Genomic DNA, 69,038 nt, shown 5'->3' on the forward strand with positions numbered 1-69,038 from the left:
ATTTTATTATTTTTTATTAACAATTTTTAATTAGTTTTTTCAAATTAATTTTTATTTTATTTTTATTTTTTTTCATATAATTGTGTTGAAATCTTAAATAATGTATGTTTATATTTTTTTTTAAAATTAAAACTTGCTTTACAGGTTACATTTGAATCAAGTTTAATAATATTTATATCTTATTTATTGGCCATGAAGTGATGTAACCATTTAAAAAATTCATTTACTCATGTCATTTTAGGGGTTGTTATACATCATGTTAGAATAAACTGTGATTCTAATAGCCTATATTTAGAGTTTTATTTATTTAAATGTATGGTAGAGATTGTTTTTTATATAAAAATACATTAAATTAATATTTTATTGTTATTTTTGAATTTAAAGTTATTTTTTAAAAAAAATATACGATTGGGCCGTCCGAATCAGTACTTAATGACAGACCTATATATCTCCACGCGTGAAGATAAAAGATTTGAAGTTTCGATCTTGACATAATAGGGGTAGTGGGGATACTTCCAAATAAAAGAGTGGTTCCTTCCCTACTACAGAGTGTGGAATGCCTATCTATAATATTCTCCCATCTTCGTAACCAAAACCACAAAAAAAAAAAAAAAAAAAAATTAAATTGCCATGATAGTTAAGAAAGTTTGTTTTTGTTCTCTCCTTTTTTTTTTTTTAACTTTTTAGATTGAAATCTCATAGCCAGTAATCAAAGAGATTTATAGCTACATCTTTAAAATTGTTTATAAATAAATTTAGTCATAGTTAATATAAAAGCTGGCGAAGGAATAAAAGCTGGCTAAGGAATATTATTTCCCTTAAATGGGAAAAAAACATTCAAAGAAATCAAGAATCCACGATAAAAGCAACGATCGAGATTCCATTTAGGCCATGTTTGTTTCCTGGAATTCATTTTTCGGGAAACCACTTTCCAAACTTTTCTATGTTTGTTTGCCATTAGGAAAGTTGGTCAACGGAAAACACTTTCCGGTCAACGGAAAACACTTTCTGGTCAACGGAAACACTTTTCGGTCAACGGAAAACACTTTCCAGTCAAAGAAAAATTTGGTTTGATTTCTAGGAAAGTGTTTTCCCTTTTGGCTGTGTTTGTTTTCCGGAAAGTGGTTTCCGGGAAACCACTTTCCAAACTTTCTTGTGTTTGTTTGCTATTGGAAAAGTTGGTCAACGGAAAACACTTTCCAGTCAAAGGAAAATTTGGCTTGGTTTTCAGGAAAGTGTTTTCCTGAAAAATTTGGGCGGAAAACACTTTCCGGAAGTTGTGAAAAATTTAGAAATGTTATTATTTGCTAATTATATCAAATTTGATCCTCAAACTTTTGATTGTTATATATAATTTGTTTTGAATATTTATTTTTTAATTTCATCTCTTAAAATTGAATTTTTATATTAATTTTGGTCCTTATTTTTATAATTGCTATTTGCTTTTTTCTTATCATTTTTTTATTGAAATTTTTTATCTATCAAATTTGGTCCTCATTCTTTTGATTTTTACTTATTTTATTTGAAATAATTTATAAAATGTTAATTATTATTATTTTAATTTCTTCACCTTTCATTTTTTTTAATTTTTTAGATTTGATCTCTATTATTTTGATTATTATTTATTTTATTTGAGATAATTTATGAAATTATATTTTTTTCAATTTCATTCTCATTCAACTTTTTAATTTGTAAGATTTGTTTCTCATTATTTTAATAAACTTGAAAAAATAAAACATTAATAAGTTATTTTCCAGCTCATTTTCCATAACATAACCAAACACTGGAAAGTGTTTTCCAACTTATTTTCCATTACACTACCAAACATCGGAAAATACTTTCCCGGAATTCACTTTCCAAAAAGAAACTACTTTCCTGCAAACAAACGGGGCCTTAGAATAACTAAATGGGACAATGAGAAAAAGGAATAATTGAAGAGTTATTTTATATACATAACGTGTACCCAGACTAGTTTATGCAGACCTTGATCATGTGAGCTTCCAATAATCTTAAGGTTTGTGGGACTCGAATTAGTAATTTTTAAAAAACAAATTTAGAATCTGATCAGTTAAGGTATATCTCTCAGGATTAATTGGAGAATTAAATTAAATTACTAGGTGATTGCTTATTAATTTTATTTTTAAGAGTCTAGGAAAGCTAGCGTCGTTGGTTAAGAAAGAACCCATTTCCCATTAGTTGAAAAGCTACTAAATTCAACATTTAAGAATTATAGGCCATGCCATGCATTAGTTTATTTGGTCCACCACTAAAATGGTGCAGCCTCTCCGCCTACACAAGATGCACATTAATTTCTTTGAATGAACAAATGGAGCCATTGAAATGTGTTTGGTAAAAAAGCAGGCCCCCACCCCATCCTTCTCTCTATTCTTTCTTTACAAACACATCGTGGAAGATTTGTTGGATTGTTTAAGCTATTTGAATGAAGAGTACACGGATTTTTTCAACTCTTTCTTCTAAAAATAGCACGTGACAAGGGATGATAAAATAATTTGGGTTTTTTTTTTATTATTATTAATACGGGTATTCGAGTTAGCTTGCGCACACCTTGACTAATCCCACGAGTTTTGAAATTAATGACCATGTAAGTCTCCAATAGCTCTGAGGAGATTCAAACTCGTAACCATTGAAAAATAAACCCAAAACTTAACCAGTTAAGTTATCCCTCAGGATTTTAAGATTAAATTGTTAACAACACATGAACTAGTGTAACAAAGATAATAAAATAACCAGTTGAATTAAAACATTTTGAATTAAAACACATGAACTAGTTGAATTAGTCCATTAGCTAGTTAAGAACACATGAATTAGTTGAATTAAAACTTTTATCTAATTTTATATTAATGTGAATTTAATTTTTTTTAATTAGGATTTAACACAAACACAACGTAGTTGATGAGTTCATCTGATTTATTAAATTATTAATAACCTTATAAAAAACAACTTCAAATATCACTTTTTTTGCTTTATAACAAAATCCTAATATATGAATTAATAATTTAATCTTTATATATATATATATATAATTATTATTATTACAGAACGCATAAAAAATGTTTACTTGACAATTATGAATATGATGAGAGAAATGATGATTATTTAAAAACCATTGAACATGATGTTTTTTTATTGGATGATGAGGGTATTTGGGAATGTGGTTGCTGTTGTTTTTTAAATAATTTTTCATGCTAAAATGTATTAAAATAATTTTTTTTATTTTTTAAAAATTATTTTTGAAATGAGTACGTCAAAATGATTCAAAATATACAAAAAATATTAATATTAAAATTTTGTTTTTTGAAAATACAGTTTGCAACGCGTTTGCAAACCATCACAATACGACACTTATCATGCAAGTGATCCGATGTGAATATAGTTATTTGTGTCTTGTAATATTGTCATGACATTTGCACGGCTGTTCTCGTGGAGAGGACTTTCGCATGCGAACATGTCAAGAATCATTCCAATATTCTTTATTATCTCCTTCTCCTCCTGTATTGTTTACTTGCATTCACTGGAAAAGCAAAAACTGATCAAGTAAGATAGTCCATTAATTGTCCATGGTGGGTTCATTCCAAATACGTGGATAATTACAAAGCAAATTAAAATGATAGAGGCAAATTTGAATTTATATGTGTAGCCTCTACTCTCATCGCAGTACATGAATGCCAACTTGGATTGGCCTTAATTAAGGTCAAAATCAAGCATTGACTAAGAGCCTGTTTGGCAGTGTGATTGCGGGTGATTTTCAAATAACTTTTCGTGTTAAAATATATGCCAGTGATGTTTTTTTATTTTTTAAAAATCATTTTTGACATCAGTACATCAAAACGATCCAAAACGTACAAACTATATTATATTTTAGCAAAAAAAAATCAAATTTTTTTAGAAAGCAGGTTGAACCGCTTTTCCAAACGTTACCTAAGAAGATGCCAATGGTCAATTCCTTTCTCTAGGCCGATAATGCTATAAGAATATTATTTTAATATATTTTTAAATAAAAAATATTTTAAAAAACAATCACAACCACACTTTAAAACACCCTCAATCCCACCAATACATTGTCTCATTGTACAAATTATTCTCTAACTAGTTTTTCCCTTCATCATGAACAATTGACCAAAAAAAAAAAAAGCAAAAAGAATTTGAGTTAATTAACAACAAACAGGGTAAACTTATCTAGTAATGACTCATCAAACACACCCTTTAAGACTATAATAATTTATACACAGAAAGAAGTATCCGTTGGGAGTATCATTAGATGGACCAAGGAAAAGGGACCGTCGTTGGCCTCACATACCTGTCTCTTGCCCTGGAAACTGGAAAGTGAAATTTAAAATCTGAAGAAGGAAAGTTGGATGAGCTGTGTGACACATGTTCTACGCTGTCTTCCTAAAGAACAAGAGCAAAATCTTATTATTGGAACAATGATTCTTGTTCCTGCTGTGCTATCATGGTGTCCAATTTCTCTATAATTTAGTAGTGCAATTGTGCTCCCTCTAGAGAGAGAAGAGCAATGATTCTTGTTCTAATATTATATTGGAGTCCTCATTGAACTTTACAATTCATGTACAACAAGTTCATAATTATGTTTGCACTGTATTAAATAGTTGGCATTTGGCCACAAAAACCATACACTCTGTGTGCCGGTTCAACGATCGTTCGAGCATGTGTTGGAGACCGGAAGATCACTACCCGAGCTTTGCAATACTGACTATGTTGGTATTTAAATACTGATTTTATCGGAAAAATATTTACGGACATAATCATGGAAGGTAATTGGTCGTTAAAAAATTTATCGTCGGTGATTTCTATTATTATGTTATTTATTTTATCAGTAATATAATTACCGATAAATTTACATATGCAAAAAGCACGTCATACAAAAAACTTAACCCGGCATCATTTCGTCGATAATTTCATTGATTAGTATGGTTATACCACCGATAGAAAAGACTGTTTATAATTCTATTGGTGATTGAATTTATATTATTGACAGAATTAACCTGTCAGTGATTTAAATATCATCAGTGGTAATTCCTGTAATTTTTTTCGAATTCTCTAGAACTTTTTGAGGGACTTGTTCGTTGGCGATTCTGTATGTGATTTAAATTTTATCGATAATTCCTTCAGTATTGTATTTAATATTTTAAAAAAATTAAAATAAACAAAAAATGAAAAAACTAAAATAAAAACTAAATATTTATTATTAATTTAAAAAATATCATTTTGAATACAATTATCTAGAGGACAAAAGTCGGAGGAGGAGACAGATCCCTTTTGACAATAAATCTCAATAAGCAAGCGGAATGAGTGTTTTCATAAACATGTAACAGTCATGACTCTCCATTTCATACAATCTGTCATCCTTCTAATTCACCAATCTAGATATGCTCGAAACATATCCATAAGGAAAATACAAACTCTTAAGTCATTAGTAGACAAGTAACTGTGTATTCTTGTTTAAGGCGAAGCTAGCTTTGGGTTTTGCAACTCGTGACCCATTATAAACCAACTTCATATTTTTATGGTGAAAAAACAAAGATATATTCATTCTAACCTTCATGTTGTCCTTTGTCTTCCCTTTCACATTCATCACCGTGTTGAAATTTTTTTCAAACTCGTTGTTTTCAATATGCATGACATCTAGATTATGAGGATGAGATTAGTCTTTCAATAAGGAAGCTTCTAAAAAATACTTTATTTAACCCAATTGTGGGTTACATCAAAACTAGAAAACTTCTGCTTACCGGATTGAAAATCAAACACAATGCCCTCGTATTACGAGATCACATCATACATTTCTTCTCTTGACGGTACTGGCAGTGCAACATAACTTTCAACTTTACCTATAAAGAAGTCATTTTTGTTCTTTTTATACTTGTGATCGATTGACAAGAACCTCCAGTGACAATACAAAAAAAATAATTTCACCTTAATTTATTAAGGTGAAGACATTGTTAATTTCCATACAGTATGACATGCTAATTTTTCATGCATGCTCCAACTAAAAACTATCTTATATATAAGAAAATCATTAATAGTCCACATCAAAACTGCCCTCATCTAAGAATTTTGTTTTCTCAAGACATCATATGTGAAAGTCTCGAATGACCACAATTACTACAACTCATCAATCAACGGTCGAAAATAAACATCTATATTCCTACTTGAATTATTAGGATAAGATATGACTATAGATAAGAACGTGAACTTCGACCTCATACGCATCCCTCATGGCAAGTTGTAAATTGTGAGTATCACCGGCCAATAAGAATATGGTACAATAAATGATTCGAATGGATTGAATTCGTCTGTATATAACCCAACATGTATGTTCCATGCTTTCATTGAAAACTGAGGATGCACTCTATTAAGACTTTTCTAGACTTCACCATAAAAAAGGTGCATCATGACTTTATTACCGCATCATGTGAATGATATTATGTCATTTGCTCAGAAATCTTTAGAAACATGAATACCTTTTGCAATCTAGGAGTGATTGGTAAGCATCTCAGTTTTTTATATGTGATAAAAGTCCTTTCCTTTTTAGTTTTTGATTTATATCGAGTATGCCCATAGGTTCTATACTCTATTAAATCTGTATTTTCTAGGTAGTACAATATATAGAAGTTTGGATATATGTTAATTTTCTGGTGTCCTAAGAGAAGAGGTTTCATCATGGATTTAACAACATAAAAGTTCTATTTCAGCCTATTCCTTTTAGGTAAAATGATGTTCACCCATTCGATGACTCTATTTGTAACCAACCTCACTTAATGATTTGATTTGATGGTGAACACTTGTGTAATGACCAATAATTTACTGTGACTTATGCACCAATCTCATAATAGTTCTTCAAATTTTTTCAAAAGTTTAAAAACCTAGTTGCGTTTACATTTGATTCTTCATCTGCGATTGAACACTCACCTACATTATCCTAATTCATTCTCATTGCATTCATAACCATACTCCTATAACGATTACCATTATCATCTACAACTCCATGAACATTACTAAAACTAGAAGGTAACCCAACCATTCTTTCTACCATGGTCTTGTAAGGAACATATGGTTCTCTATGTACAAACCAACATAAGTGTTTTTCCATAAACCTTTTTTTGTAGATGTATCATAACATCTACATCGAGAAACTTTTTATTTATACACCTCTTACATGGACATCTAATACCGTCCCCACTAATATTTTTTGGATTAAATAGTGCATAATTAATAAAACCCTCAACCCTATTATAATGATTCATCATGCGTAACCCTTCGGGTAAAACTCGATAAATTCAAGAACAACCATCCATTACTTATATGAAACTTATATAGAATATTGATGACAATATGTATTAATTAATAACGTGAACTAAACAAATTATCGGTACCCAACTAATTAGCTATCATTGGTTTAACTCAAATTTATTTAATTTATTTTAATATTACATTTAAATCATTATCAAATTCCTCCAAAAATTCAAATTTCTAAATTCACCGAAATTTTCAACTTAACAATAAAATTGATAAAATATAAAACGTACCCATTACACAAGTCACTATTTATTTTATTATAAAACACCTAAGTAATAAAATCAAATTCAATTTCACAAAATGGCAAACAAATACAATTTCTTAAAATCTCAAACAAACCCTAACATGTACAAATCATATATTCATACAACAAATTTATATAAGAAAAAGCTATAAAACAAGTAAACACACAAACAAACTATATATATACTATATTAAAATTCCATTAGTATTTCTGTTTGTATTCAGCAATTTTAAGGTAGTGTATTTTTTTATTGAATCTTAAATAATTTGGAAGGACAATTTTTTTCATTTTTTTAAGAGAGTATATTATATATCCAAACTAAATGAAAATAGGCTATGACTGTAACTGTTGCTCTAACTTGTACTTGCAGATTTATCTCAACGTTTGTATTCACATGGATTACCTTTCTGAGTACTTCAAAAAATCTATCTAGTTAGCTCTGTGTTCTTGAAGTATCATAGAGTACAGGAAGCATGGACATGGATGCAGCGTGATGCAGCTACCACGATATAAAATTTTCTAGAAATTAAGGATATGGTAGTTAATTAGTGACATGTTATTTTTTAAATTATTTTTTTTATAAAAATAAGTAAATAAAAAAAACTAGTAACTAAAATAGATTAGTATAAAAAAAAAAATAATAGCCCAAACTATATCCGAATTCTCAATGGAATCTTCAAAAATGTTTTATATTAATGAGTTTACAAAACAAACAAGTATTTTTTTTTTGTCTAAAATTTTCACAATATTTTAATGTAAAATATCAATTTTCCTACAAATGGTGTCATGATATTTGGTGAAAATACACATTTTTTTAAAAAATAAAATGAAGAGTTTGAAAACTTAAAAATGAATAAAAGGCTTTAATAGAAAAAATAAATTCTAAGGCTATAGAGATTATAAATGAGCAAAACCCAAAAGTAAAAAAAATTCATTTTTTTTGTGTGTTTTCGATCGTTTTGATGCGCTAATCTCAAAAATAATTTTTAAAAAATAAAAAAATATATTATTTTTATACATTTCGGCATGAAAAACACTTTGAAAAACAACAGCAACCATACTCCCAAACAGGTTCTATTATGATAGTTAGAAAAGACCACCAATACTATTCATTTAATTAAATATATAATTGTGACATAAAATATGGTACTCGAAAATCATATAAAAAAATTAAAAATGTTGAGTTGAAGTATATGAGTTTTAACTCATCAATTTTAAATTTCTTTCAAATCATTACAAATTAAACCTCAAATCATACATTAACTAGTCCAAAATATACGTGAAATTATCAAATTCAAAAGACCCACGATTCTTTTATTGAATTTTCTAGATGATGCATCGTGCGTTTTAAATAAATAAAATAAATAAATAAACGACTATATTTTCTTAAAGTCTTATTTTAGGCTACTGCCACCAAAATAAGTAGGCGGCAACCCCTTTTATTGAATCTTCTTTTTCTTATTTTCTTTTATATAGATGACATCTTTATTATCCTTTTATTTATTCCATACCCTATATATCATTGTCTGATGTGTTTAGAATTGAATGCGGTTTTTTTTTTTGTTAAAAATTATTTTTTTTATGTATTTTAAATCATTTTGATGCGCTAATCTTAAAAATAATTTTTTTTAAATGAAAAGAAATATCATTTTGATGCATTTCAGCACGGAAAACACTTTAAAAAATAATCGCTACCACACTCACAAACATGATTAAAAAAGCATATAAAATTAAGTTTTTCATTAATCTTTCCACGCATATTGGATCATATAATAAGGTACATTAGAAAAGTTATAAAGATGGAAAACATCATACTAACAAATCTTAATAGCATAAATAACATTCTATGTAATGATTTTATAAATCATTTGTCTGTCAAGTAAATAACTTATATACAGCTCAATTTATTTCCGCATTAATATCATATACGTAATAATTTTATAAGTCACATATATGTCAAATAAATCACTTATATATTACTTGCTGCATAATATATTATATAGTTTTTTTAGACTATCTTTTGTATATATATACCCAATCCTTAAGAAAGAGAGTTTATAAATCGTGCTATATATAAGTTAGGAGGAAACTGACCTTTCTTTTACCAGAAGCAAGCATGGGACTCTTCAAATCTAGAATTCTAAAGCAGAACAATATGGACTCTTCATTTATTTCTGCTTTGATTTCTGCCATCTTTTTATGTTTTGAGTGAGACATTTTGCTACGTTTTAGTATAAAATAACCACGTGCATCTCTTTTAATTATGATTAAATATAGGGTTGAATTTATATATTAGCAACGACAAATATTTTGTATTTTCATGTATGAAAATTAATACAATATAAAATAAATGCTTTCTTTATATAGTGTAGAAGTCCCTTAAAATTTCAACATGTAGATTTTTTCTCAAGTTAAATGATATATTTACTATTTAATAATAAAGTTCTCAACATATAATTTAAGTGTAGTAAGAATAAGATTGATTACTTTTGTGCTAAAATATAAAGGTTTAATAGCACATATTAGATTATAATTATGGATTAATGATTTTGTAGTTGATTTGTTATTACAATAGCTCGTATATGATATATATTTAAGTTCTCTTATTAATTTTACAATTAGACAAGAAAAACTAGTTATTTATAACTGTTATAATAATTTCATTGACAGTTAGAACAGTCAACCAATTCAGATTTTTAACGCCCTATATGTTTGATTGCATTTCTTCTTATTTCAATAATCGCATACGTAACAAGTTGGGTAATTTTTTTTATAAGAACAAAATTCATTGTTGTACAATTTCATTAATGAATACAATAATACACAATTTATTCTTACACATTTATACGTATTCATTACTCTTTAAATGATATACATATAAATTGTTCTTAACATATTTATTCAAAAATACATGAATCCCTTCAACATGGAAGGTTAGTTAGTTTGGAAACATTTTATAAGGAGCCGAGGTCTTCTAGGGAGAAATACTTGTAACATATAATTAATATAGATCATAAATCTTTTATATCTATAAATGTCATCTCAAGAACCTCTACTAACTTAAGTAAAGATAATCACAATATAACCCTGAGATGTGTAGCTCAACTGATCAAGTTATGAGTTTGCTTTCTAGATGTCACCATTTCGAGTACTACAAACCTCAGGGCCACTGGAGACTTACATGATTAGATCCTGAGTTTGTTTCCTAAAGATCACTAGTTTGAACTTTCCTGATTATTAATATTTAATACCTATACAACAATATTCATTTTTGTTAATCTTTTGTAATTACTTCCACCTTATACATTTTACAGCTTAAGATATTTTCATCAACCTTTGATGAATTCTCATTTTAATTTCATTATATTATTTCCATACCATGTCCTTACAAATCATATCCTTTAGGCCTATTTGGAAGTGTGATTGTGGTTATTTTTTAAAGTGTTTTTCATGCTGAAATGTATTAAAATGATGTTTTTTTAAAAAAAAATTATTTTTGAGATCAGCACATCAAAACGATCCAAAACATATAAAAAAATTAATTTTTAACAAAAAAAATATAACTTTTAAAAACACTGGTACAATCATGTTTTCAAACGCTCACTATACCTCACATCACCTTGAGAACATATTTAACTCATCTAACATTTCATTCTACATTCACACTTAACTTACACAATTATTTTGTTCCATAACGTATGTAATTCATTTCACTTTCCATCCTATAACTATGATTAAATTTCTCAAATATCACATTTTACAACTTGTTTAATTGACTTCCAACAATTCCTCACAATTATCTTCATCATTCATGATCATTACTTCAATCTTTTTTTTAATAGCAATGTTTTTTTTCTTAAAAAAAGCATAATAATAAAAAATAACATGCTCTTATACTTATTAATATAGATTGGTAGGAGATACAATTTGTTGTACATTTTATAATATGTATAAAATCAAGAGATTCAATAAAAAAAAATACACATTTTACTAATATTTATAAAATGATCTCTTTACCCATTTTATCGTTTCTAACCAATTAATCTTTCTTGACTAATTTTAATATGCATAATATAACATATGACTTATCCATATCATTTACATTCTTATCAATTCCATATTAATATCAAATCTAATGAACATAACAAACATAATGAACAATTAGATACTTAAATCACATTTCGTATACATATCAAAATAAAATTATTTAATATACATGCCATAAAATTAAAATTCAGTGATATATCCCCTAAAAAATTCAAATAAGTGATACTCTACAACTGATTTACTGATTATATCTAGACTTAAACTTAAAACCAAGTAATCAGCATCATAAATGTTTGAATACCTTTACAAGCATACAAGTAACATATCAACAAATGTCTTTATTCTCATTCTTAAAAGGCATTCAACCTATTTCTTTGATTCAATAATTTAATCATTTCAACTATCATCAACAAGACCAACTTAATCTCATCCATCCCATACAGATGTCTATAATCCTGGCTATACCTCATGAATGCCAATAAATCCAGTTAACTTATTTGGTTACAAACAATACAATTATTCCTCACGGATGCCAATAACTCCGACAAACTCATTTTGTTGTCAATAAATCTAGCTAATCCATTTGATTACCAACAATCCAGTTATCCCTCATAGATGCCAATATAATCGTTAGATGTTCAACTTTGTTCATTTCTTTGTTTTAAAACTACAAATAATCAATACACATAAAAAGAAAACAAGGTACTTACAATAATAAAACTTATTATCTTTTAACTTTAACCAAAGTGTTGAACACCTACATGCAGTATGTATATATTCTACTCCATTAGCATGCTCTCCAGCTCTAGAAATCTCTCTTATACCAACATGATTTTTAAATCATTATCAAAATAAAAAATCAACCTAGAAACCATATCCTGAATCATATTTAACCCATGTTTACAAATAAACAACAAGGTAAATTTATAGGATTCAATACATATCCATACTTTCCAATTTCCAATGTTCTTATCATTTATAAAAAAAATCTCAATCTATCATTTTCTCAAGATATGTCCATTTATTCATACAACAACACATAATCATGTATTTAAATACATTAATTAGCATCCATATACCTAATTTTACTCAATTTCCTCATCTTAATATACCTTTTTCATATAATACTTTAATCTATAAGACTCAATCCTTTTTACACGTGTTAAATCACTATATAATATTGATCGTCAACATAAACTTACTTAATACAATGAATCCTATCCTTTTTTTTAATCTTGTATTTTTTACTGAAAATTAACACATAGGTTCCAAGATATGTATTTCCTCTTTCTTCATTATAAAATTGTTGTAACATATTTAAACTCAAGTTTCAATAATAATTTGAAATAATGATCCATACAAAAACTCATTTTCCTATCAATATCCCAATATCTGTAAAAAACTCTCTAAGGATTCTGAAATTGAAACGGCCTAAAACTTACTAAGCTATAATCTACAAAGAGCTCTTTGCTTTTTTAGGGCTAGATTTCAAATAAAAAAAGGAGTAAGCTAACCAATATCATGTCATCCTCTGTGATAATTTATACTGGGCTATTAAAACAATCACCCCACCAATTATTAGAAAAAAAATGAATAACGTAAAACAATTATTATTAAACATTAACAAGCATATTATACAATTTTTTATTGATAAGCCAACGAGTCAAAACATAATTGAAACTCTATGTCATAGGTCTTGCAAAGAACAGGGGAAGAAAAAAAAAATATTTGAATTATATTACCGTTGAAGGAATTGTAGGACTATCTCAAAAACACATTGTTTACTCATGTAAAACACACCGTTTACTAAATTGTTATTTTCCTACCAATATCCCAAGGGAGAAATTATTTTGGTCTATGATGAAGTGACTGTAACAATTTTTTTTTTTAATTATAAATATTTAGACTGGTTTATACGTATCTTGAATAATTTCTCAAAATTTTATAGTTAACAATCAGATAATAAGTATCTGATAATCCTAAAATTTATAACATTCTAATTAGTGATCTCTGGAAAAGCAATCTAGTATCCGATTAAGCTACACCCTTGTGTAACAATTTCTTGGCATGAAAGATCGAAGGCAGCTCTAATACGAGCAGAGTAATTTTAGTTTCTTCTTTAGTCTCCATTCATAGGCAACGGGAGAGGTGGTTCCAGTAGCCATATATCAATTTATGCTCATTTTGCTGTTGCAGATCCCATCTGATCAAATGGGTTCTCTATTCTCCTGGAGGCCAGCGTTTAGATACACAGATGATCTCTCCCTCCCTCCCTCCCTCTGTGCGTGCGTGTGTGTGTGTGTGTTTATATATTTGAGGAATGCTAGAAACAGCACCAACAAAGGCTTTCCTCTACGACAATGAAATAAGTGGGACAAACTGTGTGAGGTTAAAGCAGATGAGAGATTGAGTAAGAATAAAATTGATATAGCTAAGAGAAGACAGAAAAAAGAAAAACAAGGGAATGCCTCTTGTAACTGGTAGTATCGAGTTTCCGGTTGTCAACACGTTCTTAAAGAAGACGTGGCCAAGTAACAGAGCAAGTGTTGAAAATGAATGTGATTGGCAATGGTAGCTAGCATTTCCCTATCTATATATATTTTCTTCACATTCCAAGATGCTTCACATCTTGAATATTTAGTTAAATGTGAGCTAGCTCCATGCTTTTCTTGCTTCCACACTTGTTGTGCCTTCAAACCCACATCCTTCCTCATCCCAACCTCTAAAAAAAAGGGAACATTTTGCTGTAAAAAAGTCTCAAGTTTGCAGCACTAGCATACCGAGATTAATCTTTCTTTTCTGTTTGCGACTCTGCATAAAACAGATAAGATGGTGAGACCTCCTTGCTGTGGCAAGTTCAATGCGAAAAGGGGTCTATGGACTGCAGATGAAGATGCAAAGATACTTGCTCATGTGGCCAAGCATGGAACAGGAAATTGGACAGCTGTTCCAAAGAAAGCAGGTTGATTTATATACATTGTTGTTGTGATTTGGATTATAATTAACAATTTGGCCAGGCATGGTACAGGAAATTATGGCTTAATTTCCATAAATGAGCATGTTTTGCAGGACTTCAAAGATGTGGGAAGAGTTGCAGACTTAGGTGGACTAATTACCTGAGCCCTGATCTCAAGCATGACAACTTCACACCCCAAGAAGAGGAAATGATTATTAGGCTACATGCAGCCATAGGTAGCAGGTGAGTTTCATTTATCACAGGTTTTTCTCCTGCATTTTTCCTTTTCTCCATTGATGAACGCAGTTTTGCAACCTTAAGATTTACTAATTATAGAGAAAATTTCTCATTACTTCACTTGGGTAAACTATCATTCTAAACAGATAATTAGTTCCAATATGAAGCAAACTTTACGTTCATTTCCCCTAGAGTTTGTTCGAAACTATAAAGTTATCGATTGTCTCCATTTTAAAGCCATTTTTCAGCCTTCACAATTAATTTCCCTCTGCCTCCCCTCAACCATCTTACGAATCAGCTGATTATTAGTCACAAGCCCAGATTTTACTGGCTTCTATCCTAATATTCTTACCAAAATCTCATTCATTTTATCTCAGGGAAATGTTTGGGGAACAACTTCGTTAGCAAATACAACAATGCCAAACATTTTGTGGTATACATTGGTAAAAAAATTAATTCAAGCATTCATTAAATGTAAAGATAAAATACTATTTTGAGAATTAGCACTTCCATGCTACAAATTGTGAAAGCAATACTGCATAGGACAGCTGGGATTGTGTCTTTGTATCGTGTTTTAACCGATATGATTGTACTACACATTAATTAGGTGCAAATGTTCTCAAATTAGAGATCCCTAAATATAATTTATAATATTCTTAGACAACTACCAATGTGCATGCAAGAGATACAACAGTTTTCTGTTAACAGTGCAAGAATAATGACAGTCTCTCTCTCTCATGTTTCATACTGTTACAGGTGGTCTATCATCGCCCAACAACTTCCAGGAAGAACAGACAATGATGTGAAAAACTGCTGGAACGCCAGGCTAAGAAAGAAGCTCTCTGAAATGGGGATAGATCCTGTTACTCACAAGCCATTCTCTAAAATTTTAGCTGACTATGGAAACATTGGTGGCCTTGTAAAATCTGGAAGCAGAATTGGGTCACTTAGCAGAGACCTAAAAAATGTTTTCGCTTTGAAACCAGAGCAATATAATTCAATCCTGCCTGAAGGAATCTCGAACATCAACAGCCATTTGTTGACCAGAATGGTACCCCGTAAGATGGAACCAGTTCAAGAATGTTTTTTGAACAAGTTCAACAATGACAGCACTAATAGCAATCACTCACTGGATCTTCTTGATCAGCTTCAAGCCATAAAACTGGTGACGGAGGCCTCTAGTACTTGCGCTGAATATCAAACTATGCTAGTACCTAATTATAATATCCTTGATGAAGGCTCATTATCATCATCTACTTGCTCCACTGAAACTCAAGAAAATTTGCCAACAAGCTTTAGATGGTGCGACTTTCTTCTGGAAGATCAATTTCTCCCCAGTGATCCACAAGCAGAACAAGAAAACGCAGCAGAACTTTCATCCAAGGACTTGACGAACCAAACACAGAATGTTATTGTGACAAGCCAAGGCCAGAATCCGAATACGATGAAACCACAATGTGATCAAATTATTGCTGAGGCTAGTGTCGGAGTCAACGGAGTAGATTTGGCAGTCCAAAACAATAGTGGTTTCGGTGACCAAGTTGCACCATCGTCATCACAACACAGTTCATTTGTTGAATCTATCATAGATGGAGAAAACAAGATATTCTTGGATTTTCCTAACTTGCTAGAGGAACTATTCAACTACTGATCAATTAGTCAGTTGCTTAAATTCGAAGCCCCCCATGGTAGGAAATGCATGCTTCCTAGTTTCTTTTTATGTTAGTTTAAGCTCTGAACTAGTTTTGTTGTCTGAATTTGCTGTAACCATTAACCAAAAGGGGGAATTGATGGATGGATGAAAAACACGTTCGTTCTTAGTATGAGTGTCTAAAAGTTTATGAAATAATGGTAAATGAATCCTAGTATTTCAAGCATGTTAAATAATATTCTATTTTTATATTAATCTAAGTTAAGTTTAAGAAGTTTTCGACTTAGATACACAAAACTACAAGGGTATGGACTATGGAGGATTAGATCATTGGTAAAGCAAGAGTAGAGAATTTACACATAAAAAAATAAAATAGAAAAGTCGATCAAACCAAATATGAATATTTAAGGTACTAATATAGGAAGAGTAATATTAAGCGAACCAAGTGAGAAATAAATAGCTTTTATTCTAATCTAAAGAGTGAGATCGAGAAAGAGAGAGTGTTAGGGGGTTAAATTAAGAAAGTATAAAATTATAAATCCAGGAATGATTATCCATTCCTTTTAAAATCTATATAAAATAGCATATATATTTTATAAATTCCATAAAAATTCAATTTTACTTAAATTTCTAACTTCACAATAAAAATTGACAAAATATGATTGTTACCTTTTAAAAAAACCCATCATTTCTTTAATTATAACACACCCAATTTATAAAATCAAACTTAATATCATCAAATGAAAACAAAATTCAGTTTCTCCAACCATCTAGGTGGTGGCCTAGTGGTAAGAGCTTGGGACTAAGGGGTTTGCTCCCTCTTAGGTCTCAGGTTCAAACCCTATGGCTGCTCATATGATGGCCACTGGAGGCTTACATGGTCGTTAACTTCAGGGCCCGTGGGATTAGTCGAGGTGCGCGCAAGCTGGCCCGGACACCCACGATAATCAAAAAAAAAAAAATTCAGTTTCTCCCAAATCCCAAACAAACCATGTCATACATTAATACAATAAATTTCACTATGGAAAAACTATAAAACACTTTAATATAAAAGCAAACTACAATACTGTAAAGAATCTCAATAAATTAACTTAAAACATAAATGAGTTATAAAAAAATAGGTGTGTTTGCTTACTTTGTATATCGAAGCTTTACAAAAAATCCAATGATGAATGTTGACACTACTAATTAGATATAGATCAGCACCGGTAGGTTAGGATGGCTAAATTTATGAGAAAATAGGGGTTGCTGGTATTTTTTTGGCAAGAAGAAGAAGAAGATTATGACGATGATGATTATGAATAGGGTTAGAAAATTGGTGGTTATAACTTATTTATATTTTTCAATGGAAATATTTCATTAGAAATTGAGATTGAATGTTGTTATGGTATATAAATAAACAACTATTCAAATCTAAATTTGATGAATTATGTGAGGATTCCTTTTATGCCATATTAAGGTTTTATTTAGTGTTATGGAAGTTAAGGTTTTTGAGAATTAATGCTTGATTTTGAAATTATGTGGTTTAATGATGTTTAAGGTCATGTGAACAGATTGAGTAATAAGTGAATGAAGTAAATTGAAAAAAAAAATATTACCCTTTTATTTTTATAAGATTTCAGAATTGTAGGGAAAAATAAATGAAGGAATTATTGTTGTGAAATTTTGGTTGTAATGTATTAGTGTGACCGATGAATGGATAATTGGTTAATTGTGAAAAAACAAATATACCCCCCCTCATCTATATGAACACATTCGACCAAAAGGATTAATTGATAATAATTGATGTTGATTACTGATATGGTATTATTGTTGAGTTGTTTAAATGTTGGTACATACTTTATTTGTTTGAATTTTCAAAGAAAATTCCCACCCATATACAAAGGATGTTTCGTCCAAAAAAGGAGAAAATTTTAGATTTTACTTGGTGAATTTTAATTGTGAAATGTTGTGTATAGGAATCATGCTAGATTGATTATTGACTTCTGGCCACGAGATAGTTAACTAAAATTTAAAGGAAACTTGTATTATATTTAAATTAAAAAAAATAATCGAGGTGGTTAATTTAATGAAATAAATTTTGCTTGATAGATAAGATATTGTATGAGAAATTGATGGTGGGTTATTGATACAAGAGAGGTTGTTGAGGAAGTACCGAGACAAGATCTTGTGTATCATGCCCAGACTTCAGATAAGTGCTCGACACCTTACTATTTAAATTCTATTTAAAATTGTTTAGATACATGTTAAATAAATTTTTCTTAAAGTCCCATTGTATAATTATTTTGTCCATGTGATAGGCAATTTTTCTTGTTTGATGGGACCGATGTGAGTTGGCCAGTTTGCCCTGTATAATAGCACAGGTGCCTTGTTCTGAGCGGTTGGATGAATGGATTCCTTAGTTTTTAGAAATGTGTCTAGAACCAGACGGTGAGTGTTGGAACCCAAATTAAGGATTATCAACTAAGATTGGGTCGTAAGAATTCTTCTCGTCCATGAAGAAAGTGAATTAAGTTATTGATAACTTAATTATAAATGAGAATAATAATTTAGTTAAATTAGTATTTATTATGTTGTCACTTTATTTATCATGAAAATTAATTTACCTCAATATTAAATTAATTTCCAGGTTCAGCACCACCTGGCAGGACTTATTAAATTTGAAATCTTATTTTTTGGATAAGATTAATACATTTAATTATGATAATATTAACATGTAATTTTAAAAATGAATATAATTTACAATTATATTGCATTCTTTTGTTATATCTTAAGGTAATTTATTTGAATTGTTAAAGTCATGTGATGTGATAAAGAAAATAGATTTAATTTAGTCATTTTTGTAAATGAAAGAGTTTATTATCACATTAAATTTAATTTAATTTAATTACATATATTTTATGTAAAGAAGCATTAAATTTATTATGTCATTTTAATTATTTGAATGAGGAATTAGTTTTATATGTGATCGATGTGGTTGTTTTAAAAACAAATTATTTTTACATGTGGGACTATGAAAAATTCCGGGATGTTACAACGGCGTCCAGCAAACCCTCCTTCAAATTTTGTCCCCTCCTCTCCTTCCCCGGCAGCATCTGGCGGTAGTTGATCTTTTAAAGATTCCAGGCATCGAAGTCCATGGATAGAAGCTTCAGAAGAACATGATTCGACACAAGCTGCTCTGTACATTTGTAAGTTCTTGGGCACTCTTGCCATTTCCCAACTTGGTAGGGCCCATTCCTAGCCTTCGGCCATAATTGATGAAGGTTTAATTCATTGTCTGCATTTCAAACTCTTTATCATCATTACAGTTGGGGAGTTCTAACCTTAACAACCATGTGATTAAAGATTATGAAATGATGGGTTTGTTTTTATGTGTTAGAAGTCTTTTTAAAATATTTTAATTTTTTATTTTAAATTAATATTTTTTATATTTTTAAATAATTTTAATGTATTAATATTTAAAATAAAAAATACTTTAAAAATAAAAATAAAAATTAATTTTTTGAGATTAGACGGAAGAATGGAAGGCATTTATGAATAACAAAGACCCCGTGAGACTAAATTGTGGTAAACAAAGCTATTGACAGCTCAGTCCAAACAAGAATGATTGGTCAACGGTCAACAGCTCCATCTCCTCCATCCCCGGCGCATGTTAGAAAACGACAATACCAGATCTGGCTCACGGCATGTCCCCATCCAATGAACCCCCGGTGCTCAACAAACACTTAATTCTAACTATAACTTAATGAAACTAATTAATTAGTCTTCTTGATTGTTATTATAGGTTAATCGTTATTTTTTAAAATATTTTTTAAAAAAATATATATTTTAATATAAATATATGATGTGCAAACATTTAAAAAATTAATCTAAAATAAAAACAAATAATTTTTTAAAATTTTATTAAAAAAATTTAAAACACAAAACAAATTAGCTCTTTATATTTTCAAAAATTATATTATTTAATCCCTCGTTCATTGCGTCCTTTTGTAATCTCATTTTATGTTTGTTGATTTGTTTTTTTGAAAAAAAAAAAAGAGGAGGAGGAAGAAAGGAAGGATACTTGGGTAATATGGGAGATTAATTAGAAAAGGAGGTGTTTTTGGGAAACAAAAGTTACTAAACTAAACATGATCAAGTCAAAGGACAATTTAACTATCTTTGATGCAGTAAGGACTAAATTATTAGTTTTTATAAAATATAGGGACTAAATTATATTCCATCACTGATTCAGTAGAACAACAATCCAATAGAGAACACTCCTCCCCACCGCCCTTTTTCTCATTTCCTTATCCCCAAACAACCCCCAAAACAAAAGGAGACACCCTGCACCACCACCGTTCCACCAAATAAAACAGAGAATAACATAACATGGCACACAGCACCAACCACAGGCGCATCTTAGCATCATCCCTAGACTTCGACTCCCCCATTAATCATCATCCATCATCAACATCCATGGATCCCACTCTCAAAAGCAAAAAGCACCCCAAACCCACAAATCCAGATCCCATTGTACCCTCTTCCGAACTTCTTTTCATGTCAAAATCAGGCCTAAATCTTAAAACAACCCAAAAACCCACCAAGCACCTACCCTCACCGCCACCTAATTGCATAGATATCCACTTGCAAGCCAAAGCCATGACTGTCTCTGCTGATTTTGATGCTTGTAGGTTTTCAATCATCAAACCGAAACACCAGCAGCCCAAGAAGAAGGTTATTGGAACAAAAGTAGTGGAAAAATTAGAGAGCAAAACAGCAACTGCGAAGGGAGACGAATCATCTAAAGATCAAAGGGTCAAGAAACTGTCATCTAAAGATCAGCAGCAGCTGGACAATAGGAAGAAAGCTGAAGAGTTTGCAGGAGTGAATGAAACGAAATCCAAGGAAGTGGTAACTTCTACGGTGAAAGATAAAAAGGAAGTGAAGGCTCATCATGATCTACTTGAATGGAATGATATGAATAAGAGCATGCCATCAGTTTCATTGACAGGAAGGAGGAGATCCTTTTGTGGGTCACAAGTAGAGTTGACAGATTTTCTTGCAAGCAACGGTGCTAAAATTGTTTCAGTTGACATGCCACCATTTATGCAGATCCATGCTATTCGTTGCGCCAGGAATACTTGTGATAGTCTTGAGAAGTTCACCTCCAGGACCCTTGCATCCACCCTCAAGAAGGTAAATTAAATTAGTTAATTACAAACTGTGAGATCAGTGCATACATAGTCGAGCTTTTTCATTGGTTTTATGATGTGGGTTTGCGAGCTAATCATAGATGATAATAATTGATGAATCATGTAGCATGGTTGCAAGTAATTTTCTCATCCACCAGCACAATCTTTCTTCATCTTCTGGGTGCAGGAGTTTGACAAGACATATGGGCCGGCTTGGCACTGCATTGTGGGGTCAAGTTTTGGGTCTTTTGTGACGCATTCAGTTGGGGGGTTTCTATATTTCTCCATGGATCAAAAGGTGTACATCTTGTTGTTCAAGACAACAGTACAAAGAGCAGATTGATGAGTGGATTGTATGATTTGGAAGCACAGGCATAGATAGTTGCGAAGCCGAAAGTTATAAACAAAAAGCCTTCTTGTCTCCTCTCGCAGATTGTATATTTGGTTTGCTTAGGAAAGCAGAAATATAAAATATATATGATATGAAAAATTTACCTTTTCTCTAATTGTTCAAGGACTTTTTTTTTTTCCAGTGGTCAGACTCTTTATCTAGTCATTATTCTGTAATTCTTTTATAGGACGACCTTCAATTCACTTGTGTGTTTCTTCTACTTGAATTTTTTCTTTCTTTCATTATTGTTCGTCATGGTAAGGGGACCTGGTGTAAATTTCAATTTCATTCTTGGAGTTCATTGAACAAGTCTAGATTCACTTGCTTAGAAACAGGGGACGAAAGGAGGTAAATTTTATTATCATACTCGTTTGGCGAACCAACACATCTAAAAATCCAAATAAATAAAATAAAATATCATGCAACATGAAGAATTTAACTTCTTAAATAAGAGAATAATAAAAGAATTGTCACATTGTGACGAAAATGCACTGGCTCGAGAAAAAATATAAATAATGTAGATGTATAATTAAAGAAAATTAAAAATTCTAAAAGAGATACTAGTTCAAGAGATTCAGGTGAGTTAGTTATTTCTAAAAAAAAAGTATTATGTCTCCACAATAATTCTAAAAGAAATAATACCAAAAAAAAATGTCAATCCAGTAATTATAGCATGTCTACAAAGCTTGAAATTTTGTGAGTATTTTAACAAACATGTCGTATGCTATTTTGGTCTATATGATAAACTCTCCACAAAAGGACTCAAAGAAGAGTATGACATCTGCAACTATTCTGGGTTTTGATGGTAATGGTTTTTGGGTTTTGCTCTTTGGAAAAAAAAATTAGGGGTTTATTGTTTTATGGTGGATTGTTTTGGATCATTCAGTCAAATGAAAACATGCACAAACACCAATCTCTCGAATCCCTAATTTTTTCCCCAAATTAAAACCATGATAAATTATTTTCATGAGAGAAAATAAAGCCCGGATAAAAAAAAAACTGATTGGATTTATTTATGAGGAGGGATAAATGAAATTGATTTATTTCATATTGAACTTCTCTTTGCACAAAGAAAAAGGAAATTTCATGAACTTTTTAACAAATTCATAACGGGAGAAAAAATAAAGAAATAACCAACATATGCTTAATAACTGTGCAATTTCTTCAAAGAATCTTCGTCGCTTGCACTTGGATCGGAGACCCAGAGGGAAGTCCTTGCATTTCTGTTGCACCCATCAAGGTCTGTTATGACCAGGGGCATCAAGTGCTTCAAATTGCCAGGTTATATCCTAGACGGAGCTGCTTAAGGCAGAGCCATGAGATCAAACACAAGCATTCACCTTGAAATTTCTACAAGAAGCAGTGATCGGAGCTTGTGTCCGGTCTGTCTTCACAAGCCCCCCTCTTGCTGTTCTAGAGATTATAATAAATCCTCGTGTAATTTGCTGCAACAAATTTCTGTCTTTGATTGAAACAATCTTCTCTCCTTTAATTAAAACAAAAGAAAGAAGGGATCAGAGAGAAAGGAGAAAAGAATGGGAGAAGATGGGTAAAAGAAAATAATACGTTGCTGTTGTTATATTGTATATGAGAATAAATTTATTTATTTTTAGTTTAAATTTGGAGTTGAATAACGATGGAAAGTGTACAGGCAAAATGTAAACTGTAAAATGAAATAAATTATAAGATGTTTATGGTAATTTTTTATATTTATTTTTTAAAGAGATGTTGAAAATTTATCATGAAATTTGATATTAATCCCTAAAAAATAAGATTTCATCTAATTTTGATTTGAATTAAAAATTTTGATATTAATATTTAAAAATAAAATATTTTGCCGATGTCATAATTTTAATAAAAAAATTTGTTTTTAATCTTTAAAAATAAGATATTTCATCAATTTTGGAAATTTTAACAAAATATTGACATTAATTTTTAAAAATATGATATTTCATTGATTTGGAAATTTAAGAAAAATTTTAACATTAATCCTGAAAAATTAGAGATTTTGTTGATTTGGAAATTTTAGAAAAAAATATTAATATTATTGCCTTATTTGTTTCCAGGAATTCACTTTTCTATGTTTGGTAAACATAAAAAAAGTTGATAAAGAAAAGTGAATTCCGATCAAAGAAAAAGTTAATGTTTTATAGCAGGAAAGTGTTTTCCTTTTCTTATCCTAAGGAAAACACTTTTCTTTGTTTACAAAAAAAAAAAACATAACATCGTGTTTAGAATACAAATACCTAACTCTCTTTTTCTCTCAAATCTCTTTACATAACAATTAAAGCATCTCTATCAATTCTTATTTCAGGTAAGTTTTTTTCCTTAATGTCTATTTATTATTTGTTTTATGTTTTTATCTTTTTGTTTAGCTCTTGTTTAATTTGTTGCAACCTATGCTCTGTATTTTTTCCAGAAACCAAACAAAACATCAAAACCATTCAAACACAGCAAACCCATTTTGTTTGGTTTCTATGAAAAAAACACAGCAAACCCATGCTCTGCTATTTTAATTCCAGTTGATCTCCCTGCTCGTTTGTCATGATTTTTTCCAAACCATTTTCAATTTCACAGTTGATCTCCCCACTCCCCTTGCATGATGTTCCGATAAACTTCCTCTCTAGCTTGTCCCTAGTTGCTTTACCAAAAAAACAGAGCATTGCCCAAAGAAATCCCCTTTCACTGAGGAGTGAACGAGTGACAACAAGAGAGGGACAATTTGTTTAATCGGAAAGACCTGTTTTTAATTTCACTACATCTCTTATCCCTTAAAATAAGAAATTTTATCAATTTAGAAATTTTTTTTTAATATTGATATTAATCCTTAAAAATAAAAGATTTCATCGATTTATGAATTTTATGAAAAATATTGATGTTAATCCCTACAACAAAGATTTTGTCGATTCAGAATTTTAAAATAGGTGTTGAACTCGTATGGATGTTGAAAATTAAGCTTTGGACCCACTCTTCAAAATATGAAAATAATCATATCATTTATTTTATTAGTTGAAAAATTATTATATGAGCACAAATTCTTTTTTGACTAAAAATCGGCATATCCTCGCATAAAATTTACACATCCAACCATAAATCAACTATTCCGCACCTATAAAAAAAATCCTCGCATAAAACGAAGACTTTTACATATTAAAATCAAAACGCCCCCATGTAAGATTGATAACGTAACACAAATCATTCGACATGAGAAAACCAACACAACACACATCATTTAACACAAAGAAATCAACATGACCAAAGACATAATCATAAATCATTCATAATAGATAAATCAATGCATTAGGGTTTGATAAAATAAAAGATAAAGAAGTTGTTATCTAGTTTTAAAGGAAACTAGAACACTTGTGACCAATCTCACGAAGAATCAAAATCAACATAAATGGTAGTGTTCAAAACATGCCTTAAAAACATCACTAATTAAAGGTTCAAAGAATCTAAAAATAGATAAAGAATCAAAACCAACATAAATTTATATTCTACGTTTTGGACCCATTTTAGTCCTTTGTAGGGGTGTTATGGGCATATAAACTGTACAACTAAAAGTTCATAGATGAAATATATTTGGTGGTATACCAAAAACAAGTTGCAAAGAAGAATATTTATGGTAAACACTTGATCTAATTCTAATGAATGATGCAATATGCAATATAGCATGTCCTCAAATAAATGTAGGCAATTTTGATTTCATAAGTAATGGTCTAGCAATTAATTGAAGATGCTTTATTAGTGATTATGTTAAACCATTTTAAGTATGTACATAGGCAATATGATGTTCAACATCAATTCCGATAGAAGTGCAAAAATTATCAAATACTTGAGAAGTAAACTCACTAATATTGTCCAATCAAATTTTCTTGATTGGATAATCAGGAAATTGCGTCCATAGTCGAATAATATGTGCTATTAATCTAGCAAATGCAACATTTTGACCAGAAAGTGAACAAACATGTGATCATTTACTTTATACATCAATCAATACCATAAAATATCTAAAATGCCTACATGGTGGATGAATAAGTCCACATATATCTCATTGAATTCTTTAGAGAAAAGATAGTGATTCTATAACAACCTTTGATGGAGATGGTTTTATAATTAATTTACCTTGAGAACATGCAGCGCATAGATTTTCACTTGGTAAAAGAATCTTCAGGTTCTTTAAAGGATGTCAATGTGAGTTTTTAATAATTCATCGTATCATTATTGATCCCGGATGTCCAAGTTGATCATGTCAAAGCATAAATATTTTTGGGTCAGAACACTTCTGGTGTATTATAAAACTTGTTTCAATAGATTTCATGATCGTATAATAAATTTCAAAAGAGAAAGTAGTAATTTTTCAAGTATAAGCTTTTGGCCTTAAATATATGAAATAATATAAAGATATTCCTTTTTGTTTTCATCTATTGTTTCAATATGATAACCATTAGCACATATATCTTGAAAACTGGGTAAATTTCTTCTGAACTCAGGTGAATATAATACATCTTTAATGCTAAGTTTTGTGTTATTTGGTAACAAAATATTAGCTCTTCTGGAGTCTTTAATCATGTCTGCTGGACCGAATATTGTAGTGACATTAGTTATGGTTAATGTCAAATATTCAAAGTATTTCTTTTCCTTGAGAATTATGTGCGTTATTGCACTATTTGATAGATATAAATCTTCATAATGAAAAGCCATGCCTCTATTCAAAATATAATTAAATTTGTATTATTTAACTAAAATAAAATTGACATTGTTTATTAAAAATACAATAAGATAAATATCTTAATACAAATAAAAAATATTAATTATTCCCAAGAATTCCACAACTACTCACGTTGTCTGTTTTATCTTAGTTTTTAAAGAAATCAAGAACATCAAGATAAGCATTAACATCAAGATAAGCATTATGACCTTCAAAATCATTTTTACGAATAAAATTCATCTCAACTACATTTTGTTTCGAAGATGCTTGATATAAATTTATAAGATGTTTTAGTAAGCGACAAGTGTGAGACCAATGATCATACATACCACTCATATAACACTTATCTTCAGGTATATGCAAATTCTTGCCACTTTCTTATTTGGGTTCATTGTGTCTCCACTTCTGGTGGTATGGTGGATTGCCTTTTGAAGAATTATCTCTTCTCCTTTTCCATTTATTTTTATCATATCTATACCTTTGGTTCTTTCTTGTCTTTTGGACAAAAGTTTCATTCACTTCAGGGAATAGTTTAGAACATCTGGGATGAGATTGATGATTTTTCATCAAAAGCTAATTATTTTGTCCAATCATAAGAAGATATGAAATTAGTTTTGAATACCTTTTGAAATTGTGTTCTCTATATTGTTGCTACATGACAATATTTGAGGCATGAAAAGTAGAGAATGTTTTCTCTAACATTTTAGTAATCTGTGATATTTTCACCACACAATTTCAGCTGTGAGGTAATTTTAAAAAGAGCTTAATTATATTCACTAACCGGTTTAAAATCTTGCAACCTCAAGAGCAACCAATCATAACAAGCTTAAAGAAGTATGACAAACTTTTAGTGGTCGTCTCTTTCATTTAGATTTTGTTATAGAATAAGAGGATCTTTTATTGTGAGGTATTTAACTTTTAATCCTTCATGGAGATGGTGGTGAACAGAAATCATTATTTTTACGCGATCCTGTAATGATGCATTATTTTCTTCTTTGATGGTCTCTCCAAGATTCATAGCTTCCAGATGAATCTCAGTATCAGGGATCTATAACAAAAAAAAACACTATTTTCAATTGCATTAAGAGCGGTAAATTCAAGTTTCGTTATATTCGATATTATAAATAAAAAAAGGAAACAACTTATTAAATAAAATCATGAATATAAAAAAAATAGTCTTTTAAAAATGCTATTTATTTTGTTCCTTAAGAATACTAGTTCTTCAAGAACTGTATTTGATTTATTTAATTCTTCATGAACTTACAATACCAGTTCTTTAGGAACTTTAAATCTTAATGAATAAAAAGAAATGAAAATTTGCCAAATAAGTTACAGAACCAAATATATTCCATAAAGTATAAACAATAACAAAAAGAAAAATATATTAAAATTGATACAGACCACGTAACATTGGAATTCATGCATGCTAAGATTTCAATATAAATTAAGTAGAGTGATCGTGTTGATAACATATTAAAAAAATAAAGAAAAAGTAAGAATATGTATATTCAGAATAAAACTTAAAAGAGAAATTCAAACTTTTTTTATATATATTTTTAATCTTTAAAATAAAAAAGAATTAGTCTATTTATAAAAGAAGAAATAAGAATATTAAAGAATACTAAGAAATTTAGGTATCATGGAAAACTAAGAGCCTAAATCTGAGTTATGAAGTCTAAAAAACTCTAAATTACATTCAATATATATAATTATTAATTTTATAACACTAGTTATAAATAATTAGTAGGATAGTCATTAGTGAATCCAATTTCACGATTGACTACCTATTTGGCAAACTTCATTCGTCCGATATTTTATTGAAAATTATATATATATATATATATATATATATATATATAAAGAAAATAGTGTTTTCTTATAGAAATAATATAGTTATAAATTTTGCTAATTGTTTTTACTATAACGATAGTAGAATTGTAATTTTTGGTTTATTTTTTTTTATAGAAAACAAGCTTTTCTTATATTTTATTTTCTTTTTATATTTGATATTTTTATCATATTACACTTGATCTACTTATCACCTTTTTTTTCTAATCTTTATTTTTTTTGTAATATTTTTTTAGTATTTCATTTTTTTCTTAACTTTTTTTTAGAAAAAATATTATTTTTATTTTTTACACTTTGAATATTTATCACTCTAAACTTGGTTTATTTATACCATTCTTTTTGTTCTTATCTTTAGTCTTAAGTAATTTTTTTTTATTTTTTTTATAAACTTATTAAACAAAGACTAAGAAAATGATGTTTTACTGTAACAATTGCAACATTATTCCGTTCTTCTACTATGTTTTAAATTAGTTTCAGATCTTACATGTTTTTATTAATGCATATGATCTTTATTATATTTTATTATATATAAGCATCGACTTTTTAATTCACAATTATATTTTTTACTTGATGTCAAAAAAACACGCTAATAACACCTACACATTAATTATTTTGTATTAAAAAAATTTATTCGACCTGTGAGATGAATTGAATAAACATATTAACACTTTGTTTTTTGCATGTATCGACACAGATGGTTCTTAATGTATTTAATTAAAATTTATAAGTTTTTTATTTATAATTAGATTTTTTTTTAGAAAAAAAAGCATTTCAAAAAATTGCATCTTTATTTAATTTTGTCAAAAACATTTTCAGACCCGTAACTATAGTCTTTGTATAATTCATCTAACAGATGAGCTTTAATTTTAACATATATATATATATAGTATCATTACTTGGACACAATATACATATATAGACTATCTTTAATTTGAAAATTTTATTTTTATAAGAGAAAAGTTAACGAGTGCCCAAGGGGTTTACATTAAATTGAATTTAAGAAGTGCTATAACAATAACACTAAAACAGAAAAAAAAATTATAAATTATTTCAAATAAAATAAATAATAATTAAAATAATAAAGATCAAATCTAAAAAATAAAAAAAATTGAAAGATGAAGAAATAATAATAATAATAATAAACATTTCATAAATTATTTTCAAATAAAATAAATAACAATAAAAAGAATGAAGACCAAATTTGATAGATAAAAAATCAATTAAAAAATGATAAAGAAAAAGTAAATAACAATTATAAAAATAAGGAACAATATTAATATAAAAATTAAATTCTAAAGGATGAAATTGAAAAACAAATATTCAAAACAAAATATAATAGCAATCAAAAGTTTAAGGACCAAATTTGATATAATCAGCAAATAATATGAAATTTCTAAATTTTTTATAATTTTCAAAAAACGTTTTCCGCCCAAAATAAAAGGAAAACACTTTTCTGAAAATCAAAATAAATTTTTTTTTAACTGAAAAGTATTTTCTGTTGATCGGAAAGTATTTTTTATTGACCAAATTTTTTAATAATAAAAAAATATAAAAAATTTTAAAAAATAATTTCTCAAAAAATAAACATAGCCTAAATAGAATTTAAAAAGTACTGTAACAAAAACACTAAAACAGATAACGATGCGCGTTATGACAGGATGGATAACATGACGTTGGTTTTATGGATATTTATTTTAATAGCTTTTAAATTTTATTCAAAAAATATGCTATTAATAAAATGATATTTTTATCAAAAACAAAAATTATATTAATAAGAAAATAGAAATGCACCTAATAAAATACATTTTTATAGGCTAAAACGTAAAAAATTAATAAGCTAAAAAGGTAAAAATTATTATTATTATTTTGAATTCCAATTAATTTCTTGTGAACACAAAAACGATCAATTGAAATTTCAAAGAATCAATACAGTGGAGTATACGTTATGTACATGTCCCAGTAAAGATAATTTATAACAAAATTTTATCATACGTAAATAATAATTTATAACAGAATTGGAGTGTCAACTAACCTCCTTCACTTCACTGTTCATATAAATAATAATTTTATTTTTTTTGGCATTTCTCCCTTTTATTTCAATTTTGATTTTTTTTCATAAATTATTTCAGTTTATTTTTTATGAGATTATTATAGTATCATACAAATATCCTAATATTTGATCAAGCATATACTTTTATTATCGTATAATTAAATAAAAAATAATTTTAAAAAAATAAAGCTTTTAAACATAATGAAATTCAGAACTCATATTATAGATTTGATGATTTAATTCATGAGTTCAAAAAATTTCGTTAGATTCAATGTACGTTTTCCAATATAATTATAGAGAAAAAATGACGACCACTAAACTCCCCTCTCTAATACAAGATCAACTTTTGTGTGATTCAAATATTGCTGATGAAATACTTTCTTTTTTATTTTGAAAAACAATAAAAAAAATTCCGACTCATTATGGATTAACCTACCCGATCTGCTATTTAAGTCATGAGACTAAGATAATCCTATATAAAAAGCAATTAGGAAAAAAATGATTACAATTGAAAGATTTTGTTCAATTTATATGTAATTTATTAGTGCTTTAACATATTAAGGAGCTTTATTCTCAATCAACTAAATGTTAAAGTATAAAATTGAAAAAAATAAAAATAAAAATAATCCAAGTCAACTTGGATTAACTTTCTAAACTCATAACCTAGGAAACCGAGATTACACCATAGAAACTAAATAAAAAATTAAAAATTTCAATATTCCATCAACCTAATATTGAAGTATAAAATTAAAAAAAGTCAATTAAAAAAACAATAAAAAATAACAATAAAAAACAGAGACCAAATTTGACATAAAAAATAGATAGGTCACTTTACCATTTTAAAGAAGCTAATGTGGAAAGTGAGAAGAGAAAAAGGAGAGAACATATAATAGAAAAAAGAATTAGGTGCTGAAACCATACTAGATCCTCATCGTTGACACGCGCGACCTCATGAAAAGACACTCGTCGAGATGATACCAAGGATGACCATTGTTGGATCCCTTAAAGTGTGTTTGGTATTGTGGTAGCGGTTGTTGTTGTGGTTTGAAAAAAGTTGTTTTATAAAAAATACTTTTAGTTGAGGTTAGTTTGGAAAAATATATGTTTGGTTAAAACTGTGGTTGAAATTGAGGTTGAACAAAAAATAATTTAATATGTTTGGTTAAAAAATACTTTTCAAATTGAGGTTATAAAAAAATTAAAAAAGATATATATTAATTTTGATGGTTTTTAATTTAAATATTGTAAATTTAAGTACAACTATTATATTATTAAATAAATAATACTTTATGTCAAATATTTTTTATTGTTCCATTAACTTATCTATAATTTCATCACGTATGAAATTCATCCAATAAGAATTCCAATTTTCATGGTTTTTTAACCATGCAATAAAATCAGGTAAAATATCATTAAAAATGAAATTGGAATTGTGATCAAATTCTACAAATACTATGTCATCATACGATATACTTCTAATTTATATAGTATTATTGAATAATATTAAACAATATTTTTTCAAGTTACACACAATTAAAAAAATATTTTCAATGGGTCAAACGGGTCCAATGCACATTGGAGACATTGTTAACGTGAACAGTGCCAAGTGAATTAATTCATTGGGCACTGTCCACTTCAATATTCTTTCTTCCATGTTTCAGATCTTTCTTTCACCACTGAAAGTTGGGAATATTAGAAGAAGCATCACTGAAGATCTCCTCAGCAGTCTGGAGCAACAAATCACGGGTTGACTGGTAAGCATTATTTTTTTCACTGTCACTCTCACTCTCATCCGTGCTCAATTCTCCCTTAATTTTCTCGTCAGAACTATCCACCTCCATGCATGATAATCTCTTCGAATCAAAAGGAGTTTTCCTGCGTTGACGAGCCTTAGCCCTTTTCTTCATATCCATCCGTTTCTGTAAGTTGACATCTCTGTCAAATTCATCTAACTTCACTGGCAGATTTGCTTGATCTTTCAAGGCAACTAATGCAGCTGCTGCAGCACTTTTCTTGAAGTGAACAGGCGGAGTGAATTAATTCCCGCTGCACTGTTCACTTGAACAGTGTAGAGTGAATTAATTCTCTCTGCACAAACGCTAAGGAAAAAGCAGATAAATGTTGCTTTCGGCAAACCGACGTTTGAAACGTTAATTCTGGTGGGTCCTACACACAGTAAACAACGTTTCTTATTTTACCAAACGATATGTTTTTGTGGAAAACGCAGAAGCAACCATGAAAACAAACACGCTCTAAGAAGGTCACTTGCACCACCATATCACATTAGTATCCCTCGCATGCTAGTGCACGTGTGACATGCATAAGCTAATTATCTATTTCAGTCCTTAGCTTGATAAAAAAAGGGCTAAATATTTATTTTAATTTTAAATTTGATTTTTAAAAATTTAATTATTTCAAATCAATGTAATTATATTTTATTTTGTCAAATCAAATATCATTAGAGCTATATAATTTTTTTCATGGCACCACAAGAACTTAAAACTAAGCCAAAAAAAAAAGACCATTAAGTTCAATTCCATAGCAACAATATCTCAAAGGGTAATTTTGTTTCTTCAAAAAAAAGAGTTAAGTGAAAAGGAAAAAGATTGAAAGGGGGGTTGAACATTAGATTTTGAAGAAAAAAAGATCGAATACTTGTTTTAGTTTTAAATCATGTCCTTAAAGCTTTAATTATTTTGAATAAATAAAATTGAATTTTATTTTTTCAATTTAAGCATTAACCAAGCTCTATATTTTTATTTTTCCAGAAATCCAACATTAAACGAGCTGAAACAACACTTTACATCCAATTCTCCACTTCAATCCATAGCTTTGCAAAAAAAAAAAAAAAACAAGGGGATGAATATTTATTTCAATTTCAAACTTACTCCTTGAATATTTAATTATTTTAAATTAATAAAATTACATTTTATCTATCTATCTTGCTAAACAAGTAGTAATTGAGCTTCATAATTTTTTTACGACACCGTGATAACCCAAAATCAAGCTAAATAAAACATACTATCAAGTTCAATCCCACATCAACAATATCTAAAGGATCAAATTGAAAAAGAAAAGTTAAGTGCAAAGAAAAGGGTTAAACCATAGTTTTAAAATCCGGCCTGGCGGGTCGAACCGGGATCCGGCCGATCCAGGGCTAGAACCGGGCTGAGTTGATAAAAAAAATAGAAAAAGTCATGACCCGGTGACCCGGTTAACCCGGCAAAACCCGGTCAAAAACTCGGTTGCAACCCGTTGACTTTCTTTTTTTTGTTTTTTTACTAAAAACAATGCCATTTTGAATTTTTTTTAAAATAGAGATTGATCCGGCCGACCCGGTCAAAACCCGGTGACCTGGTCAAAATCCGGAACCCGGACATTGGACCGGGCTGGCTACCGAGTCAGGTTTAAAAACTATGGGTTAAACATTTAGTCATTGATTTTGCAAAAACACAAAAAGTTGAACATTTACTTTACTTTCTAATATATTCCCTAAAGTTTAAATTATTTTAAATAAATTAAATTAAATTAAATTCTGTTTTCCCAACAGTAACCAGACTTCTTTTTTTTCCGGCAATGTGAGAATTCAATATCAAACTAGCAAAATAAATCACCACTTCCAATTCCACGTTAACTCAAGGATAAAATTATGAAAAAGTAAAATAACTTAAATTTTTTTTAAAAAAAATACCGTGGATTAGGAAGCATAAAATCTCATAACCTTTTAGTTTTTTCTTTTTTGAATAAAATAATTAGTAGAGCAGTAACAATAATAATAATAATAATAATAATAATAATAATAATAATATGATGATGAGGAGGAGGAGGAGGAGGAGGAGGTTAAAGACTCGATATACGCAGACAGGGATAAATTGCAGAGGGAGCATACTGCGCATATATAGTTAAAAAACAATCACTCTAGCTCAGTCTCTCTCTCTCTCCGAAGCACAGGGGAAAAAATAAAAAAAACCCACTCTCACTCCCAGTCTGACATTGAGGAAGCGTAAACTTATAGTTCACAGGTACACGCGGTCTTCTCTCTAGTGAATCCAATCCAATCCCATCCATTATGGATCCTCCATTGATAAACGAGACCTCCTTCTCTGCGGCCAAACCATCTTCCTACACATTAACTGAGATTTGGCCTTTTCCACCTCCTCCTCCTTCTTCCACTCGTTTGGGCCTCCGGATGGATAATTTGGCCGACCCAGATGGGTCCCTTGAGGAATCCACTTTGACAGATCAGAGTAGTGGAAATGGAACTAGGATTAGGAAGACCAGAGATTTCAGTTCCGAGAAGGATGACTCGTCCAAAATGGTTTCTACCACCACTAGCGCCAATGATTTGGTTTGTTTCTACTTCAGTTTCTTTTTATTCCTTTCATTTGGTTTCTCGAAAGGCTGGATTTTTTTCTTTTCTTTTTTCTAGCTGGAATGGTTAGTTTAAGCCTGAAATGATAAATGTTCTGACTTTTTTTTTTCTGATGAAATGTTTAAAGGAAACTTTTTCTTAGATTGCCACTCTTTATATGTATAAACTGAATATAATAGCTCTTGAAAAAAGTTGAGTTTTGAGTTTGGGTTCTGTTAAATGGGAATTGAATTTTCTTCTATTTACTAGCTTTGCAATTATAAACCTTTGAATGGAGTTTAGGGTTGTTATTTATGGATTGAAATTTTCAGCCTTTTTGGACTTAAGATGTTAGGTTAGTAGATATAAATGAATTTTTCCTTGAATTGAAAATGATGCATGACCTTTCTTTTCTTTGTATTTGTGATAGAATGATTCAAATGGTAAGCGGAGGAAAATATCGGGGTCAAGGAGTGAAAACAACGATTCCAGAGCTGAAACTGAAGCAAGTTCTGCTGCTAATAACAAGACAGCCGAACAAAGCAGTAAACCATCAGAGCCGCCTAAGCAAGATTATATTCATGTCAGAGCAAGAAGGGGCCAAGCGACTGATAGCCACAGTTTAGCGGAGAGAGTAATTTGCTTCCGCCCTCTTAAATTTGCCAATTTTTAAAGCGTTTCTCAATTTGAAAAAGAATGAACCAGGACTTTCATGTTCTTCGTGTAAAATGTATTCAAGTTGATATGGAATTAAAATCATTTTGCTAGACTGTTGCGGACTTGTTTATCTGTTTGAGCCTTCAGACGTTTGAATGATTATCATTTTTGAAACCTGTTGCTTACTGTAGACTTGCTTTTGGCAGGCTCGGAGAGAAAAGATTAGTGAGAGGATGAACATACTCCAAGATCTGGTCCCTGGGTGTAATAAGGTGCTCAATTGTCATGCTGGTCTTCTCTTAGTCGTTTTACTATAGTCCTGGAAAATTTTTGCCGACAGAAATATTAAAGAAAGGGTCTAGGTAGACTTAGGATGAACCTGTTGCCTTGTCTTTGCTGTGTTCCATTCTAGATCCCTTGTAATTTAGCTATCTCCTAACCGACAATTTGGAGTATCCAAAGTGTCAACCTAAGTTCCTAATTCAGTGTCATCTAAATCACAATAATTTCCTAACGCAATACATGTATGTTTTATTCTTGTAACTAGGTTATCGGCAAAGCACTTGTCCTTGATGAGATAATTAATTATATCCAGTCACTCCAATGTCAGGTTGAGGTAGTATCCCTATCTTATAATGCTTATTGCCATTTCAAGACCATTTATTTTCTTTATTCTCTGTTGAAGTTGAACCTGGATCAATTCTTTTTTTAATTTGATTTTATAGTTCCTCTCAATGAAGCTAGAAGCAGTAAATTCAAGGATGAACACTAGCCCCACGACTGAACACCTTCATCCAAAAGATGTAAGTTGACATAACTTGATTGAGCACTTGAGTCTTACATCATCATGTAATTTATTTACCATAGCATGGGGGTAGTTTCTGGCATCTTTCTTACTATTGCTTTGCCATTGTTGATTCCCGTGTAATAACTGACCACCAAGAAAATAAATGTGATATTGATACCGCCAGGGTGGAAAGTTAAGTGGTGAGCACTTGTCTTGGCTATTAACCCAGATTGCACCATTGCAATTTGAAATACTTGCTAGCTGATTTTTCTTTCATCTCTTGGTTAAGATTATTGTTTCGAGGAGGGAAGAGCCTACAGATTAAAGACAAACTGCTTTGTTTTAAAATCTCAATCAAAGGACTCTCTGTGTAGTGGTTTTGAAAGGCTGCCAAGAATTCTGATTGTTAGGCAATGCTTCCACTGTGCCCAACATGTGGTAGCTTGCACTGAATGTGAACAAGCTAACATCTTCTAGTGTTCAGTATTTCTGATGTCTAAGAACCAGGATCTGTAATAAAGTTTTGTGTTTGGTGCAATTAGGAAAATTTCCCTAAAGAAATACTGAATTCCAGCTGCTGTTGCCCCAGTTTTGCATGTAGGTTGACAGGTTTACACATGGGCACGCAAAAAGCAGCCAAAGGTTTCTCATAGTGAGAGCAATATTAACTTCAAGAGAGGTTTCTCGCTGTCAATCTCATGTCATATTAACAATTGCTCATGCTTTTGAACAAGCAAACAAATGTATTCTATGATGTATTCGTAATCCAGTTAAGGGACTCCATTACTTCTGTTTGGTTTTGCATCATTCCAGCCCACCCCCACCTCCCATGGGTGTCTGTTTGGGGAAGGAGGGAGGGGTGGGGGTTGTGGTCTCCTGCTTTTATACAGTTCATTCATATGTTCATTACCATAGAGCATTTGCATATAAACATAGTTTGAATGCGGCTTACCTTTATAAACAAGGAGTGTTTGTTTTCTCATGAAGAGAGTATAGCTGTACCAGTAAATATTTCTGTTAGTTTTCTCTGTCGTGTGATTTGTTCAACCACTCGATTGCTTGTTGTAGCTTGGGGCACAGCCATTTGTAGCTACTGAGATGATATCTGGCCCACAACCAACAAGAGAATATGTTCAAGGATCCCAATCCGAATGGCTACATATGCAGGTTGGTGGAAGTTTCGAAAGAGCAACGTAATCAAGGAGCTAGATTATTTAGTTTCTTTAGGGGAAATTTATTACTGGCTTCCCCGTGCATAAATGTGTTTACTCATCTCATTTGTAGAAAATACATCTGATCTTTAATTGCATCGTATCATCTGACTGAATTTGCCTTTACGCATGTGTATCTAAACGGAATCTCCTAGAGCGAGTTCAATTCAGATAACTGTACCAAAAGGATTGTGCTTCTAATTTATAACTCTTCTACCTTGTTGTCGGAATATGCTTGTTAAGGTGCAAAATCCATGTTTTGAATTGGGTGATTGTGGCGAAGGACAACTGATATGCAAATGCCTCGCATGTTTTTGCTATTACTCTAAAACCTAGCAGAAGGAAAAACGAAAATTGAAAGGACAAGTGAAAGAAACAATGAAGGTAATAAGGATTAACAGAACATGGGAACAATAACCTCAATCTGATAATTTAGTTGTGAAGGGAATGGGAAAGGAGCAGAGACAAGCACAAGGATCACCTTGTAAATCTACCGAGGATATGTGAGAACGCTCAAGAACTAAACTTGGATTTTATGTTGTCGATTACATCATTTCCTACTTGGAAGGCCTTGGTCAACACATCATCGGGAATTGAAGGTCTTGAAGCAAAGAGAGTTGTTGGAACGACGGCTGACCCAGGCAAGTGACTGTTGAAAGCTGTGAAAAGGAGGGCCTTCCCTTCCCCAACATTTAGCTGAAAGTGAACAAGACCCCTAGGAACAACAAACATCTGCCCAACAGTCAATACTTTGGAATGAAACACATTGCTAGTTGTCACAAATCCTACAAGTAGCTTCCCTTCAATGACCACACCAGTCTCAGTTGCACGAGGATGTGAGTGAGGTGGGTTCAGTCCGCCGGGGGCAAAGTCTACTCGGTTCATGGAAATTCCAAGAGAATTGAGGCCAGGAAAGGCAAGGACATTTGCTGCAGTCACAGACCAACCAAATATGTTTGTTGTGTTTCCCTCTTTGCTTAACCCATCAAAGAAAAAATCATCTGAAGTTACTTTTGCCTCAGGTTTACAAGGGAAGCCATTTACAGACAGGGGGGCTTTTAAGTCTGCAACACAGAAGTCCTGCAGTAGATCTGGGTCAGCTGAATTGATATGCAAGGGAAGAAGCAACAACCCTATCAGGGTACAGAGCAAGTGAAACGGTGGCATAGAGATCATGGCGGTTGCAAAAACAATAGGCAGGGTGGAGATTGGAAAGTGAGTGAGCGGATACAGTAATAATCAAAGATCACTGGTCTTTACATGTTGCTCTTTTATCTCTTTCAGAACCCCATTAACAATCTTAGCCCCTAATATGTGCAAGTTGATGATGACCAAGAAAAATCGGTGCAGTTGATTGACTTGTGGCACGAGTTGGCGAGATGGCGAAAGAAATGGTATAGAATGGAAAGGCTGGAGCTGAGATATTTTTGAAGAGACTTGAAATGGTCAATGACAATGAAATAACATATAATCAAAGTGATTTCCTTGCATCCATCCTGAAGAGGAAGTGTAAATACGGGGGAAAAGGATTGTTCTTGAGCCAAAATTTTCTTCCGAAAACGTATTGTGCAACACTTAAGCCAATGGGATCTGGTCATTTTAGTAGTTGTTCCACTGTGGTCCTCGTTCTTGATGTCGATTATTGGGAACTTAGTGGTTGGAGTAGTTGCCTTCTTAGACATCCATCTACTCTTTCTTAAATGGCTGTGATAGACCTTTTGTTTTCTGGCGACGGTCACGAAACAAGGTGCATATATTCTTGCAGGTAACCATTGTTGTTAGTAATAGTTATTTAACTCGAAAATTAGCTGTAGTGACCTTTACTCCCGTCCCAGTTGAGGTCTTCTTTTTATTTCCCCCCCCCCCCCCCAGCCACTTCAGAGCTAGCTGAATAAAAGCCATTAGCCACCAAGTCCGTTGTCAATCAGCACACAGGTCTCTACTTTCTAAAAAAATGATCACCTCTACTTGTAAGGATTCCATTTACTTCCATTTTATACGCCAAACAACTTTGAAAAAACAAGCATCGTGAAAGATGGTTATCTCCAATCCAATGCAGATTTCCAGCATCTCACTCAGCAAATTCAGATCATGCCTACCCATTTCACATCAAGCACTATTTCTAAGGATCGGATATCATGTTCATTGGAGAACTAACCATGGCTTCTCATTGATGGCATATCAGAACGTTTAATCCTATTCCAATAGCAGAAGCATAAAATCCATGTCATGTTACGGGCCACCCAAATTAATTTCTTGAAGGCTTTGAGGAAAATTGATGCGTGGTTTCAAAGTCCATAGTCAAATCTGCATTCTGTAAAACGTCCGCTAATCATGCTACTAGAAAGTTTAATCCAACTCATTAACAGAAGAATAGAAGAATAAGAATTAGTCATGAATGTAACAAAAAATAATCATTTTTATCATGATATGATTGAAAAGATGAATGGAAAGATTGAATTTTTAGTGTTACCTTCTTGGGATCTGATGGAAGGTTCCATTGACTTGAGGGACTCTGGACTTTGGATCTCATCAGAGAGATGATGGTGATAATAATGGTAAAAATATACAAGGTTGAACAGTTATAGATAAATGATCCGTGTGTTTTGTTGTGGGCCAAATAAAACTTTTTGCAATGCAAAAAATAAAAATTGCTCGAGTGCTATTATTATATTTTAAAAAATAACAAAAAACTCATAACCTAATATTATAAAAAAAGAACTAAAAAAATATTCATCGTCAATTCTCAGGAATTAAAATGTAGAATGATAAACCTAGAAAAAAAATCAATAAAAAATACTAAAAAATAAAACATTAGCAAAACCAAGTGAGGCTGTCAAAACTCGCGACAAGTAGATTATGCAAATAAGATAATCAAATACAAGACAAAACAGAAAAAAAAAGTTAATTTAAACAGAATTGAATTTTGAAGGATAAAATTAACAAAAAAAAGATAAAAGAAACCTAGGCTATCTGGATAAATGAAGCTTTTTTTAAAAAATAAACAACTTCAAATGATGTAATCGAAAAAAAAATGACATCAACCCATGTAAACTTTTCAAATTCATGATTTCAGGTACTGACTAAACTGGAAGCATCGCATTTGGAAAGCAATTGTTTTAAAACTTGGCTCGACCTGAGGGTTTGACCTATGACCAAGCCGAGCTTCAAAATAGATTGGAGGAGAATTGATAAACCTGGATTGACCCACATTTCAGTTAGCCTGAGGAAAATCTAGTCAAAACTCGTTGATTATTTTCCTTCTTTTTTTTCCAAAATGGTATCATTTTGATTTTTTTTATAAAACAAAAAGTTTTGGTTGGCTTTGCTAACTTGAGTCAACTCACTCGACTTGTGACCTGATCATTGTCCCAGATTGACTATTAGGTAGGGCTTATAAACAATGAGACAAAACCTAGGAAACCAAATCCTAATAATTAAAATGTCAAATGATGAAATAAAAAAAATCGAAGGATAAAGAAATATTAATTAAGAGAATAAGGATATTATTTGAAAAAAAAATTAAAAGGACAAAAAAAATCTTGAATTGAAGGGCAAAATTGAAAAAAAATTCAAATTAGCAAATGAATATAAAAAAAGAATACCAATTTCCAATGAACTCAAAGATGATGGATGAAATTTTTTAAAAATAATGAAAAACAACTAAAATCAACCCAATCCAACCTTTACAATTTCATAACATGGATCATGAGACTGAATCACAACATAAAAATCTAATCTGAAAAAATAACAATATAAAATTCACAACCAACCAAAATAATTAGGGATAAACTTGAAAAAATAAATTAAAAAAGAAGTGATTTAAAAAATATAGATTTAAAAATAAAGAACCAAATTTGACAAAAAAAAATAAAATCAAATAAAATCATGATGGATGAAATTGAAAAAAAATTCAATCTAGAAAAGGATAAGAACAACTAGAAATAACAATAAAAAGAATGAGGACCATATTTGATATAAAAATAAAATGTCAAGGGATAAAATTTAAAGACAAATCAATTTAATAAATGATTCAAGACCAAATACATCACAATTAAAAGAATGAGAACCAAATCTCATATAAAAACTAAGTGCAAAGGGATGAATTTGAAAAAAAATAACTTGATAAATAATTTAAGACCGGATACACTATAATTAAAAGAATGAGAACTAAATTTGACATAAAAATCAATTGTAAAGGGATGAAATTGAAAAAAAAACTTAATAAATGATTCAAGGCAAAATACATTGTAATAAAAAAAATGAGGATCTAATTTAACTTAACAAACAAATAGCCAAACTTTCTTGTTTTTTTGCAATGGGCAACACAATTTTTCTAGGAGGAGAGAGGAAAAACCCTTGGTCGGAGCTCCTCCGCGAGTTGCCTCAACACACGCGCCTCGCCACTATGCTTGGAGTGGCAAGGTACATCGAACACCACCCCCGGAAAGCGGTGTTCGGTGCTGTTTTGGCGCCGCAAACGCCACTCAAAGGGTGCGGGCGGCACCCATTTGCTGGCCCGTGCCAACCATTTTTTAATATAAATAATAATTTATATACATAAAAATATTTAATTACCCTTGACCCCACTTGATATGTACAACAAAACCATATTAAAATGATGAAAACACCCCTACATCCAGCCTTATTTTTTTTCAAAATGCAAGGGTAATTTTGTATTTGCATTGTTAAAAAAAAGATGGAGAAGCCCCTCAATACATAAATATTTTTTCCCGCTCAAGAGTATGACTGTAACTTCACTGTTTAATTGTTTTTTTTATAAAAGACAAGAATCCTCCGCCTAAATGTTAAAATTTTGTGTCTCAAAAGGCAAATCAGTATTTATATTGCAACAAAAAAACAAACTAATCATCTTGTCTTCAATCATTTTTTTAATGGCAATTGTATCTCATGGAATAGACAATTCTACCCTAAATTAAATGCTTAACTAGTTTTTTTTACGAGAATAATTTTAATTTTATACTGTTTCACTTTACAATAATCTATATTTTATTGATTCCTAAAAGAATGAGTTCATTTAAATTTTTTTTTGTAATAAGCAATTCTTGGCCCTTTGTCGAGACCCACTTCTCCACATTATTATTTTGCACCACTTTTTTAATCCAATTGTTGTTGATTTTTTATTTATTTACGCATATCACATAAGCCTTTCTCTTTTGTGTTTGCACTGCACTACCTTCCATGATAAGGGTGTGCAAAAAAACCGGAAAACTGAATAAACCAAGAAAACAGAGAAAAAATTAACCGAAAAAACCGAACCGAGAAAAAAAACCGATTAAACTGATTAGAATAGTTAGAAAAATCCCGGTTTGGTTTGGTTTTCGGTTTTGTAATGCAGGAGCCGGTTAACCCGGACCGAACCGAACCGGTTCAAAAAAAGGCACTATAAATAGAAAAAATTATCCCCCCCCCCTCAGTAACCCTAGCCGCAACCCCCTCTCCCCTCTCCCTCTTTCTCTCCCTCTCCCTCCCCCTAGACTTAGAAGGGTTGCTTCAAACATGGATCCATATGTTGTGACTTACATGATTACAGAGACCACCATCCCTTGTAAGCCATGAGAACCCCAACCAACACCACATATGAAATGTTATTGTTAGTAGTCTTTCCAATGAACCATGGAAAGATTTGTTTTTATGAGTAGGATGGATATCTTTCAATTTGTTTCCCCTTTATATTTGAGGCAACAATCTAGTGATATAATTGATTTGCTTGCTTGCTTGCTTCATGATTCTGTATTTTATGTTGAATAATGTAAGGCTCAGTTTCAATGACTTCTATAAAAGTCTAGATTTCCAGTGCCTGGAAATTTAGGGTTTTGATTATAACAGAGTTTTGGATTTGGGATGAAATCAATGATTTTGAATTTTGGCTTTTAATTTGTTTGCACAATGCAGGGAAAACAATAGTTGTGAAAAGGCATCTTATTTGCAAGTTCGAGAAGAAATATGAGCATATAGGTTTTCTCGGTTTTTTGAAATCAAGAACCGAATCGGACCGGACCGAAACCGGTCGGTTTGACTCGGTTTTGGTGTTTTTCAAAAAAAACTGGTCTGGTTGTTTTTTATAGTTAAAAACCGAATCGAACCGAAAATGATCATCCCTACTCCATGACATGTTTTTTTATGAAGACGAGAGTAGGATTTTTAATAATTCAACAAAACTTTTGCATTGGATTGGACGAATGAAATATAGAGAACACTTAGGGATTGTAATGGGTACATGAGAGTTGGATTTTATGTATATTTTATTCAAGTAAAAAATTTAGATATTTATAAATTATTTATCATGTTTTGGGTATCCAATGATTTTTTTATTTTTTATTAATCAATAAAAAATAAAATAGTTAATATATACATACATATGTGTGTGTGTGTGTATTTATAATTTGTAAATGTCAATATTCTACAAATATATTTATATAATAGAAATATATATTTCGCATTATGTTTGGGTGAGTTTCAGGTCGTGTTGATAATATTCACATCCTACCCATTATCTATCGAATCCAAAAAACTTTTATTCATTTTGATCTATATTCATCGGATTCGGATTAAATCGTTATTCCCAAGGACATTAGCCATGTGAATGTATGTTGCTAGTAGGTATTTATTAAAATTTACTTTTATTTAATTATATAATAATTAAAATAAATAATTTAAATTATAAAGGAATAAAATTTAATTAAAATTTCATTTTCGTATAAATGTTTTTTTTTAACAAAAACACTTATTTTTTTATAAGTAGTATGATTTTTGGAATGAAAGTCTTACCTCCATTAAAGTAAATATTTGCAAGAATTTAAATAATTTAAATGAATAAGAAAAAAAAAATATTTCTTTAGTCAAAACCTCCATCCTTTATATTTTTTTTTAGCAAAAAGCATATCTTTTTTATTAAAAGAATGGTTTTTTAAATAAAAAAATTGGCATAGTATGAAAAACAAGTTTTAATGAAAAAATATTTTATAATAATTCTGACGTAATGGTATACAAAATAAAAGAATAATTACTTTGAGAAAATTATATAAAAACTTTAAAAAATCATTCTTATTGAGTATTCATAAGTAGTTTAAAAACATTTACATATTTTTTATAAATTAATTGACAACATTACCATAAAAAGATCAAATAGCTTAATTGGATTATTTTTTAAATTTTATTATAATAAATAAATATTCTAAGATAAGAAAATTAAAAAATTAAATTAAAAATAAAAAGTAAAAGACAAACCACTCTAAGCTCTGGAAAGTCAAGCTCTCATGTTCAGCCTTAAAAAAAAAAGCCCAAACGCCTTTTTTTCCTCTTAAACTACATCATTTGCTTTCTTTTCTTTTCTTTTTTTAAATTCCAGGTGACAATTAGCATGGTTTAATTTTTGGCCAGTGGATGTGCCTCTAGAGGCTGCAAAATCTGAGTTCAGTATATTTGCACCTAAAAAACTTAAATTTTAATATATTTTTACACAAAAACATTAAAGGAAGTTAAATAACCCCAGGACACCCTTCAATATACCTAAAAACTCAAAATCAATGTAAAATAAACTTTCAGAGCGCATATACACACACATATTTTTCCAGCATAATTAAAAACCCAAAATCACATCCCTTGCAAAGAAAAACACACAAGACACCAATATTATTGTTTTTTATTGTCACAATATGGTTACTCAAAATCTTTCTTTCTCCTCGTCTTTTTATAACAACTATTTTTTTTAATATTCAAGGACTGAAACATGAAGAAAAATAACTTTAATGACTGAATTGTTAAGTGTGCAAATTATAAAGACTAAAATGTAAAAATATTTATAAAAATATAGCAAATGAATAGTAAAATATGAGTTTGTACATAGTGATTTTTTATCAATAAAAACCATGTTGTTTTAGTTTTTTTTACTAGCCTTGGTTTTCGAGTTTCGTTGCGAGGCCATATTATTTTTTTGTATAAAAAAGATATTTAGGTATTGAGATGAGGTTAAAAAATGTCATAAAAAACCGTTCACAACAAATATATAACAATGCTAATAAAGCTAGGCCAATACAAGATATCCCGCCAAACCTGCTGCCAATACTATATCATAGTTATTAAACATGAACCAGCCCGGTAGGTCGATCCGGGATCCGATTGACCGATGGCTGGACCGGTCCAGGTAAGACAAAAGACCGGGATGAGCAAAAACCCAGTTGACCTGTGGGGTTGACCCATGACCCGGGCGACCCGACAAAACCCAATTGAGATCCATTTTTTTTAAAATATGTTTTTTCTCATAGCCAGAGACATCTTTTTTATATATTTTTTAGTTAGTTATTATCATTTTTAAAGTTCATTATATAAATACTATAAGAATGTTTTCTTTTTTCAATGTGAGATTTGAAGTCTTTTAATATATATACTTTATGTTCACAAGAAAAAAGTTATGTTTTTTTCAATGTGGAATAAAAAATCTTTTTAGTTTAAATACATCAACTTAAAAGAATAATATATTAACATAGTATCTTTTCAATATGGGATAAAAAATCTTTTAAACTTCATTATTTATAACATGTCTAGCCTATATTCACATGAATTATTTTTTAATTTTTTCATATGAAATATTAAAACTTTATTTTTTTTTTAATTTTTCAAGGTTGATTCGAGTTGAGTTAGGTCAACCTATGTAACCTAGGACCCGACTCTTTGGCTGGGTCAACTCCCGGGTCGGGTATGATAACTATGCATTATATGACTGGAATAACTCGATAAAAAAATAAAGAGAATTATAAAGCCTTTTTAAAAAATATTATTATTATTATTATTGTTATCATCATCATCATCATCATCAATAATATTATTACTATTATTATTTTTATCACCATCACCACTATTATTACTACTATCATCACTATTTTCATAACTAACATTATTGTTATTGTTATTATTATTATTATTATTATTATTAAAATAAAAACCTTCAACTTGATTTGAAGGATATAATTGAAAACTATAAAAACTTTGACAAAAAATCAAGAAAAACAATAAGAAATCAAAAAAAGAGGGATCGAATTGAAGTCCTTATTATTATCATTGAAAAAACAAAAAAAATCATAAACTTGATTTGAAGGATAAAACTAAAAGTAATAAAAACTTTAACAAAAGGCAAAGGAAATAAGAAATTAAAAGAAAAATGACCGAATCAAAATATATTATATATACAAATTAGAAACCAAGGGTTAAATTGAAAACAAAAAAACCTTTCACAAAAGGAAAGTGACAAAAATGCTAAAATAAAAACTAAAATGATTGAATTTGAAATACCAGTAACAATAAGGACCATAGTGCTTTTTTAGGGGGCATGAGGGACAAACAAAGAGGAAAAAAAGGGTCTTCAATGAAAAACCGCCTACCTTTTAACTCCATGTGCCACCTATTATGGAAGAGAAGATAACAAGGCATCAAATGATACAACAAAGGCTAATTTTTACCATTGGGAGCCGCTGCAAGCACCATCTAAAGTACACACCGGCTCCCACACGTTGGTGCATGCTATGCAAGCACCATTAGCTTTTTCAAAATAAAAAAAATATTATTTTAATGTTAAATTACATCACTACACCGAACAAACCAACAATTAACAAAGAGTATGTTTGGTATTGTGGTAGCTGTTGTGGCTGTGTTTTGAAAAAAGTTGTTTTTATAAAAAGTACTTTTAGTTGAGGTTGGTTTGAAAAAATAGGTGTTTGGTTAAAACTGTGGTTGAAATTGAAGTTGAAGAAAAAATAGTTTAATGGGTTTGGTTAAGAATGCTTTTAAAATTGAGGTTATAAAATAATTTTAAAAAAATATATTAATACTGATGATTTTTAATTTAAATATTATGGATTTAACTATTGCTATTATATCATGAAATAAATCATACTTGATATAAAATATTTTTTATTATTCCATGAAACCATTTATAATTCCATTACGTATACATCCGAAAAAAACTACAATTTTCATAATATTTTTAGCATGTAATAAAATTAGATAAAATATTATCAGGTATAAAATTCACTATAAACTAGTTTTTTAAAAAAAAATGTTAAAAAAAAACACACTAAAAAAAAATAACACACTAAAGAAAAAAAAAAGTTCACGCAGGCAAGTGAACAATGCAAGAGAATTGCACTGTTCACTATTTTTAAGTGAACAGTGTAATTAACATGAACAGTGAAAAAAATAAGAAATGACTGCTTTTCCTTTCCTGCGTTGCTAATGCAGAACGCAGAAATTAAGTGGGGCCCAGTGAACAATAAATCAATTTTTTCCTTAACCAAACAACTGCGAACTGCGTTTTAAATAAAACGCAGCCGCAGTCACAGAGCCAAACGGGCTCAAAATACCAAGAGTAAAAGACCCTGATACCCTGACCCAATGAATTAAATTTCTCAGATCCAAGAGTACATGTGTAATTCTACTATGTATTAAAAATAGAAAATACCTATATAACCTATCTGAAACTATTGATTTTCTTATTCCTGAGGGTGTTTTTGTTATTTTACTATTTATTAGAATATTAAAAACATAGAAATACCATCAAACAAACCACTAATGACTAATGTGCCATGTAAAAATACCAAAATGCCCCTGATTTAAAGGCAAACCAATTTTTTTTATCAAGGCTATAGATGTCATTTCACTATTATAACGAATAGTATTACGAGTCTATAGCCATAATGAATATGCCTTCTCCTTTAGTATTTTTTATATAAATACTATATGATAGAATATATAGTATAATATGGGATAAAAAAGAAGAATTAGAAAAGAGAGATGTTGAATGATTTCCATGCTCATCCAATTAACCCTTCTCTTCCAATTCTTCTACTTTGTAACGATTCAAAATGAGGAATATATTTTTTTAAAAGTACAATGCTAGAATGGAAAGAAAAGAGCTTTAACAGTTCATTATCTCTTCTTTATATAATAGGACTAACTTTATCAAATTCTTATATCTCTAATTATATCAATTTAAACCTTAAGTTAAGAATTTATGTCCAATAAGTGTCTTCCTATAGTATCTTCTCATCCAAACTAGGAGAATTTCAACATTTGATTTGTACATTACAAAACCAAAATCGTGTGGAGATACCATGTACATTAACTTTGATTTAGTATGGATTACAATAGTGATCAGTAATAGTGAACTGATCGAATTGCCCTTAAAAAATCAAACAATATTGTCTTTTAAAGGTAAAATAGTTATCAGTTTTTCCATAATTCTTTGCATAGTGAAATTACTTGGTTACCTGTAAAAGCAAAAACACTCTATTTCCCTGGAAAAAAAAATTGTTAGGCTTGGCTTTAGGGGCATATTGATATTTTTATATTTTCAAATTAGTTGAAGCAAATGTTATTATAATGTTTAGTGTAGCAAATCTAATTAAAGATTATAGAAAAGCAAATATTATTTTCCTTGAAGAAGCAAAATTATTTATAAAAAATGCATTATTTTTTAATTAATTGTAAAGAAATCTACTAAGTTCTAAAAACATGTTGTAATGATTATCATATTGAGACCACTAATAAAAATAATATAAAATTTCTCCATATTACATTGCTTATCTTAAGCAAGAAGCACATAGTGGAAAAGTTGTCACTATTCTCTTCTAGATTATATTATACATATATTAATTCAATAGAATTTATTGTTATGTTTAACCAAAAGTTATTAGACCCAAAGACTTTTACACTTTGGCATGATAACTTAGGCCATTTAGGCACAATAATAATGAGAAGAATTATTGAAACTTTTAATGGACATCTATTAAAAAATCAAAAGACTTTTATTTTTGTCAAATGAATTTTTATGTGTTGTTTATGCTCAAGAAAAAATAATTATCATTATCATATCACCCTTAACTAAAATTGAAATTGAATTCCCTTCATTTATATAATAAATTCAAGGGGATATATATGGATCTATTATTCCATCATGTGAACCATTTTAATATTTTAATATATTAATAGATGCTTCTATACATTAGTCACATATTTGTTTATTATCTACTTAAAATGTTCTATTTGCAAGACTTCTTGTACAAGTAATTCGATTAAGATCACAATCTCCAGATCACACAGTTAAAACAATTCATATTGATAATGTAGGAGAATTTACATCTCAATCATTTAATGAGTATTGCTTGTTAATTAGAATTATATTTGAACATTTTATGACCCATATGCATACATAAAATGGTTTAGTAGAATCTTAAATTAAATGCCTATAACTAATTATTAAACCATTACTTATAAGAACTAAGTTGTTTTAAGGACTTATTATATTACATGTTGCAGCACTAGTTTGGACCAAGCCGGACCAAGCCAAGTGCGTATCATAAATACTTCCTATTATAATTAGTTTCTGGTCAACAACTAGATATATTCTATTTGAGAATTTTTAGTTGTGTAATATGTTCCAATTGCCCCACTACAACATATAAAAATGAATCCATAAAAAGGACTGGAAATTTATATTGGATTTAAATCCTTGTCGACTATTAAATATCTTGAATCTTTTGTAACATGTTTTGTTGATTGTTAAAATGATGAAGCAATGGTTCCAAAATTAGAGGGAGAAAAAAAAAGCTAGAAAAATGAGAACTCTTATGGGATGTATTATTGCTATATCATTTTGATCTTTGCACAAATTAATATGAACTGCAAGTTCAGAAAACTATTCTTTTGCAAAGGATTGCAAATCAATTACTAAATGCATTTGCTAATATAAAAAAAGTGACTAAATCATATGCATTATCTTTAAATGATCGTTCTCGAATTGAAGGTCAAAATGAACAAGTTACTAACACATTAGTAAATAAGTCCATCGCATGCCAAAAATATGATCAAACTATCAATTCCAAAGATAAAAGTCCAAGAAAGAAAAAGGAGCAAAATAAAGAAATTTGCATTTATATAGTTTTCAGTCCCTTTAAAAGGTCATAACAAAAAAAACAAGTTGTGAATTAGATACCTAATAAAAATACTAAAAATAATATAAATACTAATAATGTAGAAATTTCTATAAGTTATGTCATTATAGGAAGATAATATAATCAAAATGAAATTGTCATTGATCAAATATTTGCATGTACAATAGTTACTGATTTAATAATAATAAAAAATAGACATCTTGAATCCAAGTCCATTCAAGAATGTCAACATAAAAATAATTGGCCAAAGTGAAAAGATGCAATCTAGACATAACTAAATTCACTAGTAAAACGTAAAGTTTATGGACAAGTAGTATGAACTTCAAGTAATGTCAAACTTGTAAGACTTAAGTGGGCGTTTATATAAAAATAAAATGAAAATAATGAGTTTGTAAGGTATAAAGCATGACTTATAGAACAAGGTTTCTCACGGGTATTTTCTTCAAAGGTGGATGCAATTATATTTAAATTTTTAATTATCCTAACAATTTCTAAATGATTTCATGTGTCTTATGAATGTTGTTATAACTTATACGACTCACTTGATATTGTTAATTATATGAAAGTTCTCAAAGAACTAAAATTACCTAGAACATACAACTCAAAGCTCTATGAAATGTATTCAATTAAATTACATAGATATTTGTATGAATTAAAGTAATCACGAGAATATAGTATGTCAATAATCTTAGTAGTCCGTATGTTTTTATTAGAAAAATAAAATTTGAATATTATAAAACTCTTAAATAGCTTGTAGAAACAATTACATATTTAAATAAAGAATTTGAGATGAAAAATCTTTGAAAGATAAGATTTTATCTTGACTTGTAAATCGAGCATATATCAAATAGAATATTTGTCTATCAATCAACTTATAAAGAAAAACTATTAATATGATTCTATACGGATAAAACGCATCCATTAAGCTCCGTATTGGTAGTTCATTGCTTTGATATAAAGAAGGGGCCTTTTCATAATAATAATAATAAAAAGAGAACAAAAAGATTTTTGATCTTGAAGTACTACATCTTAGAGCAATTGATTCATTAATGTATCTTGTTAACTATATGAGATCAAATACAACATTTTCTACTAGTTTATTAGCAAGATATAGTTCAACACCAACATATAGATATTGAAATGATGTTAAACATATATTTTGTTATCTTTATAGAACGACTTATAAGAGATTATTATATTTAAAAATTTAAATTTATAATTCATTAGATATGCAAATATCAAGTATTTTCTCAATCCATATAAAGGTCACTCTCAAATAAGATATTATTAACATATGGTATTACTTTTATATCTTGATGCTTTAAAAAAAAAAAAAACTATTACCGCCACTTCAAATCTTTTGAAGTGTTATAGAACATTGCTTTCTACATCTTTTGAAAAACTCATATACAAGAATGATATGCGTAATGTGTTAATACACTCACACGAGGGAGATATAAATGTGCATTGTTCTCTTTTTTTTCTTATCTAGGTTTTGTCTTATTAGATTTTCCTAGCAAGATTTCTTAAGAAGGTAATTTTAAAAGTGTATGATAAGAATATTTTTTAAAGAAATGAAAATCCAAGAGGGAGAGTTTTCGATGTGTTATTATATGGATATTCATCTTCTTTTTTTCCCTTTATTTTGTCATTTCATCATCAATAGATATATGTATAAATTTATTTTTTATATATCTTTTGCCTAATAAATAAATGTCATTCCAACATGATAAATGTCCGATAATTTGACTTGTCATTGTGTTTTATTTTTTCTCTTTATTTAGTTTCTAATTTTTCATTTTAGTTTTATATATCTTTATTGTTTGTTTGGAATATTTGGAATTGAATTCAATTCCATTGGTTTAATTAATTCATGTGTTTGAAATCTTTTTAAGGATATTAATTTGAATTCTATTTAATCATAAAAAATAGGCAAAAGTAAATCAGAGACGAGACCCTCTGATTTGATACAATAATTTCAAATAAAAAATAATTATTTAAAAAATACTCATATTTCTTTTCTCTCAAAAATCCTTGAGCTTCTCTTTAACATCTCTTTCTTTTCTTCAACATTAGTCCACAAAAAGAGGAAAACTTAAAGTCAATAGTACCCGATTCAGGGCATATAAGACATTGTTTTTATCATGAACTAATTTATGAATTCTATTTCTATACTAAAACAAATATAATAATAAAAATAATTCATGAATTAAAAGCAAAATATTTTAATTTAATTTAATTTTACAGTTATTCTAAACCGTATAATTGAATTAAATTATATGATTTAATAATTTATTTTGAATATAAAACTTATAATAAATTATTAATTCAATTCAATTCCACGTCTACATTAAGCGATTACAAACTAAAAAAAATAAAAATAAAAAATTGTAAGTGAATGCATAATAAACTTGACCGCATGGCACCACTAATAACAAAAGAAAAAAAAAAGGGAGAGAGAAGGGACCGACATTAAGGTCGTGTTTGATTGCAGGAAAGTGAATTCCATGTTTGACAGCAATATAAGAAAATAGTCAAAGGAAACTGAATTCCGGTTAACATTTTGGAGCCATTTCATTAAAGGAAAGTGTTTTCCTTCTGATAAAGAAAGGAAAACACTTTCCTTTTTTCAGTAGGGCTCCGTTCACATATCACACAATCTCTCTCTCGTCAAAAACGTTTGGAAGCAAAAACAATTACAGAAACATTCACTGGACAATTGAAGCATTTTGCTTGAACAAGTTTAGGTATTTTTTTCCTCTATTTCCTTTATATTTGTATCTGCTTCATAGATCTGTGTAAAAATTATAGCATTTCATTTCCATAAATTTGTTACCCATCATAATTTTTCCATAACATTTCCATAACACAACAAAAATTCATCACGCAAGCCACGAAAAACACAATTTTTCCATGACAGTTTTCTTCAAAAACCACTCACATTCGGCAGTTTTATTCTAACCAAACAAACCAATTCAAGGCACTTGAAAATCCCCAAACTATGTTAATCAATCTTCCCCAGCAAAAAGCAGCCCCTCCCTGTTACCCCATCCCCAAATCCAGCCCCTCCCTTGCTCTGTTTTTTTTTTAACAGTAGCCGGGGGAGAAAGAGGAGAACTGGGAAGGAGGAGCCTTGTTGCCCCTTGACACTTTGTCCTGCATCTGTGTTGAATATGTGCTTCTTTGTGCACAAATGGCGAGAGATACAGAGAGGGAACCGGGGCATGAGAGAAACCGAGAGGGAGATGGAACAGGGGGAATCGTCGACCGAGAGGGAGAGGGAACAGTGGGAATCGACCGAGAGGGAGAGGGAGAGGGAGAGGGAACATGGAACATGGAACATGGAACAGGGAACAAGGGAATGGGAGAGGGGAATCGACCGAGAGGGAGGGATAATGGGAGAGGGGAATGGAATTAATTTGATAAAGGAAGCTTTGAAGGAATTAATTTGATACGAAGTCAGGGGAATGAAGCTTTGAAGGAATTAATTTCTGTGTTTGTGCGAGAGTTAATGAGGGGAATTAACAAAAAAAATCTATTTATCTTTTAAACAAAATTTCATACCAAAAAAAACCAAATATATAAGAAAAAAAATATAGTAATAGGTTTTACTTAAAAAATATTTCACAAGCTTATTTTTATATAATATGATATGACATATATAGTTATATTTTATAAAATAAGCTATGTATGAATATATATTATAATAAAAAACAATTCATCATTATACTTTTTAGATTTTATTCTTTTATTGCAAGTGATTAAATATTTATATTAAATATTTTATATATATTAGATATACTTGAAAGAAAAATAATTCATTAATAAATTATTTTCCAGTTCATTTTCCATAACATAACCAAATACTGGAAAGTGTTTTCAGTTCATTTTTCATAATATTATCAAATATCAAAAAATACTTTTCCAGAATTTATTTTTCTAGGAATTCATTTTTCCTGAAATTTTTTTTTTTAAAAAAGTAACTTTTATGCAAACAAACGGAGCAAACGAGAAAAACAAAATTAGTGCACTAACCCGCGAAAAAACCAAAGAAAAAAGATCCCATTCCAGCCGATCTTTTTAGCTGTGTTTTCTCCCAATAAAAGCCTGAACCCTAAATAGCAACCTCTAAATAAAATCCCCAATCTCTGTCTGGTCCCGTCCGGTCCGGACGATGACCTGAATCATCCCCCCACCCCCAAAAAAGCAAACAAACTCTATTCGATTCAATCAATCGAAAGTCTCTTTGAAGAAAAGATGCCGTCTCACGTGGATCTGGACCGGCAGATCGAGCACTTGATGCAGTGCAAGCCACTAGCTGAAGCGGAAGTGAAAGCACTGTGTGAGCAAGCCAGAGCGGTCCTTGTGGAGGAATGGAACGTTCAGCCTGTCAAATGTCCAGTAACTGTCTGTGGTGATATTCACGGTCAATTCCATGATCTTGTCGAACTCTTTCGCATCGGTGGCAACGCTCCCGACACTAACTACCTCTTCATGGGCGACTACGTAGGTCCGTCTCTCTTGGTTAATAATAAAAATAATAACAATAATATTAACGAGTATGTGTAAATGATGAAAGAAAAGAATATTATTGAGTGTATTGATTATTTTTTGTAAGAAACCAAGAGTTTTTGCACCTGATAATCCATAATTTGTGGGACTCATAGCTTAACGCTTAAGAGTAATGAAAGCGGTACTTGTGCTGTTTTAGATAATCCAAATACCCTGAAGAGGTTTCTTTTACAATCTGAATATGACTAGGTGGAGTTTTTCTCTCTCTCAACTTTGTAGCTAAGCTTATATGTCTCAATTTTTTATATTGTTTTACTTCTTTACATTTCGGAAATCACCACCATGTTTACCTTTTTTTGGGGAATTTGCAGATCGAGGATATTACTCTGTGGAGACTGTCACTCTTTTAGTGGCACTGAAAGTTCGATATAGAGATAGGATCACAATTCTAAGAGGAAATCATGAGAGTCGTCAAATAACCCAAGTGTAAGAGTCTTGTTCATTTTATGCTCACCCAATTATTGATGCAATGCTATTCACCATTGGTGCAATGATCTGTTCACCAAGTTGCTTTGTCAAACACTAATTGCAACCATGTTTTGTTAAGTTAAAAGTTTTTGAAATAGAAGAATAACTGTGCTTAAATGTCCTATTTAACTGCATGCAAAATTGAAATGTACTAGTGCAGATAACATTCATCAATTGTTTCCTTTCGTGCATACAAGCCAGTTAATTAAATTAACATGCATTTGAAAGAGGAGAGGCGAACGCAAGCCAGGAAGTTGTTGGTGTTTTAGTCCATCATCATATATGCGATACATGTCAATATCTCATTTATTTCTCTTCAGGTATGGATTTTATGATGAATGCTTGCGGAAATATGGAAATGCCAATGTCTGGAAATATTTCACCGACCTCTTTGATTACCTCCCACTTACAGCCCTAATTGAGAGTCAGGTTTAGATACTAAAACTGTCTTACCCTTGTTTATGCCCTTGATCCTGGTTTTATTTTTAAATTAGCCCCATTGTTTTATCTGATAACCATTTGTTATTACCTTGTAGATCTTCTGCTTGCATGGTGGTCTTTCCCCATCTTTGGACACATTGGATAATATTCGTTCCCTGGACCGTATACAGGAGGTACACCTGCAGTCATCACGCTACTTTTATTGGATTGATATTTGATGACATCCTTGCCAACTCAGTTTTGTTTGCTTTCAAATCACTTATTCTCTGACTGCAAACCTTTTTCATTTGCATGTCAAACTGGTTTACCTGATGTGTCTTAGCATAAGAAGATTACAGGCAAAACCAGTTAATCTTTGTTCAAGCCCATTGTGTCCTGCATCTGTTAGAAGAAAATCGGCTATACTTTTTCCACTGTTTTGATTTATGTGAATATTGCTTATTTCCCTCCTTTATGTTTGTAAAATTTTCTCCCCTCGTCATCTACAGGTGGTGGAGTTTTGTGAAATTTAGCATTAAGCTTATTAATTGAAGTAATGTCTTGGAAAGTTTGTACTGATTGAGACATCGCTCAGATTCATTTAAGAGAATTGAAGAGACTGTATGTACTTAGTCAATTATATGACTAACACAGCCTTTGTGAGCTGTTTTTGTTAATTCTTGTAGTATACATGACTAGCTGGTTTGATTACCACATATATCTTTCCCTTATTGTTGCAAATTCCATTTTGCTGCTTTATTTTCATTGCATTATTAGGTACCTCATGAGGGTCCAATGTGTGATCTCCTTTGGTCTGATCCGGATGATCGATGTGGATGGGGAATTTCTCCTCGTGGGGCTGGATACACCTTTGGACAGGATATCTCTCAACAGTTCAACCACACTAATGGGCTCACTCTCATTTCTAGAGCTCACCAGCTTGTCATGGAAGGATACAATTGGTCCCAGGTTTGTGGGGACTCCCAATTGAAAATATTATTTTATTTAGCTATGAAGTTCTGAAATTCTACCTTCACTATTATCTATTTCAAATTGTTGTAGGACAAGAATGTGGTGACAGTGTTCAGTGCGCCAAATTACTGCTATCGCTGCGGGAATATGGCTGCAATACTTGAGATTGGGGAGAATATGGAGCAGAATTTCCTTCAATTTGACCCAGCACCTCGTCAGATTGAACCTGATACCACACGCAGAACTCCTGACTATTTTTTATAATTTGCATAGCTTACCCCCAGATGGCAAAATTTTCGAAGTTATGGTTGTGGTTTTGTAGATGCATGTTACAGAATAGAGGATTTTGGTGCTTACTCGAGGAATAGACAAAAAGAAACATGGTTATTGTTATTCTTCTGGTCAGAACTGCTCAATGTTTTCTGCATTCTTGTGAATTTATAGGTTTACTTTGTAGGTGGTTTTTGTCTTGTATTTTAGAAAGTTAAAGGAACAGCAATAACAATGCATTCATCTTATAGTTGATACCCCATGGTCAAACAAAAACTCTGCTTTCGAATTGTTAAAGTTGACGTGGGTGCTGTAATTTAAACTAGTTTCATTTTTGTTAAGTTTTATTTCCTGTCTGCTATATTATTTTTTTTATAATATATACTCCCTCTGTATTGTCTTTATATTTTTTTTCTTTTTCTTCTTGAAAGCATATATACTGCCTTTCTTGCATTTGAACTTTAGTTTGATTTAATGAATATCTGAAAATAGGAAAAATTCACCAAGTCCTCCATTTTGGATGGAAACGATGGAGATAATACCTCCTATGATGTTTAGGCCATGTTTGTTTCCCGGAAAGTAGTTTCTGGAAAATTATTTTCCAAATTTTCCTGTGTTTGTTTGCCATTAAGAAAAGTGATCAACGGAAAACACCTTTCGGTCAATGGAAAACACTTTTCAGTTAAAGAAAAATTTGATTTGGTTTTCAGGAAAGTGTTTTTCTTTTTGGCTGTGTTTGTTTTTCAGAAAGTGGTTTCCGGGAAATCACTTTCCAAACTTTCATGTATTTGTTTGTCATTAGAAAAGTTGGTCGACGGAAAACACTTTCCAGTCAGAAGAAAATTTAGCTTGGTTTTCAGGAAAGTGTTTTCCTAAAAAATTTGGCGGAAAACACTCTTTGGAAGTTGTGAAAAATTTAGAAATGTTATTATTTGCAGATTATATCAAATTTGATCCTCAAACTTTTGATTGCTATATATATTTTGTTTTAAATATTTATTTTTTAATTTCATCTCTTAAAATTTAATTTTTATATTAATTTTGATCATTTTTTTATAATTGCTATTTGTTTTTTCCTTATCATTTTTTTTATTGAAATTTTTTATCTATCAAATTTGGTCCTCATTCTTTTGATTGTTACTTATTTTATTTGAAATAATTTATGAAATGTTAATTATTATTATTTTAATTTCTTCATCTTTTAATTTTTTAATTTTTAATTTTTTATTTGATTTCTATTATTTTAATTATTATTTATTTTATCTGAGATAATTTATGAAATTATATTTTTTTTCAATTTCATTCTCATTCAACTTTTTAATTTATAAGATTTGTTCCTTATTATTTTAACAAACTTGAAAAAAAATAAAACATTAATAAGTTATTTTCCAGCTCATTTTCCATAACATAACCAAACACTGGAAAGTGTTTTCCAACTTATTTTTCATTACACTACCAAACATCGGAAAATACTTTCATGGAATTTACTTTCCTCAAAATTCACTTTTTAAAAGAAAATTACTTTCCAACAAATAAATGGGGTCTAGGGAATAACTGATGTCACTTGTGGAAAACTATATCTTAATTGAAATAAAATACAAGTGTTTTTTTTCTTTTGGGTTTTTTGGAGCGCACCTTGATTAAAGGATTTTTTTAAATAATTAAAATGTTGCTAGATAATTACAAAAAAAAAATTATAATTTATTTATTTTTTCATTTTGCTTCTAGTTCTTTAAAAATTACACTTTGCATTCTAAATTAATAAAATAATAAAATTACCAACATAGCAATCCCAACTTCAAACCAAAACCCTAGTCACCCTTGCCCTTTATACACAATCTGCATATTAGAAATCAAAGTTCTATGTAATTCTAATAAATTAGAAAGCTCTTTTCCCGATAGATTTTATTGTTGGAAATCAAAGTAAAGAAAAAAAATAATCTCGAACATATCATGTTATGTTTATTTAAAAAAAAAATAAAAATTAAGCAACCTCTCAACACAAAATTCATTAAAAATAAACAACTTACATGCTCAACAATGAAACGATGGATTTTAGATTATTGTTGATGGACCTGAAAGATGATGGCTTGATTAATAAAATAAGATAAATAACAAACTTTGATCTTCTGAAAGGCATAAAAAGCATCAATGTTTTGATTGAATGAGTCTTTACACCTTTTTTTAAGAGAAACAGAAGCAAGAACATTGTAGGTGAGCCCGCTATCATTTTTTTTTTACAAGCTTTATAAAGCTTTAGCAGAAATTGGGTCACAACCAAGAGAGGATTGATAGAATAGCAAGTAGAAATGATTGTTTTGCTACAAGAATATACTAGTGTTTTTGCCTGGTCCTACTAGGATATACCTAGTTTAGATACAAATATTGTAGTATACAGAATACCACTTATAGAAGGTTGCAAATCAGTCAAATAAAAGTTGAGAAAAACCCATCCATATATCTTTATCAAAGTCAAGATAGAATTTAAGAAGCAATAGAATACCAGCTTTTTAGAAGTAGTTAAATATCCACAATGGATATCTAACATAATTGTCGTACCGAGGAAGGAGGGGAAGATCAAAGTCTGCGTGGATTTTAGGGATTTGAACAAGGCTAGCCACAAAGATAACTTTTCTTTGCCACATATAGATGTTTTGGTCAACAACGTTGTACATAGTACCACGTATTCCTTCTTGGATGGCTTATCAAGGTACAAACAAATAAAAATGGCTTCGGAAGATAAAGAGGAAAAAACATTTGTCACGCCTTGGGAAATATCCTGCTACAAGGTTATGCCATTCAAGTTGAAGAATGCAAGGGTCACTTACCAAAGGGCCATAATGACTCTATTTAATGATATGACGCACAAAGAAAATGAGGTGTATGTGGATGACATGATTGCCAAGTCCAAGAAAGGAGAAAGTCATGTCCAAGTTTTAAGGAAGTTATTTGAAGGACTGAAGAGGTACAAACTGCCCTGCAAAATATTCATTTGAAGTAAAGTCTGGAAAGTTGCTAGGATTTGTGGTAAGTGACAGAGGGATAAAGGTGGATCTTGATAAAGTGAAGACCATTCAATCTATGCCATCTCATAAGATAGAAATGAGGTGAGAAGATTCTTATGGATGTTGAACTATATTACTCGGTTTGTATCCTAACTAATAACAATATGTGAGCCTATCTTCCAATACCGAGAAAAAAGAATCCTGGAACTTGGAATGAGGAGTGTAAAGAAGCTTTTAATAAAATCAAGTAGTACTTACAACGCTTGTCTATGCTCATTCCTTTTATATCAGGAAGACATTTGATATTATATCTGACAGTGACGAAAACAACTATTGGATGTGCATTAGGCCAACTTGATGAAACCAGAAAGAAAAAAAGAGCCATTTATTATTATTTAGGTAAAAATTTCACAGAGTGCAAATCTAGATAGATGGTGATAGAAAAACTACGTTGTGCGTTGGCGTGGGCGGAAAAAAGATTGCGACATTATATGTTGTATTATACTACGTGGTTGATTTTAAAGGTGGATCCATTGAGGTATATTTATAACAAGACCTATCTATCAAGTTGAATTGCAAGATGACAAGTTCTGTTAGCAAAATACGATACAATGTATATGACGAGAAAAGTTGTGAAAGGGAGCGCAATTGCTGACCATCTGGCTGACAACACCATTGAAGATTATGAGCCAATAAATTTTGATTTTCCTGATAAAAATGTACTGTTAGTTGAGGAAGAAGAAGAAAAGATAGATTGGTGGACCATGTATTTTGACGAGACAGTAAATGTAATGGTAATGGAGCTGGCGCAATAACAATCTCTTTTGATAAAAAGCAATACCTGGTTTCAGTTAAGCTGAAGTTTAAATGCACTAACAATATAACTAAGTATAAGGCTTGCATCCTTAGTTTAAAAGCTATGTTGGAGCTTAAAATCAGATAGGTAGATGTGTATGGCAATGCAATGCTGATATCTGTTAGGTAAAAGGAGAATGGAAACCAAAGAAAAAAAGCTGAGACCTTACCAAAACTATCTATCCAAACTAGCAGAAGAGTTTGAAGAGATAAAATTCACCCATCTAGAAAGAGAAGGGAACTATTTTGCCAATGCTTTGACCACACTGACTGTCATGACTATAATTGATTTTTGACATAAAGTACAACCGATACACATAGATATAAAAAATTTCTCAGCTCATTGTTACTTAATTGAAGGAGAGATAGATGAGAATCCTTGGTACCATTATATTAAGAACTTTATGCAAAACCAGGAATATCCTGTGGGAGACTCTAAGGTAGATAGGAAAACCTTAAGAAGATTGGCTATAGATTACTACTTAGATGAAAAAGTCTTGTATAAAAGATCATTCAACAGAACCTTGGTAAAGTGTTTGAATGAGGCTGACACGATAAATGTATTACAAGAAATCCACAAAGGAATTTGCTCAACTCACGCTAATAGGCATATGATGGCAAGGAAAATACAAAAGGTTGATTATTTTTGGATGACGTTAAAAAGAGATGTTATAAATGTCAGGTGTATAACAATAAGATCAATACACCTTCGACTCCTATGTTTAATCTAATATCTCTATGGTCATTTGTGATATAGAGAATTGATGTGATTGAGCCTGTTAACCCAAAAGTCAATAATAGGCATAGGTCCATCCTCGTGGTTATTGACCACTTCATAAAATGAGTAGAAGCCAACTCATATGCTCATTTAACATAAAAGATGGTGAAAAGGTTTATAGAAAAAGACTTGATCTACCAATATGGTCCATTAGAAAAAATAGTGACCGATAATACGCAGAACTTTAACGGCAAGATTGATAGTAAAGCTCTGTACCAAATAAAAAATCAAACATTCTAATTCATCATTGTATAGGCTGAAGATGAACGACGCTGTTGAAGTTGCCAACAAGAATGTCAAGAAGATTATTCAGAAAATGATAATCACTTACAAAGATTGGCATGAGATATTGTCATTTGCCCTTCACGTATATTGCACTATAGTAGGAACTTCAATGGTAGCTACCCCGTATTCTTTAGCATATAGAATGCAGGTCATAATGCCTTTGGAAGTGGAGATCCTCTCGTTGAGATTATTGATAGATTTTGAACTAAAAGAGACTGAATAAGCCAAAGTCAAATATGAACAGCTAAACCTGATTAGTGAGAAAAGAGTAGTTGCGATTTGTCATCACCAACTTTACTAGAAAAGAATGGCTAAAGCATATGATAAGAAAGTTCAACCTCGGGTGTTTCAGGAAGGTGATCTAGTACTGAAGAAAATATTACCCATTATTAGGAGAAGACTAAAGTAAATGAGCACCAAACTACGAGGGTCTTTATGTAGTGAAAACGGCTTTCTCAAGAGGAGCTCTAAGATTGTCTAAAATGGATGAAGAAGATCTAGTTAGATTTATGAATTCTAATTCTGTAAAAAGATATTATGCCTGATGTATCTAGTTTTCTTCCCAAGTTAACAAAGTGAAGTTTGGCCATGAATTCTTAGTGTAAAGAACCTTTTATATATATATATATATATATATATATATATATATATATATATATATTGCATGATCTCATAACATTTTAAATCCTTTTCCTAAATAAAAATCCTAAAAAGAACTAGTTTTGTGCATTATTTCTAGGAATGAATCATAATATGTTCAAGATGAGATTTAAGCAATTCTCGATTAAAAGGTAACCAAACCAAAGCTAACTTTGACATAAAACTCGTATATGAATAGCATTTTTAATTGCATGGATAAATGGTTGGCAATCACTCTGTAATCATCCACAAGTTTTAAAAAATGACAAAGTTTATCAATACTAATGATGTGTGTTTGAAATGAGGAAAAATCATCTTTGTTGTCCCGTTATTTTCTAAGAATATATCCTTTGTGGTCTTTATTCGAGCCTAAATGATTTTTTCTTTGTAAAAATCTTGTAAAAATCCTGACTAAGATCACACCCCATACTAGAAGTTTTTATTTAGATTTTGATTGTAAATAGGAAAAGGCAAAACAAAAACATTTTTTTTCATTGTTGATGAAAGCATCCCATGAGATGGAGTTTATGAACTAGATTAAATATTAGGAATTTGAACAAGTCTATGAATCATTGAATTGTGAAAACAATTAAAAACTTTAGCTTTGATACCAAAGTTGATACGAGACAAAAAAAAATTTAAGAAAAGAAGTTAAGAAAAAAGAAAGAAGCTAAGAATAAACTAAATGATAAAAAAAAAAATGAACTAAAGAATAAAAGACTTAAAGAAAAGAAAGAATAGGGGTTGAAAAAGTTTTCAATTCTATAAATTTTATTCAATTCATCATAAAATTGTCCAACATGTAGAAAAAAGCATATAAATAGTAAAATCCTAAAACAACCAATAATTGGGCTTATAATCTATTAAATAAAAAGTTTAACAAAATAACATAACTAAGCCTAATTAATAAACTTAAATAAAAATCTAATAACTTGGGCATAGATGTGTCTAATCTCTTAACCAAATAGCAATGGGTTGGGCTACCCTTCATTATAAAAGATGATATATGTGCTTAAATGGAGTCTTCGGTCCGGTGTCTCCACTGCAAGTGATGTTTCAGTGGTAAAAAAGACTTCGCTAAAAGTTACGGGTTCGTAAAGAGATATGGTTGTTAGGTTTATATGTTTGATAGTGTGATGGTAATGAACAAGATTACCAGAATACAACATAGATAAAGAGGAGAGGGGCTAGTTAGTTAGGGTAAAAAAAATAAAGGGGGAAAGAAGATGAATGTTAGTGGCTAAATATGTTTTGACAAAATGTTTTTTATTCTAATAATTTTTTATATATATATTTTTATTCTACTTTCTAAACTTTGTTTCTCTCTCTCTTTCTGTTTTATTTTCCTGTTTTCTATGTTTTTTTGTTGTTTTTTTTTGTCTCCATGATTTCTATGTGATTTTTTTCATTGGTTTTTTGTGTGTTCTGACCCTAATTTTATATATATATATATATATATATATTTATTTATTCTATTTATAGTTCATACTTTACTTATTTTTTACACTTTTTATTATTATTTTTTATGTCCTCATCTTACATTTTTTTTAGAGGGATTTAAACTTTTATATTTATTATATTTTTTGTGGTCTCTATTTCTTTTCTTGCACGTCATTTCGCTTCTTTCTTTTAATTATTTTTTTTTTTGGAAAATATGTTAGAAAAGATATGGTAAAAAACGGTTACGACATACATTTTCTGCATTATTTTGCCGTTTGGTGGACCTATAAGTTGGGGCTAAGATGAATGAGAATGTGGTTTCAACTCATGACAATCCTCATCAATATCATCTCCGGATCCCATAAAACCTTGTCCGAAAAGGGCTCCATAATTTTCTCTATAGGCCATGAGCTCAAACTCTAAACCCGTGATTTGTTCCTCTCTCTTGGAAAGGATATCCCTTGTTGCTTGCAGGGCCTCTTGGTCATACTCTGCCTGCTCCTCCATCATTCTTTGATACTGTATTGCCTCCATCTGAACAGCTGCCCTTTCTGCCTGCAACCAGGTGATCATGGCCATTGCATTATTAGCTGCAACGGCCGAAGCACTTCTTTCTTCATCCAATTCCATGTATAAAGCCATCAGTAACTTGCGATCCAGACGAACCTGTTTCTTCAAATGGTGCAAAATTGAGTCATCATCTACCAGCTCATTTGATAGACAAGTCCCTTCAGTGAACTCTGAAGCATCTTCAGTTTCGTCAAGGAATGATTTCCTCGGAAACCAAGTAAATGCCCTGGGACTGGCGGTGGCTGAATCTGTTAGTAGGATTCCAAGAAACTTATTTCCTCTGGAAAATGTAGGGGTCCAATCTTCATTCGTATTCTCAGCTTCTGTCAACAATGGCACCATAGCAGCTTTCACATCGTCCGTGACTAACACAAAAAACACACCCACTAAATCAATGAGGTTGTTGAAAACTAAGAGATCAAAAGCAAGAAGCAACCATGTGCGATGTTAAGAATTTAAGCAATGCATTTCAAGAAAATGCATTTTATAACGTGGACAACGTAGATATACTTTCACTGAGTAATACCATGTGCATGCATATGAACTTTGCATAGTTAAAAGAATCTTTAAGAGTTCAAAGAATCCATTAACCTGACCATGTAAGAAGTGACAGAGATAGCAAAAACAAAATTAAATTTAAAACTAACATTGCTTATCCAGATGTGCTGCATTCGAGACATCCTCATCATCTTGAAGCTCTGAGTCATTTTCTGAGAAGTTGAGTTCTGTGTATCGCACCTGAGATAAGTCCAACTTCCGAGGGTCCTCATTTCTCAAACTCACGAATGGTACCCAAGGAGAAGGAGTAGGAGCTTGTGAGAGCGTGCCTGCAATCTTTCCCTTCGTGTAGGCCTTTACCTTCAATGGGTTCCCACAGCATGAACCCTGGTGGAGGTTGCTCTTCTCAGCTGGCACCATGTTGTCTTTTCCTCCAGTAGGCAACCTCAAATGAATATCACGACCATCATCAACAAACAGCTCGATATTCTTATGTAAAACCCTAACAGGAGACTTATATGTATCACAATCAGATTCTTTCTTCGTAGCAAAAGAAAGAAGACACCCCTCACGCATTTTTCTTATATCCGAAAGCTTCTTGTGGACACGACAATAAGCTAGACTTGAAACTTCCTTCTTGTGAGTTTCACATATGGATTGGTTGTAATAAAGATCAGCATCTCTACGAACAACAGCCAGATCAATCCTTGTGCAGAGCAAACAAGGGATTTTCAACTCAAAGAACTTGGTAAATTCGTTGGCAAAAAATGTAAATTCGTTGGCAAAAAACGCAAGTAACCCATCAATAAAGACCACAGCAATTAACACCCATTCGAGCACGGCATAGATCAAGAAGAGTGGGAGCTTTCCCAGATCTTGTTCCACAAAACATTTAAATGATCTCTTTGCCATAGTTATTTTGATCCTAAAATCAAGAACCAAAATGAGTGAAATGAAAGGTCTGAAAGGATGATAAGATAGAAGATCATGACAAGGGTGTTGGTGATGGAATTAACCAAACCGAGATCATGACCTTTCCTTGTGTGTATGTGTGAGGGGAGAAACTGAGAGGTGGATGCTACAGATTTAGGTTTCAAAATTTGGGTGGCCATTTTAACTTGGCTATAAATAGAAAAGTTTTACAGGAAATTGTGCAGTATGCAGACCCGGTACCTGAATTAACGGTCTATCAAAAACTCTTCAACAAACTGAATGGAGGGTGAAACGACAGTGAATGTTTAATGAAGCACCAAAGTTAATGGTCCGTACGTCGACTGCCTTTGTCTTCAAAAACAGTTTAAATGATATTGTGGCATTATGCAGTAGGCTCAGAAACAATACATAAATGAGGCTATCTCTAACTAAAATAGCAGATGAACTGCAAAGTTGCTGGTAACAGTTTATGTGAAAATATACATTTTTAACTATTCAAGTAAGTGTTCAGACATCACATTGAAGCACCATTTATATATATAGTTAGCACCTATCAAATCTGAGGCATGCCAACCATATTTCACCAGGCAGCGTAGACTATAAAGCTAGCCGGAGGAGAGTTAATTCTACTCCAAACTGGAGCTTTGGGTGTAAACGTAGCTGCACCAAGAGAACCATTCATGCATAAATCTCAAATTCTCAGTGATGTCACAGCCTCTAGACTCCAGTTCAAACAGAGTATAACAATCACAAATTCACGACGGCCCTTTATCTTAATTCATAGCTGAATACAGACAGAATATATAGTCAATTGGCCATCTATCCAATTTTAGCAATCGTATCAACTTAATTGCTTCAATACCTGCACTGTTACCGAGATTTAAACATAGATTGTTTTATAAGTTTGTGCAATAATTCAACTGACTCCTGCACAACCATACCATCTAGAACTGGTTCACTAGTCTTTTAAAACTCAATTGCAAGGTTTTTGATATAAAAGTGCCTATCCACTTCATTAAGGTAGAGTCAACCAGGCCCCTTTTTCAGTATATTGAAGTAATGAATCCAACTTTAAGAATGTTAGATGAAGTTGCAAGGGAGTCAACACAGATGCTTTCAATAAAATGTGTTGTTTCATACATTAAACTATACAGATAAAAATTATAGGATAAAAACTAACACTGAATTTCCATGTAATTTTGAACATCTGTAAACGAGTTTGCATGAAGCAATTAGTGTGTCAGTGACCTTATATCAGGTAGCTTGTAGCCAAAATATTCGCAGACATGTAAGGTGACAAGCATTCTTGCTCCTGAAAAGAATTTTAGTATTTAGATAAGAACTAAAGTGGTGGCCAATATATGAAGCTGTCAACGTTTTCAACAAAGCACAATCTCTACAATGATTCTTCGTCTCATATCGGATTATGTCTGCATTAACATGGTGCAATTGGTGCTGCACCACTGTTTTCTTCATAGCAGTGCAGATAAAATAAACTCAGCATTACAGGCATCCGTCTAGAATAAAAACCAACGGTTGTGGTGTACTATTTTTGCCCGCTTTTGCACTATTTAGCAAACACAGCCTTATATTGATGGCTGTTTGGTTGAAGAGAAACCATTATGGACAAGTGAAGATGTCGAAAATTTTGTTTAAAATATGGCTAATAGACATATTTGAAGTAAATTTAAAAGTGAAGTTAATTTACTTTTAAGTTAAAACTTTATTTTCTAAATAAATTATAGATAAATAAAAAATTAATCTTAAAAAATTCTTAAATAACATGGTTCAGAGAAATTCAAAATCTTTTAAGAATTTTTATCTGATGTTTATATAATAAAAATGAAAAAAGTTAAAAGTTGACTCAAAGAACAGTATCCAAACTTTTAAAGTAAAAAAGATCTAAATAAAATGGGTTTTACGTTTAAACTCAAATGTTTGACTTAATTCTGTTCGGGCTTAAACTAGATTGATTTTAAAATTAGGTCACAAAATTGGGTTAAGGTTTGGTCCATGAAAAATTATTTTTTTCAGCCCAATATATTGACCACTCCAACTTAAAAAGCATCTGATATAAAGTCAAAATGTTTATGTTCAATTGTGATCCCGGCTCGGGCCTAGTTTGGATCTGAGTTTATTGTAAAAAAATTTTTGAACCACAAAAGATTGTTTTTTTCAACTTAAATTTGGGTTTGGACTTGATCCATGAAAAATTATTTTTTCTAGCTTATTATATTGTCCAAACTAGCCCATGAATAATAGAATTTGATCAATTTTCTTTGAAAATAATTTTTTATAAACTTGAACAGTTTTAGCTTAATAGACATAATTTAAAGCCATAACGTTCAATTTGAATTTTGGTATTCATAATGTAGTTTTGGTTTTAAAATTCTCTATAAATTTTACACTTTTATTTACTCTTTTTTTAGCTTAGCTGCTCTAATTTTAAAGCTCTAATTTTCTTTATTAATTTTCTTTCTAACCTAGAGCTTAAGATCCGTTCTTATGGAAATATATTTGAGTCTATATTCTTTTGAGCATTATACCTTGGTTAGAAGTGCACCTAAATAAGAACTTGTTGCACTACTATGAAAATATCAAATACAAACAAAAATACTAGCATAAAAAACTCATCGGTAAATTAAAGTGACATTTACCGAGAAAATATTTCCTTGCTCATACTCTTCTTCTATTTTACCATGCAGAAAATAA

The 69,038-nt window shown here is 30.6% G+C and overlaps 6 protein-coding genes and 1 long non-coding RNA gene across 9 annotated transcripts; 4 read left to right on the forward strand and 3 right to left on the reverse strand.

The window, feature by feature from the left end:
- The first annotated feature begins 14,272 nt into the window (after positions 1-14,272).
- On the forward strand, positions 14,273-16,642 carry LOC133675219 (transcription factor MYB35-like). Its single transcript, XM_062096534.1, has 3 exons — positions 14,273-14,588; positions 14,696-14,825; positions 15,576-16,642. The coding sequence occupies exons 1-3, from the start codon at positions 14,456-14,458 to the stop codon at positions 16,468-16,470; spliced, it is 1,158 nt and encodes a 385-aa protein (XP_061952518.1). The 5' UTR covers positions 14,273-14,455; the 3' UTR covers positions 16,471-16,642.
- A 4,106-nt stretch (positions 16,643-20,748) lies between these two features.
- On the forward strand, positions 20,749-22,153 carry LOC133675291 (uncharacterized). The gene is made up of 2 exons (XM_062096630.1): positions 20,749-21,651; positions 21,835-22,153. Exons 1-2 carry the CDS (start codon positions 20,845-20,847, stop codon positions 21,988-21,990), a joined length of 963 nt encoding a protein of 320 aa, XP_061952614.1. The 5' UTR covers positions 20,749-20,844; the 3' UTR covers positions 21,991-22,153.
- A 12,321-nt stretch (positions 22,154-34,474) lies between these two features.
- On the forward strand, positions 34,475-37,883 carry LOC133676261 (transcription factor bHLH79-like). 3 transcript variants are annotated; one of them, XR_009835559.1, is made up of 7 exons: positions 34,475-34,995; positions 35,429-35,632; positions 35,862-35,927; positions 36,203-36,271; positions 36,381-36,458; positions 37,032-37,121; positions 37,511-37,628. XR_009835559.1 is itself a non-coding variant. In XM_062097906.1 (6 exons), exons 1-6 carry the CDS (start codon positions 34,717-34,719, stop codon positions 37,637-37,639), a joined length of 825 nt encoding a protein of 274 aa, XP_061953890.1. In that variant the 5' UTR covers positions 34,475-34,716; the 3' UTR covers positions 37,640-37,883. The 3 variants fall into 3 exon arrangements, 2 of the variants coding, with proteins under 2 accessions (XP_061953890.1, XP_061953891.1); XM_062097906.1 differs by lacking the exon at positions 37,032-37,121 and having other exon boundaries at positions 37,511-37,883; XM_062097907.1 differs by lacking the exon at positions 37,511-37,628 and having other exon boundaries at positions 37,032-37,232.
- A 137-nt stretch (positions 37,884-38,020) lies between these two features.
- Positions 38,021-39,442, reverse strand: LOC133676262 (germin-like protein subfamily T member 2). The gene has a single exon (XM_062097909.1). The coding sequence runs from the start codon at positions 38,827-38,829 to the stop codon at positions 38,167-38,169; it is 663 nt and encodes a 220-aa protein (XP_061953893.1). The 5' UTR covers positions 38,830-39,442; the 3' UTR covers positions 38,021-38,166.
- A 73-nt stretch (positions 39,443-39,515) lies between these two features.
- On the reverse strand, positions 39,516-40,212 carry LOC133676263 (uncharacterized). The gene is made up of 2 exons (XR_009835560.1): positions 40,127-40,212; positions 39,516-39,967 (listed from the first exon to the last, which is right to left on the reverse strand). It is a non-coding gene; the product is annotated as an uncharacterized LOC133676263 (long non-coding RNA).
- A 14,444-nt stretch (positions 40,213-54,656) lies between these two features.
- LOC133676119 (serine/threonine-protein phosphatase PP2A catalytic subunit-like) lies at positions 54,657-57,684 on the forward strand. The gene is made up of 6 exons (XM_062097700.1): positions 54,657-55,131; positions 55,505-55,619; positions 55,982-56,090; positions 56,198-56,275; positions 56,859-57,050; positions 57,144-57,684. The coding sequence occupies exons 1-6, from the start codon at positions 54,879-54,881 to the stop codon at positions 57,315-57,317; spliced, it is 921 nt and encodes a 306-aa protein (XP_061953684.1). The 5' UTR covers positions 54,657-54,878; the 3' UTR covers positions 57,318-57,684.
- Positions 57,685-64,622: 6,938 nt separating this feature from the next.
- LOC133676063 (probable myosin-binding protein 5) lies at positions 64,623-66,311 on the reverse strand. The gene is made up of 2 exons (XM_062097637.1): positions 65,543-66,311; positions 64,623-65,260 (listed from the first exon to the last, which is right to left on the reverse strand). Exons 1-2 carry the CDS (start codon positions 66,303-66,305, stop codon positions 64,623-64,625), a joined length of 1,401 nt encoding a protein of 466 aa, XP_061953621.1. The 5' UTR covers positions 66,306-66,311.
- Between the last annotated feature and the right edge of the window lie 2,727 nt (positions 66,312-69,038).

The sequence above is a fragment of the Populus nigra genome, chromosome 16 (assembly GCF_951802175.1).
Source record: "Populus nigra chromosome 16, ddPopNigr1.1, whole genome shotgun sequence".
NCBI classification, from domain to species: domain Eukaryota; kingdom Viridiplantae; phylum Streptophyta; class Magnoliopsida; order Malpighiales; family Salicaceae; genus Populus; species Populus nigra.

What these genes read in the sequence shown, in the direction of transcription:
- LOC133675219 (XM_062096534.1), top strand. Translation starts at nt 14,456, where the DNA reads ATGGTGAGACCTCCTTGCTGTGGCAAGTTCAATGCGAAAAGGGGTCTA. An exon ending in AGCTGTTCCAAAGAAAGCAG is followed by an intron (nt 14,589 to 14,695) that starts GTTGATTTATAT and finishes CATGTTTTGCAG; the next exon opens with GACTTCAAAGATGTGGGAAG. An exon ending in CATGCAGCCATAGGTAGCAG is followed by an intron (nt 14,826 to 15,575) that starts GTGAGTTTCATT and finishes ATACTGTTACAG; the next exon opens with GTGGTCTATCATCGCCCAAC.
- LOC133675291 (XM_062096630.1), top strand. Translation starts at nt 20,845, where the DNA reads ATGGCACACAGCACCAACCACAGGCGCATCTTAGCATCATCCCTAGAC. An exon ending in TTGCATCCACCCTCAAGAAG is followed by an intron (nt 21,652 to 21,834) that starts GTAAATTAAATT and finishes TTCTGGGTGCAG; the next exon opens with GAGTTTGACAAGACATATGG.
- LOC133676261 (XM_062097906.1), top strand. Translation starts at nt 34,717, where the DNA reads ATGGATCCTCCATTGATAAACGAGACCTCCTTCTCTGCGGCCAAACCA. An exon ending in CCACTAGCGCCAATGATTTG is followed by an intron (nt 34,996 to 35,428) that starts GTTTGTTTCTAC and finishes TATTTGTGATAG; the next exon opens with AATGATTCAAATGGTAAGCG. An exon ending in CACTCCAATGTCAGGTTGAG is followed by an intron (nt 36,272 to 36,380) that starts GTAGTATCCCTA and finishes TTGATTTTATAG; the next exon opens with TTCCTCTCAATGAAGCTAGA.
- LOC133676262 (XM_062097909.1), bottom strand. Translation starts at nt 38,829, where the DNA reads ATGATCTCTATGCCACCGTTTCACTTGCTCTGTACCCTGATAGGGTTG.
- LOC133676119 (XM_062097700.1), top strand. Translation starts at nt 54,879, where the DNA reads ATGCCGTCTCACGTGGATCTGGACCGGCAGATCGAGCACTTGATGCAG. An exon ending in CTTCATGGGCGACTACGTAG is followed by an intron (nt 55,132 to 55,504) that starts GTCCGTCTCTCT and finishes GGGAATTTGCAG; the next exon opens with ATCGAGGATATTACTCTGTG. An exon ending in CCCTGGACCGTATACAGGAG is followed by an intron (nt 56,276 to 56,858) that starts GTACACCTGCAG and finishes TTGCATTATTAG; the next exon opens with GTACCTCATGAGGGTCCAAT.
- LOC133676063 (XM_062097637.1), bottom strand. Translation starts at nt 66,305, where the DNA reads ATGGCAAAGAGATCATTTAAATGTTTTGTGGAACAAGATCTGGGAAAG. An exon ending in AGCACATCTGGATAAGCAAT is followed by an intron (nt 65,261 to 65,542) that starts GTTAGTTTTAAA and finishes TTTTTGTGTTAG; the next exon opens with TCACGGACGATGTGAAAGCT.